Genomic DNA, 72,089 nt, shown 5'->3' on the forward strand with positions numbered 1-72,089 from the left:
TGAATATTGAACACATTGTCCTGGGGCTGAGGCCACACTGTCCGGTGAATATTGAACACACTGTCCTGGGACTGGGGCCACACTGTCAGGTGAATATTGAACACAATGTCCTGGAACCTGGGCCACACTGTCTGGTGAATCTTGAGCACACTGCCCTGGGACTGGGGCCACACTGTCTGGTGAATACTGAACACACTGTCCTGGGACTGGGGCCACACAATCTGGTGAATATTGAACACACTGTCCTGGGACTGGGGCCACACTGTCCGGTGAATATTGAACACACTGTCCTGGGACTGGGGCCACACTGTCCGGTGAATCTTGAACACACTGTCCTGGGACTGGGGCCACACTGTCAGGTGAATACTGAACACACTGTCCTGGGACTGGGGCCAGACAATCTGGTGAATATTGAACACACTGTCCTGGGGCCAAGGCCACACTGTCCGGTGAATATTGAACACACTGTCCTGGGGCTGGGGCCACACTGTCCGGTGAATATTGAACACACTGTCCTGGGACTGGGGCCACACTGTCCGGTGAATATTGAACACACTGTCCTGGGGCCGAGGCCACACTGTCCGGTGAATATTGAACACACTGTCCTGGGGCTGAGGCCACACAATCTGGTGAATATTGAACACACTGTCCTGGGTCTGAGGCCACACTGTCCGGTGAATATTGAACAAACTGTACTGGGACTGAGGCCACACTGTCCGGTGAATATTGAACACACTGTCCTGGGACTGAGGCCACACTGTCCGATGGATATTGAACACACTGTCCTGGGACTGAGGCCACACTGTCTGGTGAATATTGAACACACTATCCTGGGACTGAGGCCACACTTTCTGGTGAATATTGAACACACTATCCTGGGACTGGGGCCACACTGTCTGGTGAATATTGAACACAATGTCCTGGGACTGGGGCCACACTGTCTGGTGAATATTGAACACACTGTCCTGGGGCTGGGGCCACACTTTCTGGTGAATATTGAACACACTATCCTGGGACTGGGGCCACACTGTCTGTTGAATATTGAACACACTGTCCTGGGACTGAGGCCACACTGTCCGGTGAATATTGAACACACTGTCCTGGGACTGGGGCCACACTGTCAGGTGAATATTGAACACACTGTCCTGGGCATGAGGCCACACTGTCTGGTGAATATTGAACACACTGTCCTGGGGCTGGGGCCACACTGTCAGGTGAATATTGAACACACTATCCTGGGACTGGGGCCACACTGTCTGGTGAATATTGAACACACTGTCCTGGGGCTGGGGCCACACAGTCCGGTGAATATTGAACACACTGTCCTGGGTCTGAGGCCACACTGTCTGGTGAACATTGAACACACTGTCCTGGGGCTGGGGCCACACTGTCCGGTGAATATTGAACACACTGTCCTGGGGCTGGGGTCACACTGTCCGGTGAATATTGAACACACTGTCCTGGGGCTGGGGCCACACTGTCCGGTGAATATTGAACACACTGTCCTGGGGCTGGGGCCACACTGTCCGGTGAATATTGAACACACTGTCCTGGGGCTGGGGCCACACTGTCCGGTGAATATTGAACACACTGTCCTGGGATTGGGGCCACACTGTCTGGTGAATATTGAACACACTGTCCTGGGGCTGGGGCCACACAGTCCGGTGAATATTGAACACACTGTCCTGGGTCTGAGGCCACACTGTCTGGTGAACATTGAACACACTGTCCTGGGGCTGGGGCCACACTGTCCGGTGAATATTGAACACACTGTCCTGGGGCTGGGGTCACACTGTCCGGTGAATATTGAACACACTGTCCTGGGGCTGGGGCCACGCTGTCCGGTGAATATTGAACACACTGTCCTGGGGCTGGGGCCACACTGTCCGGTGAATATTGAACACACTGTCCTGGGACTGGGGCCACACTGTCCGGTGAATATTGAACACACTGTCCTGGGACTGAGGCCACACTGTCTGGTGAATATTGAACTCACTGTCCTGGGACTGGGGCCACACTGTCCGGTGAATATTGAACGCACTGTCCTGCGACTGGGGCCACACTGTCCGGTGAATATTGAACACACTATCCTGGGGCTGGGGCCACACAATCTGGTGAATATTGAACACACTGTCCTGCGACAGGGGCCACACTGTCCGGTGAATATTGAACACACTGTCCTGGGACTGGGGCCACACAATCTGGTGAATATTGAACACACTGTCGTGGGGCTTAGCCCACACTGTCCGGTGAATATTGAACTCACTGTCCTGGGACTGGGGCCACACTGTCCGGTGAATATTGAACACACTGTCCAGCGACTGGGGCCACACTGTCCGGTGAATATTGAACACACTGCCCTGGGACTGGGGCCACTCTGTCCGGTGAATATTGAACTCACTGTCCTGGGACTGAGGCCACAATGTGCGGTGAATATTGAACACACTGTCCCGGGACTGGGGCCACACTGTCCGGTGAATATTGAACACACTATCCTGGGCATGAGGCCACACTGTCTGGTGAATATTGAACACACTGTCCTGGGACTGGGGCCACACTGTCCGGTGAATATTGAACACACTGTCCTGGGACTGAGGCCACACTGTGCGGTGAATATTGAACACACTGTCCTGGGACTGGGGCCACACAATCTGGTGAATATTGAACACACTGTCCTGTGGCTCGGGCCACACTGTCTGGTGAATATTGAACACACTGTCCTGGGGCTGGGGCCACACTGTCTGGTGAATATTGAACACACTGTCCTGGGGCTGGGGCCACACTGTCTGGTGAATATTGAACACACTGTCCTGGGACTGGGGCCACACTGTCTGGTGAATATTGAACACACTGTCCTGGGACTGGGGCCACACTGTCTTGTGAATATTGAACACACTGTCCTGGGACTGGGGCCACACTGTGTGGTGAATATTGAACACACTGTCCTGGGACTGGGGCCACACTGTCTTGTGAATATTGAACACACTGTCCTGGGACTGAGGCCACACTGTCCGGTGAATATTGAACACATTGTCCTGGGGCTGAGGCCACACTGTCTTGTGAATATTGAACACACTGTCCTGGGACTGAGGTCACACTGTCCGGTGAATATTGAACACACTGTCCTGGGGCTGGGGCCACACTGTCCGGTGAATATTGAACACACTGTCCTGGGGCTGAGGCCACACTGTCCGGTGAATATTGAACACACTGTACTGGGACTGAGGCCACACTGTCCGGTGAATATTGAACACACTGTCCTGGGGCTGGGGCCACACTGTCTGGTGAATATTGAACACACTGTCCTGGGGCTGGGGCCACACTGTACGGTGAATATTGAACACACTGTCCTGGGACTGAGGCCACACTGTCCGGTGAATATTGAACACACTGTCCTGGGACTGGGGCCACACTGTCCGGTGAATATTGAACACACTATCCTGGGACTGGGGCCACACAATCTGGTGAATATTGAACACACTGTCCTGGGGCTCGGGCCACACTGTCTGGTGAATATTGAACACACTGTCCTGGGGCTGGGGTCACACTGTCTGGTGAATACTGAACACACTGTCCTGGGGCTGGGGTCACACTGTCTGGTGAATATTGAACACACTGTCCTGGGGCTGGGGCCACACTGTCTGGTGAATATTGAACACACTGTCCTGGGACTGGGGCCACACTGTCTGGTGAATATTGAACACACTGTCCTGGGACTGGGGCCACACTGTCTTGTGAATATTGAACACACTGTCCTGGGACTGAGGCCACACTGTCCGGTGAATATTGAACACATTGTCCTGGGGCTGAGGCCACACTGTCCGGTGAATATTGAACACACTGTCCTGGGACTGAGGCCACACTGTCCGGTGAATATTGAACACAATGTCCTGGAACCTGGGCCACACTGTCTGGTGAATCTTGAACACACTGCCCTGGGACTGGGGCCACACTGTCCGGTGAATATTGAACACAATGTCCTGGGACTGAGGCCACACTGTCCGGTGAATATTGAACACAATGTCCTGGAACCTGGGCCACACTGTCTGGTGAATCTTGAACACACTGCCCTGGGACTGGGGCCACACTGTCTGGTGAATACTGAACACACTGTCCTGGGACTGGGGCCACACAATCTGGTGAATATTGAACACACTGTCCTGGGACTGGGGCCACACTGTCCGGTGAATATTGAACACACTGTCCTGGGACTGGGGCCACACTGTCCGGTGAATCTTGAACACACTGTCCTGGGACTGGGGCCACACTGTCAGGTGAATACTGAACACACTGTCCTGGGACTGGGGCCACACAATCTGGTGAATATTGAACACACTGTCCTGGGGCCGAGGCCACACTGTCCGGTGAATATTGAACACACTGTCCTGGGACTGGGGCCACACTGTCCGGTGAATATTGAACACACTGTCCTGGGACTGGGGCCACACTGTCCGGTGAATATTGAACACACTGTCCTGGGGCCGAGGCCACACTGTCCGGTGAATATTGAACACACTGTCCTGGGACTGGGGCCACACTGTCCGGTGAATATTGAACACACTATCCTGGGGCTGGGGCCACACTGTGCGGTGAATATTGAACACACTGTCCTGGGGCTGAGGCCACACAATCTGGTGAATATTGTACACACTGTCCTGGGTCTGAGGCCACACTGTCCGGTGAATATTGAACACACTGTCCTGGGGCTGGGGCCACACTGTCCGGTGAATATTGAACACACTGTCCTGGGACTGGGGCCACACTGTCCGGTGAATATTGAACACACTGTCCTGGGGCCGAGGCCACACTGTCCGGTGAATATTGAACACACTGTCCTGGGGCTGAGGCCACACAATCTGGTGAATATTGAACACACTGTCCTGGGTCTGAGGCCACACTGTCCGGTGAATATTGAACACACTGTACTGGGACTGAGGCCACACTGTCCGGTGAATATTGAACACACTGTCCTGGGACTGAGGCCACACTGTCCGATGGATATTGAACACACTGTCCTGGGACTGGGGCCACACTGTCTGGTGAATATTGAACACACTATCCTGGGACTGAGGCCACACTTTCTGGTGAATATTGAACACACTATCCTGGGACTGGGGCCACACTGTCTGGTGAATATTGAACACACTGTCCTGGGACTGGGGCCACACTGTCTGGTGAATATTGAACACACTGTCCTGGGGCTGGGGCCACACTTTCTGGTGAATATTGAACACACTATCCTGGGACTGGGGCCACACTGTCTGTTGAATATTGAACACACTGTCCTGGGACTGAGGCCACACTGTCCGGTGAATATTGAACACACTGTCCTGGGACTGGGGCCACACTGTCAGGTGAATATTGAACACACTGTCCTGGGCATGAGGCCACTCTGTCTGGTGAATATTGAACACACTGTCCTGGGACTGGGGCCACACTGTCTGGTGAATATTGAACACACTGTCCTGGGGCTGGGGCCACACTGTCAGGTGAATATTGAACACACTATCCTGGGACTGGGGCCACACTGTCTGGTGAATATTGAACACACTGTCCTGGGGCTGGGGCCACACAGTCCGGTGAATATTGAACACACTGTCCTGGGTCTGAGGCCACACTGTCTGGTGAACATTGAACACACTGTCCTGGGGCTGGGGCCACACTGTCCGGTGAATATTGAACATACTGTCCTGGGGCTGGGGTCACACTGTCCGGTGAATATTGAACACACTGTCCTGGGGCTGGGGCCACACTGTCCGGTGAATATTGAACACACTGTCCTGGGGCTGGGGCCACGCTGTCCGGTGAATATTGAACACACTGTCCTGGGGCTGGGGCCACACTGTCTGGTGAATATTGAACACTCTGTCCTGGGACTGAGGCCACACTGTCCGGTGAATATTGAACACACTGTCCTGGGGCTGGGACCACCCTGTCCGGTGAATATTGAACACACTATCCTGGGGCTGGGGCCACACTGTCCGGTGAATATTGAACACTCTGTCCTGGGGCCGAGGCCACACTGTCCGGTGAATATTGAACACACTGTCCTGGGACTGGGGCCACACAATCTGGTGAATATTGAACACACTGTCCTGGGTCTGAGGCCACACTGTCCGGTGAATATTGAACACACTGTACTGGGACTGAGGCCACACTGTCTGGTGAATATTGAACACACTGTCCTGGGGCTGGGGCCACACTGTCTGGTGAATATTGAACACACTGTCCTGGGGCTGGGGCCACACTGTCCGGTGAATATTGAACACACTGTACTGGGACTGAGGCCACACTGTCCGGTGAATATTGAACACACTGTCCTGGGGCTGGGGCCACACTGTCCGGTGAATATTGAACACACTGTCCTGGGACTGGGGCCACACTGTCCGGTGAATATTGAACACACTGTCCTGGGGCTGGGGCCACACTGTCCGGTGAATATTGAACACGCTGTCCTGGGGCTGAGGCCACACAATCTGGTGAATATTGAACACACTGTCCTGGGGCTGGGGCCACACTGTCCGGTGAATATTGAACACACTGTCCTGGGGCTGGGGCCACACTGTCCGGTGAATATTGAACACGCTGTCCTGGGGCTGGTGTCACACAATCTGGTGAATATTGAACACACTGTCCTGGGGCTGGGGCCACACTGTCCGGTGAATATTGAACACACTGTCCTGGGACTGGGGCCACACTTTCTGGTGAATATAGAACACACTGTCCTGGGTCTGAGGCCACACTGTCCGGTGAATATTGAACACACTGTCCTGGGACTGGGGCCACACTGTCAGGTGAATATTGAACACACTGTCCTGGGGCTGGGGCCACACTGTCTGGTGAATATTGAACACACTGTCCTGGGGCTGGGGCCACACTGTCTGGTGAATATTGAACACACTGTCCTGGGGCAGAGGCCACACATTTTGGTGAAAATTGAACACACTGTCCTGGGGCTGAGGCCACACTGTCCGGTGAATATTGAACACACTGTCCTGGGGCTGAGGCCACACTGTCTTGTGAATATTGAACACACTGTCCTGGGGCTGAGGTCACACTGTCCGGTGAATATAGAACACACTGTCCTGGGGCTGTGGCCTCACAATTTGGTGAATATTGAACACACTGTCCTGGGGCCAAGGCCACACTGTCCGGTGAATATTGAACACACTGTCCTGGGACTGGGGACACTGTCTGGTGAATATTGAACACACTGTCCTGGGGCTGAGGCCACACTGTCCGGTGAATATAGAACGAACAGTCCTGGGACTGGGGCCACACTGTCCGGTGAATATTGAACACACTGTCCTGGGGCTGAGGCCACACTGTCCGGTGAGTAGTGAACACACTGTCCTGGGGCTGAGGCCACACTGTCCGGTGAATATTGAGCACACTGTCCTGGGACTGGGGCCACACAATCTGGTGAATATTGAACACACTGTCCTGGGGCTGAGGTCACACTGTCCGGTGAATATAGAACACACTGTCCTGGGGCTGTGGCCTCACAATTTGGTGAATATTGAACACACTGTCCTGGGGCCAAGGCCACACAATTTGGTGAATATTGAACACACTGTCCTGGGACTGGGGCCACACTGTCCGGTGAATATTGAACACACTGTCCTGGGGCTGAGGCCACACAATCTGGTGAATATTGAACACACTGTCCTGGGACTGGGGCCACACTGTCCGGTGAATATTGAACACACTGTCCTGGGACTGGGGCCACACTGTCCAGTGAATATTGAACACACTGTCCTGGGGCTGGGGCCACACTGTCCGGTGAATATTGAACACACTGTCCTGCGGCTGGGGCCATACTGTCTGGTGAATATTGAACACACTGTCCTGGGACTGGGGCCACACTGTCCGGTGAATATTGAACACACTGTCCTGGGGCTGAGGCCACACTGTCCGGTGAATATTGAACACACTGTCCTGGGACTGGGGCCACACTGTCTGGTGAATATTGAACACACTGTCCTGGGTCTGGGGCCACACTGTCCGGTGAATATTGAACACACTGTCCTGGGACTGAGGCCACACTGTCCGGTGAATATTGAACACACTGTCCTGGGGCTGGGGCCACACAATCTGGTGAATATTGAACACACTGTCCTGGGACTGGGGCCTCACTGTCCGGTGAATATTGAACACACTGTCCTGGGACTGGGGCCACACAATCTGGTGAATATTGAACACACTGTCCTGGGACTGGGGCCACACTGTCCGGTGAATATTGAACACACTGTCCTGCGGCTGGGGCCGCACTGTCCGGTGAATATTGAACACACTGTCCTGGGACTGGGGCCACACTGTCCGGTGAATATAGAACACACTGTCCTGGGGCTGAGGCCACACTGTCAGGTGAATATTGAACACACTGTCCTGGGACTGGGGCCACACAATCTGGTGAATATTGAACACACTGTCCTGGGACTGGGGCCACACTGTCCGGTGAATATTGAACACACTGTCCTGCGGCTGGGGCCGCACTGTCCGGTGAATATTGAATACACTGTCCTGGGACTGGGGCCACACTGTCCGGTGAATATAGAACACACTGTCCTGGGGCTGAGGCCACACAATTTGGTGAATATTGAACACACTGTCCTGTGGCCGAGGCCACACTGTCTGGTGAATATTGAGCACACTGTCCTGGGGCTGGGGCCACACTGTCCTGTGAATATTGAACACACTGTCCTGGGACTGGGGCTACACAATCTGGTGAATATTGAACACACTGTCCTGGGGCTGGGGCCACACTGTCCGGTGAATATTGAACACAATGTCCTGGGGCTGAGGCCACACTGTCCGGTGAATATTGAACACAATGTCCTGGGACTGGGGCCACACTGTCCGGTGAATATTGAACACAATGTCCTGGGACTGGGGCCACACTATCCGGTGAATATTGAACACACTGTCCTGGGACTGGGGCCACACTGTCCGGTGAATATTGAACACACTGTCCTGGGGCTGAGGCCACACAATCTGGTGAATATTGAACACACTGTCCTGGGACTGGGGCCACACTGTCCGGTGAATATTGAACACACTGTCCTGGGACTGGGGCCTCACTATCCGGTGAATATTGAACACACTGTCCTGGGACTGGGGCCACACTGTCCGGTGAATATTGAACACACTGTCCTGGGGCTGAGGCCACACAATCTGGTGAATGTCATGATAATTAAGTGAACATCACAACACATACATAATGATAGACAGAGCAACGGACCAATTAGCACGCATAACACGACAGCCAATCACAGACAAGAGCAGACACAGTACAAAACAAGAAACACGACACTTCCTGGGCAGTCCATCAGGAGACGGCACGGGGCCATGACCTCAAAGCAAGACACTCACACAGTCACCATGTGCTGAGTACCATGTTTGTTGTATAAATAGTTTAATAGAATAAAACTGCTTTGTACCAATCGCAACCGTATTGGTTCGTCTGTATCTCTGAGCACCCAACACATCATGGTACCAGAGGTGAATGGAAACCTACCCGCAAATCTGCCATCCTGTGCCATGGACACCCTCAACAAACCGCAGCTGTTGCAAGTCGCTGGGAACCTGGGCATAAATTGGACGCTCTTCAAGCAGCGCTTCGAACTCTTCATGCAAGCCAATGATAAACAGGGCGCCTTGGACAAAACAAAGGTTGCCATCCTCCTCTCCACCGCAGGTCAGCACGCCATCCATGTATACAACTCCCTGGTGTTCGCGGAAGGCGAGGACAAATCTAAGTATGACACGGTCCTCGTCAAGCTCGACCAACACTTCAACGTTGAGGTCAACGAGAGCTTTGAGAGGTATGTCTTCCAGCAGTGCCTGCAAGGTAAGGATGAGCTCTTTCAGTCCTTCCTGACGCACCTCCGCATACTCGCACAGTCCTGCGGTTACGACACCACCTCAGAGTCCATGATCCAGGACCAGATCGTTTTTGGGGTTGCCTCTGGCAGCCTACGCCCCCAGGTTCTAAAAATAAAAGGCCTGACCTTAGCATCTGCAGTTGAAGCCTGTGTCCTGCACGAGAACGCGACTAGCCGCTATGCCCAATTTCAGGCGGTCATTGATGTGAACCGGGTCAACACCATCAATCCGGGCGATGAATGGTGTGCCATTCTGACGGTCAACCGATCACGTTCCGCCTGGACACTGGCGCCTCCTCCAACCTCATAGCATGGTCAGCCTTCTACGCCATGAAGGTCAGACCACCAATCCGGCTGTCCCGGTGCAGGATGGTCGACTACAACGGGAACGTTATCCCGGCTATGGGATCCTGCCAGCTCCAGGTGACACACAACACACACACGGCCACACTCTCGTTCGAGATAGTCGGCTCATCGAAGGACTCCCTGCTGGGCCCACAGGCATGCAAGGCTCTCCACCTCGTGCAACGAGTCCACTCTCTCTCTCCAGATGGCACATCTGACTTCCCGGATGCAGAGTTCTACGCACAGCTCCAATCGCTCCTCGCCCACAACCAGGAGGCATTCGAAGGCATGGGAATACTGCCATACACATACCGAATTCGCCTCAAACCGGACGCCATCCCAGTCGTTCACGCACCTCGCAGGGTTCCTGCGCCACTTAAAGACCGCCTCAAGCTGCAGCTGCAGGATCTCCAGGACCAAGGGGTCCTATCCAGGGTCACGGAGCCCACGCCGTGGGTCAGCTCCATGGTGTGTGTCAAGAAGCCCTCTGGCGAGCTCCGCATCGGTATAGACCCCAAAGACCTCAATAATAATATCATGAGGGAACATTATCCCATACCCAAACGGGAGGAGATCACCAGTGAAATGGCCCAGGCGAAGATATTCACGAAACTGGATGCTTCTAAGGGGTTTTGGCAGATCCAACTCGATCCCTCCAGCCGAAAGCTATGCACCTTCAACACCCCTTTTGGCAGGTTCTGCTACAACCGGATGCCATTTGGCATCATCTCGGCATCCTAGGTCTTTCATAGGACCATGGAGCAGATGATGGAAGGCATCGAAGGGGTGCTCGTATATGTGGACGACGTCATCATCTGGTCCACCACACCGCAGGAGCACATACATCGTCTCCAACGCGTTTTTGCCCGCATACGGGCAAACGGCCTGCGCCTCAACTGAGCCAAGTGCTCCTTTGGCCAGACAGAGTTGAAGTTCCTGGGGGACCATATCTCCCGGTCAGGGGTCCGTCTGGATGCAGACAAGGTGAGCGCCATCACAGCCATGCCGCAGCCGGCCGACAAGAAGGCAGTGCTACGCTTCCTTGGCATGGTCAACTTCCTGGGGAAGTTCATTCCCAACCTTGCCTCTTACACGACGGCTCTGCGCCACCTCGTCAAAAAGTCCACAGAGTTCCAGTGGCAACACACACACCAGCTGGAATGGGAGGAGCTCAAACGCAAACTCACCACTGCACCAGTGTTGGTGTTTTTTGACACGTCTCGTGCCACCAAAATCTCAACTGATGCCAGCCAATCCGGCATTGGAGCAGTGCTCCTGCAGAGGGATGACACGGCATCATGGGCCCCAGTTGCCTATGCATTGCGGGCCATGACCCCCACAGAGCAGCGCTACGCGCAAATCGAGAAAGAATGCCTGGGCTTGCTAACCGGTTTAGACAAGTTCCATGATTACGTATATGGTCTTCCCCGGTTCACGGTCGAAACTGACCACCGCCCCCTGGTCAGCATAATAAACAAGGACCTGAACGAGATGACCCCTCGCCTCCAGTGCATCCTACTTAAACTCAGGAGGTACGACTTCCAACTGGTCTACACTCCAGGGAATGACCTTATCATTGCAGATGCCCTATCCAGAGCAGTGAGCACACCGCCAGATTCGGAGGGGTTCGTATGTCAGGTCGAGGCACAGGTGGCTTTCACATCGGCAAATCTGCCAGCTGACGACTCCAGTCTGGCCCGTATTCGCCGAGAGACTGCAGCTGACCCCCTTCTACAACGGGGGATGCGCCACATGACGGGAGGGTGGCTCAAAGGGCAGTGCCCGCAGTTCTACAATGTCCGAGACCACCTGGCCGTCATTGATGGTGTCCTTCTGAAGCTGGACCGGATTGTGATTCCGCACAGCTGCGCCAGCTGATTCTCGACCAACTACACGAAGGACACTTGGGGGTCAGACTATGGAGGTGTCTGGTCATCCTCCTAGTGTCAGACATCACAGCTACCACTGCCTACAGAGGACACGTATCCAACAGGTAATCACTCGGTAGGGACCCTGAGCCTACTCTGGAACTGAGACCCACCAAGGAGTGCGTACCTGCGCTGGTGGAGGATACAGGTGAACACAGAGATGGATCTTCATTATGGATGGATTTGTTTATTGTCACGTGTACCGAGGTACAGTGAAAAGCATTTTTCTGCGAGCAGCTCAACAGATCATTAAGTACATGAAAATAACATAAAATAAAAAGAGAATACATAATAGGGCAACACAAGGCACACAATGTAAATACATAGACACCGGCATCGGGTGAAGCATACTGGAGTGTAGTATTACCTGGATCCTGTGCCTCCTCTTCGGAAGTGGGCAATGGGTTTGGGCAAAGCCACTTTGCTGGAACCTTCCCTCCACCTTTTCTTGCTGGAATAGAGAAAAGAGGCAACTAGTGATGAGTGATTAGTGGTTACTAGACTGGCTCCTACCTTGTAGGTTACTCAGTCATCTGCATGTTATTAATGAATACTGGGATGGCACGGTGGCATGGTGGTTAGCACTGCTGCCTCACGCCGCCGAGGACCAGTTTGATCCCGGCCCCGGGTCACTGTCCGTATGCAATTTGCACATTCTCCCCATGTCTGTGTGGGTCTCACCCCCACAACCCAAAGATGTGCAGAGCAGGTGGATTGGCCACACTAAATTGACCCTTAATTGAAAAAAAAATGTAAAAATCAATGAATGCTGGATGAAGCCTCACTGAATGTTGAGGAGGCCATTCTTGCTTTCTGCAGAGGAATGATCTCCTCACCAGCCAGCTGTCCTGCTGTATCTGGGACATGAGTACACTCAGCTCCAGGTTATTCCTCTGGTCTCGGCCCTTTCACACCGATTATGGGTGAGTTTGTCCTGGATAAAGAAGATGGATTGACTTTGAGCATCAACTGGACGAGAAGACAGAATAATGTTGCCGTGTCTGAGAAAGATGAAGTGACTCATCAGGAATCATCAGATGAACCTCCCACACCCTATCAAACCCAGAACCAGTTCTGCGGATTACCTCTACACCAGGTAAACAGTTATCAGTGAGGGAATAGAGAGGCAGAAGCAAGTGTACTTTGTACCTGGGCCCTGTGCCCCAGTGATTGAACACAAAGACAATAACTAATAGGACAGAGCCAGACAGGATGCATCATTCAACCAGATCTAACTTCAGTTACCGATAAACAGGATCACAGTGTTGTTTTTGATGCAAATCCAGTCCTTTCCATTTTGTCTTTGCCTTTGCTCCATTTGTGTCCCTGGAATCGAGTCTGAGGAGAAGTTAATTGTTTCCAGAAATGTTTTATGATACGACCTGCACAATATACTCGTCTTAGGACTGGTTTTAAGATCAGCTCAGGACTATTCAATCTTGCAAGTCACTTACATTATTCCACTAGGTGTTTGTTGATCTGCACATCAACTCTTTTTATCTGCCTTTGCTCTCTATCCATATCGACACCATCTGTATCCACTCCCCTATCCACCATGTTGGTAACCTACTCTTAAAACTCAACTCGATCAATCAGACATGAACTCTTCACAAATTCTTGTCTCTCCATTCCTCCAACTTTGTCACTGTGTCCCTGGCGATAGATCCCAGCTACTGCCCCACAATTGTCGCTAAACTGATTGGCCTGTCGTTATCTAGTTTCACCATTTCTTAAGTCATCCCACACCGCCGGGAAACCCACAACATGGGTACACTGCCGGCGGGACCACAGAATCCCATCTCCAGCGAACGGCCAGAGAATTCCGGTGCAGGTTTAACCAATTTATTTGAACTTTTTGAAGAAGTAGCATATGCTATGGAAAAAGGGGAACCCATGGATGAAATGTCTTTAGATATCTGGAATGCATTTGAAAAGTTACCACATGTAAGCCAACGTATTTTTTACCTTTCTAATGTGCAATCACTTACTTTTTCAAAAAATGGATTTTGTATTAATTCACGTAGATCAGTTGTGGTGGAACCGCGTCCATGGCGTCTGTCCCATGGTTGTAGCATGGAACATTGAGGTAAAAGAATACCCCAGATCGAAGATATGTAAAGAACTGGACTGAACTGCATTGTATGCTTAGAACACAAAGCATGATGATTAATTTGGACAATGTGTAAACCTTGCTCTATCTGTAAGCTCTGCAAAGGAAATTAACCTTCAGGAGGACACGTAGCAGGGAAGATAAACTGGCTGAGCTTCATTAAAGGGCAATAAATATGCCACCTTCTCATCGCTCTGGAGATTGATAGCAGTGTTGGAAATAACAAAGTGGAGTCAAGCTGGTTATGGGACCTCAAATGTGACCTTCATAGGCAGTCTGAGCAGGGAGCATATGGGGTTGCATGGAGATGTACATGACGTAATTAAAAAAAAGAATTATATGGGATAAGAGCAGGCCTTATCATTTTTGGCATAGGACCATCGCAAAGATAGATACAAAGAGAGTCCACAGAACCATCTTGACTGCAGTGGCTGAGAGCAAATTGGTCAGTTGCTCGGAAGATGTGCACGGAATTCATCATCGGATTGACCACTGAGAAGGACTCTGGCTCATAGGGAGTGGTGGCAGCCAACATTATTGCGAGTATCTGCTATTGCTTCGTGCTTTAATAAAGCTGTATCATCTTTAGTGAATCTTCATTCAAGCTGTAGCATCAGTGACATCCAGAGTAGAGACAAAAGAACCTTTAGACCAGGTGGAGGGTCTTACACACATCAAAGTTTATTGCGAAAAATAAAAGCTCGTGGTGTCAAGGTAACATTGGAATGGATAGAGGATTGGCAAGGTAACAGGAAATGGAGGGTTGGCAGGATGCAATGAATGGTGCACCACGGGGATCAGTGCTGAGGCCTCAACTTTTACATTTTATAGAAACGATTTGGATGAAGCAACCAATGGCAGCACGGTACCACAAGTGATTAGCACTATGGCTTCACAGCGCCAGGGTCCCAGGTTCGATTCCCTGCTGGGTCACTGTCTGTGCAGAGTCTGCACGTTCTCCCCGTGTCTGCGTGGGTTTCCTCTGGGTGCTCCGGTTTCCTCCCACAGTCCAAAGACGTGCAGGTTAGGTGGATTGGCCATGATAAGTTGCCCTTAGTGACCAAAATAGATTAGGAGGGGTTATTGGGTTACGGGGATAGGGTGGAAGTGAGGGCTTAAGTGGGTCGGTGCAGACTCGATGGGCCGAATGGCTTCCTTCTGCACGGTATGTTCTTTGTTCTATGTTTAAAGGTTTGATTGCTACATTTGCTGATGACACAAAGATAGGTAGGGTAGTAAGGTTTGAAGAGCATAGAAGGAAGGTTCAAAGGGCTTTAGATATATTAAGTGAGTGGGCAAAGACCAGGCAAATAGAGTATAATGTGGGAAAGTGGGGCATTTGGGCGTGCAAAATAAAATTAATATATTATCTAAATTGTGAGTATTGTGATCCCAGGTCAGACTCCAACAGTGGCTAGGATACTGGACTGGAACCTCAATATTTTATTTATTTTGTAAGACTGTGCGGATAGAATAATTCGCTCCAGGAATGAATGCATTAAAAAATAGGGCTTTGGTATTTTAAAACAAAACTTTATTATTACACAATATTAAACTCTTTAACCCCACACCCGAAAATAACTTACAATTACCACTTAAACAATACTACTCAACACAGTAAATACAATACCCTTAGTTACTACCTCTATTCCCAATTAAACAACCAGAAAGAAAAAAAGCATATCCCTCCCAATCCATCCCAGTCCCAATGGCACAGATTATTATTTGCTTTCCAGAACAGATTTGTGCTCCTGTTAGAACCCCAGCAGACTCTGGCTGGATGTCTTCCAAAAGCTATTTCAACTGGTTTGTTTCAGCTCTCCCATTGCCCTCGGACATGTCTCCACTGTTTCAAATGCTAATACCCATTTTTAATGCTAATATCCTACTATGAGAGCAAAAGCGTTACTTGTGATCGAAAGCGTAGCCAGATCAGAACTCAACTCAGAATGCTTTCTCAATATGTCTGAATATCTTAGCTGCACCCAGCAATGACACCATCTCCCCAAGCTGAAAACAAATTAACTCCCCAAGCTGAAAACAAATGAACTCTCCAGGCTGAAAACACATTGGCCGGGATTCGCCGAGCCTCCGCACCAAAATTGCGCTCGGGTTGGCCTGGGGACGGAGGTCTCAGACGTGCGGCGCCGGGACGCGATTCTCCGCGGACTGGGCAACATGGCGCAGGTCGAGGGCCATTGAAAGAGGCCCCCGCGATCGGCTGGCTGAGTTCCCGCCGAGTTCCGCTGGCGTGGTTCCCGTATGGTCTCACCCGGCAGGAACTCGGACTCGCGGCCGCACTGGCCATCCTGGTAGGGGCGGGGGATCAGACTCCGGGGGGGGCCTCCACGACGGACAGGCCCGCAATCAGGGGCTACCAATCTGCGGGCGGGCGCGATCCAGGGTGTGCCTATTTTCTTCCGCGCTGGCCCGCTGTGTGGCTCCGCCATGTTGCGCGGGGGCCGGCATGAAAATGGCCGCCGCGAGCATGCACGGACCCGCAGCCGGAAGCGCAGGGCCCCGGATCGGCAGCAGGAGCTGCGTGCCGCACGCTGGAGCCCTGCTATCACTCCGGATTTTTTGAAATTTCCGATGGTCAATTTTACCTCTGGCTCCTAAAGCTTTCTGGTATTGCAAAACAAGATTATTTTTAAAAATATGACCACTGCAGTCAAACGCACGCCAACCCAAGCTGTTAACTCTTAAATTGCCAAATGTTTATAATCCAGTATATCTAAAATCCTGCATTCATCACAGCGAGAGAATGCAGTGCTCCGAGATGCAGAGGGTTCGAGGATTCCTACTGCACGGATCACAACAGGATAGTATGCAGGCACAGCCATTAGTTTGGAAAGCTACTAGCATGTTACCATTTATTGTGAGGACAATTAAACACAAAGGTAGGGAAGTTGTGCTTCAGATGTACAGGGCATTGGTGTGATCACATCTGGGGTTTTGTGTACAGTATTGTCTCCTTATTTAAGGAAAGATGTAAAATGATTGGAAGCAGTTCAGAGAAGGTTTACTGAACTAGTACTTGGATTGGACAGGTTGTCTCATGAGGGAAGACAAGGCAGTCTCAGCTTGTATCCGCTGGGGTTTAGAAGACTAAGAAGTCAATTGGTTGAAACAAATATGATCCTGAGGGACCTTGACAGGCTGAATGTGGACAGGAAGCTTCCTCTTGTGGGAGAATCTAGTTTGAGGAGGGCACTGCTTAAAAATAAGTATTCCTCCATTTAGGACAGAGGTGAAGAAATGTTTCTCTAAGTGGATTCAGAGTCTTTGGTAATCTCTTGCTCAAGAGGCAGGGGAAGCAGTTTTCTTGAATATTTTTAAGGCAGAGTTCAATAGAATAGAATGGAATAGAACCATAGAATTGCTACAGTGCAGAAGGAGGTCATTCAGCCCATTGAGCGTGCACCGGTCCTCTGAAAGAGCATCCTACCGAGGCCCAATCCACCGTCCTATTTCCCTAACCCTGGAACTCCATCTAACCTGCACATCTTTGGATACTAAGGGGCAATTTAGCATAGCCAATCCACCTAACCTGCACAGCTTTGAGGGCGGAAATCGGAGCACCCGGAGGAAACCGACATAGGCACAAGATGAACGTGCAGATTCCACACAGTCACCCAAGGTCGGAATTGAACCCGGGTCTCTGGCGCTGTGAGGCAGTAGTGCTAACCACCATGCCACTGTATCACCCCTTTTTTTACACACAAAGATGGATTCATAACAAGCAAGGGGTGAAAGGTTATTGTGGGTGGGTGGAATGTGGATTGGAGGACACAATCGGATCAGCCAGAGCAGAGCAGGCTGGAGGGCCGAATGGCCTCCTCCTGCTCCTAATTCATGTGTTCATATGTCTGTTCACACTCACATTTCTCCAAGTGTGGTCTAACCAAGATTCTATTCAAGTTCAATATATCCTGACAGATTTTCATCTTGGAGGAGGGAAATAGGAGTCCGGGAGAATTCCCAATGTCATGATCCCACTTCCTGCCCACCTGTTCATGATGGGGAGTCGAGATTTGCTGCCTCCCTCAGCAGGCCTCAGATGGAGACGGATCCAGGGCGAAACTGAGGTGGTCAGGTTAATAAGCTACCCCCTTCACTGAGGTATTGGGCTCTGTTCTGGAGGTGATTGTGAGGCCCCTAAACTTCATCTCCCCATTCCCCACATACTCCGTGCTCATCCCCTGGTCTCCCATAACCACAATAAACCCCCTTAAACCCATCCCTTCCCACCCCTCACTCCCAGTACCCTGGAATCAGGTCCCATTCCCATTTTTAAAGACCCCCTGACACAATTCAGACGCGAGTCAGGATAGAAGAATCCAAAATATCTCCTCTGGTATTTAAGTTCACATCCCAATTATACATTCATTCAAGTATATAGGAACCTTTCTGTGTCTTCTTGAGCTCCTCCTCCACAATAACTACACCCCCTTTTAGGTTTAGTTGCTAAATTGAAATTGTTCTTTGGATTCTAGAGAACAAATTGTTGATGTAAAGAGTGAACAACACGGGTCCCCAACACCTCTCATTGTGGAACACAACTTTGCATCTTGTGTCAGTTTAAATAAATACCCTAAACGTCTATTCTCTGTTTTCAAGCCATCTTGCTATCCATTCTACTACTTGTTCCTTTAGCTGCTCTGACCTTTGTCATGAGTCTCCTGTACTATTCTTTACAAATGGGTAACATTCCCACTGCTGCCAGTGTGTGAAGGAGATCTATCATTATGGGGAGAAATGGGAGGAATAGATGGGGTTCAGATCTATTACAAAAGGGATCAGATTATCTGATATATGTTCTCGTGTTTTGAGAATATTCTGCTTTTATTCAGAGGTCTTCATCTCATAATAATAATGATCAAATTCTAAATAGTCTCATTGATTCATTAAATCCTAATTTTGTTAATCCATTCATGTCCAGTCTGATTAATGGGGTTTGGAACATTGACTGCAGTTTCCATTCCTCACTGAGGAGTTACAGAGCCACGTTAAACAATCTCAGACGTGGTACAGGAAATATTTGAATATCTTCCAGTCCCTCCTGTTGGCTCTCAGACACCAATTGGTCAACAATTAATGTGACATCATTACTGGTCCAGCCAATTGGATTTGATTTCAGTGGCTCCACTGCTCTTCAGTCTGCTCTATATATTCACAGTCACACTTGGAACCTCATCACATCAAACAACTGGGAAAGAGAGAGGTAGGAATGGGAGCAGGAGATTCCCACCTTTCATTGGAAATCTTCATGTTAATGTTGAATTGTTTTTGTATTTCAGGTTTGAGGAGAGGAACTTCAAGCCAGATATGATGCTGATTGGAGTTTTGCTGTTGGCTGCATTATTCAGCAGTGAGGTGGCAGGTAAACTGATTCTATTATCTGTTGTTATGATCCTCGTTGATGTTCCTGGATGGGAAGGTCCCAGAATCTTGTTCCAGAATGGAACCCTGTTCAGAAGACCATATCGATTGTTTTTAGAAGACATGATAGAACAGAGTGACAGGAATGTCAATGAGCTTTTAACAAAAAAATACATTTATTTGACATGAAAAGTTTGCACAATAGCACATTACTAAATCATTCCCACTTACACAGATTTCATGATAATATCCCTATCTGAAACCCACTGGCAGATGACACTCCATCGGCCTCTTGAGGATTTATCCTCACACTCCCCCAGATGATTGTCACACAAGTATTTCCAAACTCAATACATGGATACATAGAATTTACAGTGCAGAAGGAGGCCATTCGGCCCATTGAGTCTGCACCGGCCATTTGAAAAGAACACCCAACTTAAGCCCACGCATTCACCTTATCTCCATAACCCAGTAACCCCACCTAACCTTTTGGACACCAGGGATGTACTTCTGAGGCTGTATTAAGCTCTGGTCAGATCCCATTTGGAATATTATGAGCAGTTTTAGGCCCAGTATCTAAGGAAAGATGTGCTGGCCGTGGGAAGGGTCCAGAGGAGGTTCACAAGAATGATCCCTGGAATGAACAGCTTGTCGTATGAGGAATGGCTGAGGACTCTGTGTCTGTACTCGTCGGAGGCTTAGAAGGATGAGGTGAGATCTTATTGAAACTTACAAGATACTGCAAGGCCTGGATCGAGTGGACGTGGAGAGGATGTTTCTACTTGTAGGAAATCTAGAACCAGAGGTCACAATCTCAGACTAAAGATCCTTTAAAACAGAGATGAGGAGGAATTTCTTCAGCCAGTAGGTGGTGAATCTGTGGAACTCTTTGCCGCAGAAGCCTGTGGAGGCCAAATCACTGAGTGTCTTTAAGACAGAGGTAGATAGGTTCTTGATTAATAAGGGGATCAGGGGTTATGGGGAGACGGCAGGAGAATGGGGATGAGAAAAATATCAGCCATGATTGAATGGCGGAGCAGACTCGATAGGCCGAGTGGCCTAATTCTGCTTCTATGTCTTATGGTCTTATGGGCAATTTAACATGGCCAATCCACCTAACCTGCACATCTATGGACTATGGGAAAAACCGGAGCACCCGGAGGAAATCCACGTAGCCACGGGAGAAAGTACAAACTCCTCACAGATAGTCACCTGAGGTCATAATCAAACCCAGGTCCCTGTCGCTGTGAGGAAGCAGTGCTAACCATTGTGGCACGGTACCGCCCCACTCACAAAAAGACACGTTTCAAAAGTCTTTTAAACAATGCATTCCTTCAACTGTTTTCATTGAGGAGCTACCTCCATGTTTTCCAACTATCCTTTCGAACAATGCTTCCTCTCCATTTAGCAAGGATCTACCTTCAGGTTTTCCAACTCTCCTTTCAGGATTTCATTTGTCTTGAATTGCCACAGCATTCAAACATCCACACAAAAACTCGGGTACTCAGTCCCCAACAGAATACAATTGTTTCCAAAGGCAGTGATGCTCTGTCAATTCCTACAAGACAATAGTACAGAATGATCGAGGCTTTATTAAGCAGAGATGTGTGGCCTCCTGCAGCTGCTACCAGAATGGTAGCAGCTTGGGTGTGCACACACATTTATACTCCGCCTACTGGGCGGAGCCAGCAGGCAGGGCTTTACCCCCGTACCTATAGTACAGGAGCCTTACCGTATTATTTCTAATAATCATCATTACAATTACTATACAATCAGTGGTGACTACCACATTCACCCCCTGTTAGAAAGAGTCCAGCGGGGGGGGGAACATTTACAGTTTGGTTGAAAAATTTACAGTTCAGGCGACATTTACAAGTTCAGCCGGTCGGGTGCCTTGATCCTCCGCTGTGATCGCCTCGGTCCCGGTGGTGATGCGGGCGCCGACTTGGTCGCCTGTGACTCCGGGAGCGTGTTGTCCTCGTCTTCATCCCCGGGTGGAACCAGTGGGAGGACGGATCGTCCTGGGGCGGGGGCTGTGGTGAGGTGGACTGGGGGAAGGGTGAGTGGCGCCGGGGCAATCGGAGGGGGGGGTGTCGGGTGGTGGGCCGTGGGTGGGGACCCAGTTAGTGCACGATCCCGGAGGGAGACTGTATCCTGGCGCCCGTCGGGGTACGCCACAAAGGCGTACTGCGGGTTTGCATGCAGTAGTTGTACCCTTTCGACCAATGGGTCTGCCTTGTGGAGCCGCACGTGTTTGCGGAGTAGGACAGGTCCAGGAGCTGCCAGCCACGTTGGGAGCGAAACCCCGGAGGTAGACTTCCTGGAGAAGACAAGGAGACATTCATGGGGGGGTTTCATTAGTTGCAGTGCAGAGTAGTGAACGGATGGAGTGGAGCGCGTCAGGGAGGACCTCCTGCCAGCGGGAGACCGGGAGATTTTTAAACCGCAGTGCCAGCAGGACGGCCTTCCAGACCGTCCCATTCTCCCTCTCAGCCTACCTGTTTCCCCGGGGTTGCAACTTGTCGTCCTGCTCGAGGTAATGCCCTTGCTGAGCAGGAACTGGTGCAGCTCATCACTCATAAAGGAGGATCACTGGTCGCTGTGGACGTAAGCGGGGAAACCGAACAGGGCGAAGATGCTGTTGAGTGCTTTAATGACCGTGGCAGACGTCATATCGGGGCATGGGATGGCGAAGGGGAAGCGGGACTACTCATCGACCACGTTGAGGATGTTTCGGTCAGTGGAGGGGAGGGGCCCTTTGAAGTCCATGCTGAGGCGTTCAAAGGGGCGGGAGGCCTTCATCAGGTGCGCGCGATCTGGCCGGTACAAGTGCGGCTTGCACTCCGTGCAGACCTGGCAGTCTCTGGTGACAGCCATGACCTCCGCAATGGAGTAGGGCAGGTTGCGGCCTTTATGAAGTGAAAGAACCAGGTGACCCCTGGGTGACAGCGACCATCGTGTAGGGCCCGGAGTCGGTCCACTTGTGCGCTGGCACATGTACCTCAGGATAGGGCATCGGGGGGCTCGTTGAGCTTCCTGGGGCAATACAAAATCTCGTAGTTTGTAGGTGGAGGGCTCGATCCTCCACCTTAGGATTTTATCATTTTTGATCTTGCCCCGCTGTGTATTATTGAACATGAAGGCAACCGACCGTTGGTCAGTGAGGAGAGTGAATCTCCTGCCGGCCAGGTAATGCCTCCAATGCCGCACAGCTTCCACGATGGCTTGGGCCTCCTTTTCGACAGAGGAGTGCCGAATTTCGGAGGAATGGAGGGTGCGGGAAAAGAATGCCATGGGTCTGCCTGCCTGGTTGAGGGTGGCGGCCAGAGCGACGTCCGATGCATCGCTCTCGACCTGAAAAGGGAGGGATTCGTTGACCGCGTGCATCATGGCCTTGGCGATGTCTGCCTTGATGCGGTTGAAGGCCTGGTGGGCCTCAGCCATCAGGAGGAAAACCCCAGGCAGCGTTTCAAGGCCTTGGGGCAGTGGGGGAGGGGGAGTTCCATGAGGGGGCGCATGCGGTCGGGGTCGGGCCCTAGAACTCTGTTTTCCACAACATTGCCAAGGATGGCTAAGCGGTTGGTGCAGAACACGCACTTCTCCTTATTGTACGTGAGCTTAAGGAGTTTGGCGGTGTGGAGAAATTTGAGAAGGTTAACGTTGTTGTCCTGCTGGGCGTGGCCGCAGATGGTGACGTTATCTAGGTACGGGAATGTGGCCCGCAGTCCGTACCGGTCAACTATTCGGTCCATCTCACATTGGAAGACCGAAACCCCGTTAGTGACGCCGAAAGGAACCCAAAGGAAATGGTAAAGGCGGCCGTCTGCTTCAAACGCGGTGTACGGATGGTCCGCCTTGCGGATGGGGAGCTGGTGGTAGGCAGATTTCAGGTCTACTGTAGAAAAGACCCTGTACTGTGCAATCTGATTGACCATATCAGATATGCGTGGGAGGGTGTACGCGTCGAGCTGCGTGTACCGATTGATGGTCTGACTGTAGTTTCACCCCAGTCTTAACTACTACCAGTTGGGCTCTCCAGGGGCTGTTGTTGGCCTTGATGACGCCTTCCCGCAGTAGCCGCTGGACCTCCAACCTGATGAAGGTCCTGTCCTGAGCACTGTACCGTCTGCTCCTGGTGGCGACGGGTTTGCAACCGGGGTGAGGTTTGCAAACAGGGAAGGTGGGTTGACCTTAAGGGTCGTGAGGCCGCATACAGTAAGGGGTGGTAGGGGTCCGCCGAATTTTAGAGTTAGGCTTTGGAGGTTGCACTGGAAGTCCAGGCCGAGTGGCAAGGCAGCGCAGAGGTTGGGGAGGACGTAGAGCCGGAAGTTGCTGAACTCGACCCCCTGGACGGTGAGGGTGGCGGTGCAGTACCCCCGGATTTCCACGGAATGGGATCCGGAGGCCAGGGAGATTCTCTGGGTAACGGGGTGTACCGCGAGGGAGCAGCGCCTTACCGTAGAGGGGTGGATGAAGCTTTCCGTGCTCCCGGAGTCAAGAAGGCAGGAAGTCTTGTGCCCATCGATTTTCACCGTCGTCGTCGCGGTTGCGAGGTTGTGAGGCCGGGACTGGTCGAGCGTGATGGAGGCGAGCTGTGGCTGGTGCTGGTAGGCCCCGAGCTGGTCGGCGTTGGTGGCAGGTGATTAACGGCCAGACGAAGTTCCCGACGAGCAGGGGTCCTGGGGTGCCATCCAAAATGGCGCCGAAAATGGCGGCGCCCACGGAGCGCACATGGCGGGCGGCGTTAAAGATGGCGGTGCCCACGGGCCGCACGTAATCTGCGGGGACGAAAATGGCGGTGCCCATGCATTGCACATGGGAGTGTAGGAACGCTGGGGCTAGGAACTGCAGCAATTGATCGGGCCTGGCACACCGCAGCAAAATGTCCCTTCTTTCCGCAGGCCTTACAGGTTGCACTCCATGCCGGGCAGCGCTGCCGGGGGTGTTTGGTCTGCCCGCAGAAATAGCATTTGGGCCCCCCGGGGTTGGCTGGCTGCCGCGCAGCGCAGGCTTGGGGTGGGTTGGGGCCGGTAGCTGTAGCCGGTGGGGCCCACGATGTCCATGAGGGTGCCGTGCGGTCGGAGGCGTATGACTGTACGTTATGGGAGGCTACTGTTAGTGAGTTCCCGAGCTGTCTGGTCGTCGCGAGGTCGAGCGTACCCCCTTCTAATAGATGCTGGCGGATTTACCCCGACCCCATGCCTGTTACAAAAGAGTCCCTGATTAAAAGTTCTGTATGTTCGACTGCCGAAACTGCCTGGCAATCACCGTTCCTCGCCAGGATGTGCAGGGCACACCAGAAATCGTCTAATGACTCACCGGGGAGTTGCTGTCTTGTGGACAGGAGGTGCCTGGCGTAGAGTTAGTTGGTCGGCCGAGTATAATGTCCTTTCAGAAGCTCCATTGCTTCAGTGTAAGTGGGCGCATCCCGGATAAGGGGAATAATATCGGAGCTCACCCATGAGTACAGGGCCTGGAGCTTCTGTGCATCCAAGGGCTGTTCAGTCGATGATCTGAGGTAGCTTTCGAAGCAAGTTAGCCAGTGGTCGGAGGCCGATGTGGCGTTGGCTGCTTGAGGGTGCAGCTGTAGGTGATCAGGCTTGATACGAAGTTCTATCGCTGTAATATCTCTGCTTAATAAATTGATTCACTATCAATTACTACGAGACGAGAGTAGAGAATAATCAAGGCTTTATTAAGCAGAGATGTGTGGCCTCCTGCAGCTGTTACCAGAATGGAAGCAGCTCGGGTGTGCACACACATTTATACTCCACCTACTGGGCGGAGCCAGCAGGCAGGGATTTACCCCCGTACCAATAGTACCTTACCGTATTACCTCTAATAATCATCATTACAATTACTATACAATCAGGATGTGGAGATGCCGGCATTGGACAGGGGTGAGCACTGGAAGAAGTCTTACACCAGGTTAAAGTCCAACAGGTTTGTTTCGAATCAGTGGTGACTACCACAAGCAGGAAATAGGTGCACCAAACTTACAATTGCTTCCAATGACAGTTTTCTTTGTTCCTTTGTTACAACCCCCTCCCCCTCCCCCCCCCTCCTCATTGACTATGCTCAATGAGATTCTCCAAATTTACCTGAGTATGAACTCCCCCGGCAATTGGGGACGGGGTTGCCCTTTAACAAGGGGGAACTTCACAGTATATAAACCCCAACCTGGAGTGTGGCCCTTTGGGGAGAGGGCTTTGTTAGCTTAGTATTTATGTGTATACCTAAATAAACCTTAGTTCATTTCTATCCTCCCGTGCATTCCTGTGTTTCTTCCGTTGGATTCAACAGTGGCAGCAAGGGTGAAGTAGAACTGCCACAGCCATTGTGCACTATACCGCCAAACCACTTTGTCCAGGCCCAAAGAGGCTTCTACTCCGATCGGAGATATGCCGCACATCAGAAAGCTTGAACAGTTTGATGCAAGTACGGACGACCAGATCAGACCCGTAAAGGCGCCATTCCCAGCCAACCTCCCAGATGTTACTGTCCCCTGAGAGGCCAGACATATTATGTCGAGGACCAGGAAGGCGCATACCAGCAGTTACATTGCATTATAGACCCTAAGGTCGCGCTAATCCGAATAGCACTGAAGATCTATAGACACCCCATTGAAATGGAGCTCGACACCAGACGTTGCCATGATCTTCACGGGCAGCACGGTAGCATTGTGGATAGCACAATTGCTTCACAGCTCCAGGGTCCCAGGTTCGATTCCGGCTTGGGTCACTGTCTGTGCAGAGTCTGCACATCCTCCCCGTGTGTGCGTGGGTTTCCTCCGGGTGCTCCGGTTTCCTCCCACAGTCCAAAGATGTGCAGGTTAGGTGGATTGGCCATGATAAATTGCCCTTAGTGTCCAAAATTGCCCTTAGTGTTGGGTGGGGTTACTGGGTTATGGGGATAGGGTGTAGGCGTTGACCTTGGGCAGGGTGCTCTTTCCAAGAGCTGGTGCAGACTCAATGGGCCGAATGGCCTCCTTCTGCACTATAAATTCTGTGATAATCTGTGATCTAGCCTGGTCTCTAGACTGTGGCTCTTCGAGACACGAATGCCAGGTTTGCTATTTATTCGGGGAGCCCTTGGCTATTGAAGGCATCAACCAAGTAACCTTGACATATGGGGACCAGTCGGCATGCTTACCCTTGGTGGCAGTCCGCGTTGGCTACCCAGCTTATTGGGCTGCAATAGCTACATTATTTAAAGTTGACTGTACCCCCATGGCCTGGGAGGAATGTTGGCAACATTTCCAGGGGTTTTCACCGAAGGCCTCGGCTCCCTAAAGGCATGGTAGCAAAAATCAGTGTGGGTGAACACACACAACCACGTTACTTTCGCGCCCATCCTGTACCATTTACACTATGCCCAAGGAAGGTCCAGGCGGAGTTGGATCACTTTGAATGCCTGGGCATCATCCGCCCTGTCCGCTTCACCAACTGGGCTGCACCAATGGTCCCGGTGTTAAAACCCGACAGATCCATTCATCTGAACCAGGTTTCCCGTCCCGACCGTAACCCCGTCCCGCTCAGTGGCGGCAAGTTATTAACAAAACCCGACATGAGCCATGCGTATTTGCAACTGCTCCTAGATCCGGGCTCCTGGAGATTCGTCACCATCAACACCCACAGTGAGTTGTCCGAATACATTTGGTTACTGTTTGGAGTTTCATCGACCTGCATAATTCTCCAGCGAGTGATGGAGAACATCCTATGGAGCTTGCCCAGAGTGGCAGCATTCACCGGGGCCTCGGACAAGGAGCACTTGGACAACCTGACCGGAGTCCTCCGGCGGTTTGGACAGGCCACCATCTGCCTCCGGAGGGAGAAGTGCGTTTTTAACACCTCGAGGCCACCTATTTGGGGTATCGGGTGGAAAGGCATGGCCACCCGGTGGAAGACAAGGTGTGGGCAACCCAACAGGCACCCATCTCTCAAGGTCAGACGGAGCTGCGCTCTTTTCTTAGGGCTCATCAATTATTACAAAAAATTCATCCCCAACTTCTCAGCCCACTCCACCAATTGTTGAAGAAAGGGCAACAGTTGGGATGCCCCCCCCCGACCCCCCGACCCCCACCCCCACACCAGAATGCGTTCCAGGACGTTAAGCGACGTTAAGTCCTCCAAAAAGTTGCTCACAGACTTCGACCCTGAAAAGCCTTTTCTCCTCATGTGCAACACTTCCCCTTATGGCGTGGGGGCTGTCCTTCCACATGGGATGCCCGACAGATCGGAGCAGCCGATCACCTTCGCGTCTCGCCCACTTGCCGATGCCAAGCGTAACTAAGCTCAGATCGAGAAAGAGGGCCTGGCTTAGTGTTCGGAGTGCGCAAGATCCACCAATACATCTATGGTCACGCATTCACGGTTTACACGGACTGTCATGGCTGTTCACATCGATGCATGGATCTGTCATCAACAGGACCGCTCAGAGACAGATGCTGGTCGACACATGCTGTTGTGCTACTTCAAACCCGGCGATGTAGTCTATGACCGGGATTTCGGCACCATGCCACCTGGATCCCAGGCCTGGTGCTCAAAAGCTGCTGCTCCGGTCTCCTATTCAGTCCGGATACAGGGAAAAGAAGCCAGTCGCCACTTGCACCACATCTGCAGCCGCACGCAGGAACCACTGGAGCAAGCTCAGGATGCGCTAGTACGGGACCTCCACGGTCTCTGTCGCTGCCTAGGTAGCCACCTAGAGTGCTGCCAAGATCATTGTCCCAATCGCCTTCCATCGAAGTCCAGGAGGCTGAGATGCCTGACACTTTTTGGTGAAGTGCACATGTGCAGGTCGGGAATGTGTGTGCGCAATATGGCTGTCATCCAAAACGTGTATTTTTCAAAACTGCGCCACAGCTCCAACGCAGTCGGTCTCGAGGCTCGTTTGCACACCCTTATCTTTCTTCAGAATCTCAGAATACTGACTTTTAGACAATTCATGTACTCAACACATTCCGATAGCGTTTTCTAGATTAAGATCTTTTTGTCTCAGCAAACGTTCCCTGAGCTTTTCATCTACGATTCCAAAGACAATTTGGTCTCTGATCATAGAGTCAGATAATATGGCAAAATTACATGTTTGAGCTTTGAGTTTTAAATCTGTTATGAAACAATCAATAGATTCCCCATCTCTTTGCATCCTTTTCTTAAAGATAAATCTTTCATATGTTTCATTCATTTGAATCTTGCAGTGCAGATCAAATTTCTCGATGACAACATTATATTTAGTTTTATCTTCGTCCGTTGCGAATTGAAAGGAGTTATACAGTTCTATAGCTTGTGGACCAGCCATCGTTAAGAATACTGCTAGTTTCCGATCATCACTCGCATTGTCTAAATCAGATGCAGATAGATATAGCTGAAACTGTTGTTTGAAAACTTTCCAGTTAACATCTAGTTTACCAGATATTCTGAGCTGTCGTAGAGATTGAACTTACCTCAGTGAGTTCTTATCTCCATGAGTTTGAGATTCTTCTGTGTTTTGAAGTAGCAGGTCTATAAGCAGTTTGTTCTTCGAAGTCTAAGTCGCGTGCTGGTTTTTGTTAGCTAGATTCTAACTAATCTATCTAAATAACTTCAGCAGCAGCCTGGTACCATGTTATATTCCTTGCCTTTTCCGCCAAGATAGCCAGATATGTAATGTTGACAAAGAATATACAAATAAGAAGATTGAATCAAAACTAATTTATTTTACACACTAAACTAAAATGAAGTTTGCACACTCTACTGAGTTACAGGTAATAAACTAATGATACTGAATCTGTAGTACAGTATTCAATATTCTATCGAACTATTAAACGGCACTATGACTTGGCCTTGTGCTATATTTCTGTATTCAACTTTCACTCTGCTCTCTTCATGTTCTCTTCAGCTTCTCCCAGAATTCCTAGAGATGATGTCTTCTATACAGTGAATTAGTGACACCCTCTAGTGTTTGATTTACACATAGATTCAGATATTAACCCTTTACTATACTGACATTGTACATATCATTACAGTATGTATTGTTGACAGCCTGGCCAGGATTTTCAAGCCATTCGCTCCGGCAGATCCGATGACGCCATCCATCGGCTTCCTGGCAGCAAGGGATGTTTTCAACAGGATCTGTTGGATCCTGCTGCTGGTCAATGGCAGGCTGCCACCGTCACTGTAAGATACATGGTGGGTTTCACGGACAATCCCTCCCAAGCGTGTGAATAGAGGGTTAACGCACTAAGGTGAAAATTCCCACTCCCTAGGCAAGTCCCATCTACCATGTACTCATCAATTTCCATCTTCATGAATGAGAAATGAACTGAGAATGCTGTGATTATTACAGCTTGTTTAATCTGCAGCTGATCTGCTTCCGAAGAGTGTACCGGAGAAACAGATAGACGATGATGAGGATGAGGAATGTGTTGCCTTGGGGAAAAGGATGTGTGCTGATGGCGTGGTTAAATTCCGCCGTTGCTTCATTTTTTTCTCTGTTGCGAAGACTTGGACAGATGCTGAGGTAAACCCCTGGAATCTGCGTACGTTATTTAAGTATTTGTCCCTCAATGTTTCTCAACATGACCAAATGCAGAAGGAAAGAATCTTTTATTCTTTTTAAAAACATATTATTGAAGGCATTTTGTGGTAGTCACCACTGTTGTATTATATTGTATATATGGGTATTACGGTAAGGCCCCTGTACTACAGGTACGGGGGTAGATCCCTGCCTGCTGGCTCCGCCCAGGAGGCGGAGTATAAATGTGTGTGCTCTCCGAACAGCAGCCATTTCGTAAGCTGCAGTCGGAGGCCACACATCGCTGTGCAATAAAGCCTCGATTACATCTCGTCTCGTCGTAATTGATAGTGCATCACATTTTAAATGTATACATAATTGCAAAAAATACGAAAGCGAATGTTGCAACGGGTAACAAACCCTCCCCCCCCCCTCACCTGAATCACAGCGCCCACTCATGCCACCACCCTATCCGCCTCCCTTTTCCAACTTATCGCACCCCCCGAACAAAATGTGAACACCCACGCCATCCCCCCACCCCCACACTGACGACTCAATACTCCTTAAAGAAGTCAATAAACATCTTCCACATCCTGCTCGGCTGGCAATCAGCAGCACCTCCCACAGCTGCAGACTGGCTGGCAGACCTGGTGGAACTTCTTCACCTGGAGAAGATTAAATACACCATCCGAGGGTCAGATGAGGGCTTCCACAAAGCGTGGGGGCCATGCATCGCCTGTTCATGGCCAATAGAGACTAAGAAGAGCGGGGGCGAGGGGGGATGGAGGAAAACAAATAAGAGCACACACAATGGATAGAAACAGAGGAGGAAGGGGGGAGGAGGGAACCCAAGGGAGTTGCAGAGTAAAACAAGGGGGAAAAGGGAGCAGGGGAGGGTCCAGTAAGCCACCCCTCCCCCCTGACCGGGCAAGGACAAGAACTAAAAACCGCAGCAGAAAGGAGCGGAGCACAGGATGTGACACCTGGGGCAGAAGTCACTACTAGGGGGGAGGGGGGGAGAGTAGACGGAGGGAACACATGTAAAAATCTCTTATATTAAGAAGAAAATTTAAAGGGCAGCTCGGTGGTGCAGTGGTTAGCCCTGCTGCCTCACGGCGCCGAGGTCCCGGGTTCGATCCCGGCTCTGGGTCACTGTCCGTGTGGAGTTTGCACATTCTCCCCGTGTTTGCGTGGGTTTCGCCCCCACAACCCAAAGATGCGCTGGTTAGGTGGATTGGCCACGCTAAATTGCCCATTAATAGGAAAAAATGAATTTGGCACTCTCAATGTATTTGTTTTTAAATTTAAAAAATATTAGAAGCGAATGTATATGTAAATACCAGGTGCGCCATAGATTGAGCTGTGATAAACTGGAAAATAGCAATAAAAATATATATTTTTAAAACAGCTTCCACCTGGAGGTGAACCCTTCCTCCACCCCTCGAATGGCGAACTTCACTTTTTCCAAATGCAGGAACTCTGCCAAATCACTCGCCCATAGCCCTGTCGTTGGCAGCTCCGAGTCCCAGCAACACACCAAAATCTGTCTCTGGGATCTCAGGGAAGCAACGTCTCCTCGAGCTCTTCCAGATCTGCAAACGTTTCTCCCACAAACAAATCCCTGAAGTACTCTATCCCCACATGCCACCACCCCCGGAACCTTGCATCAAGCCCCGTTAGCATGAACCTATGATTGTTACAAATGTGCACCCACAGCGACATGCCTTCCAATCCAAGTGCTGTCTACACTGGTTCCAAAACCTCAGTGCTGAATCCACCACCGGACTCGCGGAGCCAGACTCGCAGAGTACTGAAGCAGTGAGAACAGGAGGGGCGCCAGCACCCGTGCCCTCATGCTGGTCCCCTTACACGAGGCCACCTCCACCCGCCCCCACAAACCTACCGCTTCTCCATTTCCTCGCCATTGCAATGTTTGCTGCCCAGTAGTAATTAAACAAACTCGGCAGCGTTAACTCACTGATGTACAATCAATTGCACAAAGACTTGAGTTGGATACAACTGAGGCTTTATTGCTCTAAGATGTGCGGCCTCCCACAGCAGATGGCAAAATGGCTGCAGCATGGAGGACACACATATTTATACTCCACCTACTGGGCGGAGCCAGCAGGCAGAGACTACCAACGTACCTGTAGTACAGGTCCTACCATACATCACCTAATGTAGGTGCAACTGTAGTTTACCACATTCACCCCCTGTTAAAATTGAGTCCAGCAGGGGTGGTGGAGAACTATATACAACAAATGGTTTTCTTTTTACATTCACATTTACAATTTTTGATAGAGAGAAAAAAAATGTCTTTTGAAGTCCAGTGGACCAGTTAGAGGTTTAACCGGTCCGGGGCCTTGATGTGCCGCTGGGAGTGACGTAGTGGTGGCGGGGATGCCGATGCTGGTCTGATGTCCGGTGCCGCCAGGAGCGTGCCGAAATCCTCTTCATCCTCGAGCGTGGGCAGGGGGAGGACGGATGGTCCCGGGGGGTTGCTGCTGGCAGCGCCGGGGGAGGGGAGGGTGGTGCCGGGCTGGGAGGGTGGGGGTGGGGGGGGGGGGTGACCTGCTGATGCCAGGTCCCTGAGGGAGACAGTATCCTGGCGGCCGTCGGGGTATGCCTCGTAGGCATACTGGGGGTTTGCATGGAGCAATTGTACCCTCTCCACCAAAGGGTCCGCCTTGTGGAGTCGGGCATGCCTACGGAGCAGGACGGGTTCTGGAGCTGCGAGCTAAGTCGGGAGCGACACCTCAGATGTGGACTTCCTGGGGAAAGCAAAAAGACGTTCAGGAGGCGTGTTGTTAGTGGCGGTGCACAGTAGTGACCGAATGGAGTGTAGTGCATCAGGGAGGACCTCCTGCCAGCGGGAGGCCGGGAGGTTCCTGGACCATAGGGCCAGTTGGACGGCCCTCCATACCGTCCCGTTCTCCCTTTCTACCTGTCCGTTTCCCCAGGGGCTGTAGATTGTCGTTCTGCTGGAGGCGATACCCCTGCTGAGCAGGAACTGACGCAGCTCATCACTCATGAATGAGGATCCCCTGTCACTGTGGATGTAGGCGGGGAAACCAAACAGAGCGAAGATTATGTTGAGGGCTTTGATGACGGTGGCAGACGTCATATCGGGGCATGGGATGGCGAAGGGGAATCTGGAGTACTCATCGACCACACTGAGAAAATACGTGTTACGGTCGGATGAGGGGAGGGGCCCTTTGAAATCCACACTGAGGCGCTCAAAGGGGCGGGAGGCCTTCACCAGGTGCGCGCGGTCCGGCCGGTAGAAGTGCGGCTTGCACTCCGCACAGACCTAGCAGTCCCTGGTGATTGTCCGTACTTCCTCGATGGAGTAGGGCAGATTGCGAGCCTTTATGAAATGGTACAACTGTGTGACTCCCGGGTGACAAAGATTATCGTGCGGGGTCCGGAGTCAGTCTACCTGTGTGCTGGCACATGTACCTCGGGCTTGAGCGTCTGAGGGCTCGTTGAGCTTGCCGGGGCAATACAAAATCTCATAATTGTAGGTGGAGAGCTCGATCCTCCACCTCAAGATCTTATCAGTCTTGATCTTGCCCCACTGTGGGTTATTGAACATGAACACTGACCGTTGGTCAGTGAGGAGAGTGAATTTCCTGCCGGCCAGGTAATGCCTCCAATGCCGCACAGCTTCAACGATAGCTTGGGCCTCTTTTTCGACAGACGAGTGCCGAATTTCTGAGGCATGAAGGGTGCAGGAAAAGAATGCCACGGGTCTGCCTGCCTGATTGAGGGTGGCGGCGAGGGCGACCTCTGATGCGTCACTCTCTAATTGAAAGGGCAGTGTCTCGTCTACTGCGTGCATCCCAGCCTGTTGTGAAGGCCTGTTGTGCCTCGGCCGTCAGGGGAAAATGGGTTGACTGTATGAGTGGGCGGGCCTTGTCCGCATAGTTTGGGACCCACTGAAAATCTTCCAGTTGGCCCCGAGGTTGCCGGCGATGCGGAGCGGCGGCGGCGGGCTGATGTTGTCCATGTTGCAGGATGACGGAATGCTGGCGGAAGGCAGATCACTTGCAGGTAGGTCTAAGAAGTGCTAATATCCCCCCACTCCTGGTATCATGGTGTGTTAGGTGTTCTGGATCACATACAGGTCACCAATACTTGAAACAGTGCAACACTATTTTATTGAATCATTAAGTGTTTAAACATACTCAGACTGTGGGTTAATGCGATACTAGGTTTAACTAAAGACCTTTGCCTTGTCCTAACCAGTCGATGCATTCAGCACATGGTGAATGTCTGTGTTGCAGGCTGTGAGCTCTGTCCTCCTAGCTAGCTGCAGCTCGAATGAGCGGGAACTCTGATGCCCCCTGTCTTTATAGTGCGTGTGCTCTCACTGGTGATTGGCTGTGGTGTTGTGTGTGTTCATTGGTCCCACTGTGTGTCCATCAGTGTGTGTCTGCACCATGATATACTGGTGTATATTATGACAGTAGGGGCCCGCCGAATTTCAGGGTTAGGCTCTGGAGGTTACACTGGAAGTCCAGGCCGAGGAGTGGGGCAGCGCAGAGGTTAGGGAGGATGTAGAGGCAGAAGCTGCTGAATTCTATGCCCTGGACTGTGAGTGTGACCGTACTGTACCCCCGGATCGCCACGGAATGGGATCCGGAGGCAAGGGAGATTCTTTGGTTGGCAGGTTGTACTGCGAGGGAGCAGCGCCTTACCGGATCCGGGCGGATGAAGCTTTTGGTGCTCCCGGTGTCCAGCAGGCAAGAGGTCAGGTGTCCATTGATTTTAACGCTGGTCGATGCGGTGGCCAGGTTGTGCGATCGAGATTGGTCGATGGTCACTGAGGCGAGTGGTGGTCGGTCGTCGCTGGTGTAAGATGACGGGGAGCCTGGGGGCCCTGGTTCTGGAACGCTGGCGGTGCCCATGTGCCGTGGGGAGGCAAGATGGCGGCGCCTGAAGATCCCAAGGAGGACAAAAATGGCAGCTGAAGATCTTGAGGAGTACAAAATGACGGCGCCCACTGGCCGCGCATGGTCCGGGGAGGTGACGGTGGCGGCACCAATTGTCCATAAACGAGAGGGGTGGGGGCGATAGCGGTGACTGCACGGGCCTGGCACACCGCGGCGAAGTGCCCCTGCATGCCGCAAGCCTTACAAAGGGCAGCGCGGGCCGGGCAACATTGGCGGGGGTGTTTCTGCTGGCCGCAGAAATAACATCGGGGAACGCCAGTTTGCTGGCTGGCGCACGTGGCGCAGGCGTATTGGCTGGGTAAGGCTGTGGGGTCCACAATGCGTAGGAGGGGTGGGCCGCGCGCCTGGGGGTGTAAGCCTGAACGTTGCATGAGGCGACCGCCATGGAGAGCGCTAGTTTCTTTGTCTCTGCTAGGTCGAGCGTGGCCCCCTCTAACAGTCGCTGGCATATGAGGACCGACCCAATCCCCGTAACAAATGCATCCCGCATTAGGAGGTTTGAATGTTCAGTGGCCGTAATGGCCTGACAGTCACAGTCCCGGACGAGTGGGATTAGGGCCCGCCAGAAGTCTTCTATGGACTCACCAGGGAGTTGAGAGCGAGTGGCGAGAACGTGCCTAGCGAAGAGCGTGTTCGTCTTCTGAGCGTAATTCTCCTTGAGAAGTTTCATGGCTTCAGCGTAGTTCGGCGCGTCCTGGATTAGCGGAAAGACGCTGGAGCTCAACCTTGAATACAGGATCTGTGTCTTCTGAGCCTCCGAGACAAGGGTGGCCGCCGAGTTGATGTACGCCTTGAAGCAAGCTAGCCAGTGTTGAAAGTCCTTTTAGGCGTCGCTTGAATGGGGATCCAGCTGCAGGCGATCCGGTTTGATACGGAGATCCATCTTTTGAAACTCTTAGAGCAATAAATTGATGCACGATCAATTGTACAAAGACTTGAGTTGGGTACAACTGAGGCTTTATTGCTCTAAGATGTGTGGCCTCCCACCGCAGCTGGTGAAATGGCTGCAGCATGGAGGACACACATATTTATACTCAGCCAACTGGGCGGAGCCAGCAGGCAGGGACTACCAACGTACCTGTAGTACAGGTCCTACCATACATCACCTGATGTAGGTGCAACAGTGGTTTACCACACCCACACCCCCCTCCCCGTTGATTCCTCTCCAAGAAAACCCTCCTCAACCATGGAGCCTTCCCCGCTCATACAAACTGCAAAATCAATCCATTCAGCTTCCCCAAAAAAATCTTGGGGACAAAAATCAGGAGGTTCTGAAATGCAAATATAAACTTTGGCAGCCCCGTCACCTTCACCGTCTGCACCCGCCCCACCAAAGGCAATGGCAGCACATCCCACCTCTTGAAGTCCGCCTTCATCCCCTCCACCAGCCATGCCAGGTTCAGCTTGTGCAGCTGAGCCCAACTCCGCACCACCCACATCCCAAAATAGCGGAAGCTCACCTACACCACCTGATTCGGCAATTCCCCAGCCTCCTCTCCTGCCCCCGTGCATCAATTGGGAAGACCTCACTTTACCTCATATTCAGCTTATTCCCTAAAAGCGGCCAAACTCACCCAAAATTCCCATGATCCTACGGAAGCTCCCAACCGGGCCCCAAATATAAAACAGGAGGCCACTTGCAAAAAAAGAAATTTGGTGCTTCCCAGCCTGCCCCACCCCCTCAATTCCCCTCCGTGCCCTCCACTCCCTAAGTGCCATTGCCAACGGCTCCACTGTTAGGGCAAAGAGCAGTGGGGAGAGTGGGCACCCCTGCCTCATCCCACGGTGTTGTCCAAAGTAATCCAAACTAACCTTGTTTGTCCAAACACTAGCCTTAGGCCCCTTGTACAGCAGCTGAACCCAATCCACAAACCCCTACCCGAACCTGAACCGACCCAACACCTCAAACAGATACGCTCATTCAACCCGATCAAACACCTTCTCCCCGTCCATTACCAACACTTCTCAGCCCGCTGAGGGCATCATAATAACATGAAGGAGCCTCTATACATTCGCCAAAAGCTGCCTTCCCTTCATGAACCCCGCCTGGTCCTCCCCTATCACCCTCGACACGCCAGTACTTTTGGCAACATCTTTGCGTCTAGACATTCATTTATGGGATGTAGGCGTGGCTGGTTAGGCCAGCATTCATTACCCACCCCTAGTTGCCCTTCAGAAGGTGGTGGTCAGTTGCCTTCTTGAACCGCTGCAGTCCTTGATGTGTAGGTACACCCACTGTGTTGATGGGGAGGGAGATCCAGAATGTTGCCCCAGCGACAGTGAAGGAATGGTGATATATTTCCAAGTCAGGGTGGTGAGTGACTTGGAGAGGAACCTCCACGTGATGGGGTTCCAAAATATCCGCTGCTCGTGTCCTTCTAGATGGTAGTGGTCGTGGGTTTGGAAGGTACTGTTTAAGGAACCTTGGTGAGTTACTGCAGTGCATCTTGTAGATGGTACACACAGTTAATACTGTTCATCGGTGGTGAAGGGTTTGAATGTTTGTGGAAGGGGAGCAATCAAGCGGGCTGCTTTGTCCTGGATGGTGTTGAGCTTCAAATGCTGTTGGAGCTGCACTCATCCAGGCAAGTGGTGAGTGTTCCATTACACTCCTGTCTTGTGCCTTGTAGAAGGTGGACAGGCTTACCCCCCAGCTTCAGGTACGTATCTGGAAGAAACACAACGTCCGCCTTCAATCTTCTTAAACGTGCATAAACATGCGACCTCTTGACCGGGCCATTTAAACCCCAAGTAATCAACTGGATCAGGGAGCTCCCTGCCACCCCTCCTCGCCCATCAGCCATTCCAAACCCCCCCCCCCCCGCCCCGTTTATCCAATTGCGGCACATCAACAGCTGCCACGTCAGCATCCCTCCACACCCTCCTCCCTCCCTGACAAACAACGACAAAGAAAACCCAACCACCCCTCCCCCACTCCCTCCACAAGTCAACCTCCCACATCATTCTCGTTAACTAGCCAACCGGGCAGCACGGTGGTACAGTGGTTAGCACTGTTGCCTACGGCGCTGAGGACCCGGGTTCGAATCCCGGCCCTGGGTCACTGTCCGTGTGGGGTTTGCACATTCTCCCCGTGTCTCCGTGGGTTTCGCCCCCACAACCCAAAGATGTACAGGGTAGGTGGATTGGCCGGGCTAAATTGCCCCTTAATTGGAAAAAATGAATTGGGTACTCTAAATTTATTTTTTAAAAACTAGCCAACCAACTAGCATGGTGGCCCCACTTGAGGCCACCGCTTAGCGCCCCCCCCCCCCTGAAATCCCCACAACCACCCTACACCCGCAAATCCCCAAAACCAGTAAAAACCAAAAAGGAAAACACACTCACCCACACTGCACCCATGTTCATTCAATGCAACAATCCGCTGGTCGTGTAAACCCACTTTCCCCACTTTAGCATCTCCAAAGCTCAGTGTCCTCACGCACCTCCCCGTCCTTGGTCTCTCATAAATTCACTCGCCTACTCCGGCGTGTCAAAATAAAACTCTCGATTCTGGTGTGTGACCCACAGACGAGCAGGGTGCAACACCCCAAACTTCACTCTTTCCTTATAGAGAGCAGCCTTGATCCGATTATAACCGGCCCACCGCTTGGCCAACTCTGCACCCAGGTCCTGGTAAATCCTCAGTATGTTTCCTTCCCAGATGCACTTTTTCATTTGCTTCGCCCACCTCAATACCTCCTAGTTATTGAGGAAACGATGCAGCCGCACCAGCATCGCCCTCGGTGGCTCCCCTGCCGTCGACCTCCTCCTCAGCATCTTGTGCGCTCGATCCACCTTGGGGGGTCAGTCAAAGTCTCCCTCCCCCACCAATTTCTCCAGCATACTCGCCACATACTTTGCAGCCTGTATTCCCTCGATCCACTTATTGTTATACGCCTGTAAATAATATTCCATGTATGCAGCAGTGTGACCTCCCACCAGCAGGTGGCCATGTGGGCAGCAGTGTGACCTCCCACCAACAGGTGGCCATGTGGGCAGCAGTGTGACCTCCCACCAACAGGTGGCCATGTGGGCAGCAGTGTGACCTCCCACCAACAGGTGGCCATGTGGGCAGCAGTGTGACCTCCCACCAACAGGTGGCCATGTGGGCAGCAGTGTGACCTCCCACCAACAGGTGACCATGTGGGCAGCAGTGTGACCTCCCACCAACAGGTGGCCATTTATGCAGCAGTGTGACCTCCCACCAACAGGTGGCCATGTATGCAGCAGTGTGACCACCCACCAGCAGGTGGCCATGTGGGCAGCAGTGTGACCTCCCACCAACAGGTGGCGTCAGATATAAGAAAGGGCAGATCCGGTGATCCTCAGCAGGTTGTAAAACGTACATAAGGACAGTCGTGCACAGGGGTAGTTCCAGAAGAGTCTAGAGAAACTCCACGATAGCTTGCTCTGTATCTGATCATTACCTTACCACGTGCGCATTAATAAAACTCCTGATTTGGACAACTCACCAGGAGCTTTGTGGATTCCTTGCTAGACAATGAATGCCGAACACAACGCCCCTCAGGCAGCCCCATAACCTGGAGATTCTGCCTCCTGGAGCAATTCTCCAGGTCCTCCACCTTCTCCCTCAACCTCTTATGGCTATTCGGCACGAGCACCATCGCCACCTCCAGTAAGGCCAGCCGGTGGTAATGCATTCCCACTGAGCCTCCACCTTCTCCCTCAACCTCTTATGGCTATTCGGCACGAGCACCATCGCCACCTCCAGCAAGGCCAGCCGGTGGTAATGCATTCCCACTGACTCTCCACCTTCTGGAGAGACAGGCCCTGCACCTCCAGCCTCTGCTCCTTTTGTAAGGGCCCCGAAGAATCCAGCACGAGTTTTAAGGATGCAAAATAATAAAGTTTATTTACTATAACAATATATACATAGTAGTAGCAGTAACTTCCCTTGCTACCTTCTCCTTCATCCTGGTTCCTGGACTGGCCAGCTTATTTATAGTAGGAGTTTCTCCGCCCCCCTCATTGGGGAAGTTCATACTCCCATAGGATTGTGCGATAGTCATTAGTCCCCAGCCAATCGTCAGAAGGCAGGTTATAACATCCCTCCCCCCCAAAGTCCAAGGAATCCACCGTAGGCCCTGGCGAAGGAAGGCGTCAAACTCGTTTGGCCGCAGGCCGGACGCCATTTGCACGCGGCGCTGGATCAGGCGGCGTATAACGAGACGGAGACCGGCGCTTCCGTGATGAACGGCGCGGTTGTACATCCACGGCCTGTGGACCCGAGGATTCCCCCTCTGATTCATCCTGTGTCTCCATCTCGGAGTCAGAGTCTGCTGCCTCCGTCATGTCAGCGTCTCTGTCCCCATTCGGTCCCGTCATGACCTGCGCAGGCTTTGAGTGAGGCACCAGTGGAATATTTGGAGGGCTACCTTCCCTTGTTTCTGGTCTTTGCCGCTGTTGAACTGAGCTCCGGGGGCGGGGAATCTTTTGCGGGGATGATCTTCTGGACCGGACGTGGTCTACATGTTTTCGCTGGAGACGACCCTGGGCTTGCACTTGGTACGATATAGGGCCCGTTTGGCGAAAGATTACCCCAGGAACCCATTGGGCACCACCAGCAAAATTCCGCACGAATACTGGTTCACCGGGCGCAAACTGCCGAATCGGACGATGCTGAGACAATCCCGGTCCCTGCCGTTCTTGTGTGCGGCGTACTTTTGCGCCAATGTCCGGGAAGACCATACTAAGGCGGGTGCGAAGTCTCCGGCCCATTAGGAGTTCTGCGGGAGCTACCCCAGTCACTGTATGGGGGGTGGTCCTGTACGTAAACAAAAACCAAGCCAGTCTCGTGTCCATTGATCCGGAAGACTGCTTCTTTAGGCCTCTTTTGAATGTTTGCACTGCACGCTCTGCCAACCCATTTGAAGCCGGGTGGTAAGGGGCAGTGCGGATATGGCGGATGCCGTTCATCTTTGTAAACCTAGCAAACTCCTCACTCGTGAATGGAGTGCCATTATCCGTGACCAGCACCTCGGGGAGGCCATGCGTGCTAAATGATAAACGCATTTTTTCAATTGTTGCGCAGGACGTTGTCCCCTGCATCTTATGCACCTCCAGCCATTTGGACTGGGCGTCAATTAGTAGAAGGAACATGGATCCCTGAAAAGGGCCTGTGAAATCTGCATGTAAGCGTGCCCAAGGCCGTCCTGGCCATTCCCAGTGATGTAGGGGCGCGGCCGGCGGAAGCTTCTGATGCTCCTGGCAAATGGAGCAGTTTTGGGCCACCTTCTCAATGTCGGTGTCGAGGCCTGGCCACCAGACATAACTCCGGGCCAACATTTTCATCTTGGTCATGCCCGGATGCCCATTGTGCAAGTCTGATAATATCAGCTCCTGGCCTTTTTTCGGGACAACCACACGCGTCCCCCACAAGAGGATGCCGTCTTCCATGCTGAACTCTGACAGCTTGGAGGAAAATGCCCGTAACTCGCCTGGGAGCTGTCTATGCTGCCCACCATACAGGACTATGTGCCGAAACTTTGACAGGACTGGCTCCGTCTGGGTCCACTCACGGATCTGTGATGCCGTGACAGGCAAGGTGTCCATAAAATTTAGGGTTGCGACCACCTCACCGGTCGTGGGGGTCGACATGGGGCCGGTCGATAAAGGCAATCGGCTCAGTGCGTCGGCATTTGCTATCTGCGTACCTGGTTTGTGCTCCAGAGAATACTCATATGCAGCAAGCAACAAAGCCCAGCGCTGGATCCGTGCAGAAGCAATGGGCGGTATCGGCTTATCCTCTCTGAAGAGTCCCAGCAGGGGCTTATGATCAGTCACGAAGGTGAAATGGCGGCCGTACACATACTGGTGGAAGCGTTTCACCGCGAAAACCACTGCCAGGCCCTCCTTCTCGATCTGCGCGTACTTCTTCTCCGCTGCAGTCAATGTGCGGAAGGCGAAAGCTATCGGTCGCTCGGCCCCGTTCTCCATCTTGTGGGACAGGACAGCCCCAATACCATACGGGGATGCATCACATGTGACGAGCAAAGGCTTTCCCGGATCATAGTGGGTTAGTGACCCAGACGACGACAATTGTTGCTTTACCCGCCGGAAAGCGGTTTCTTGCGGCTGACCCCAAACCCAGGTGTGATTTTTCTTTAGCAGCAGGTGTAAGGGGGCCAGCGTAGTTGCCAGATTGGGGAGGAACTTCCCGTAATAGTTTACGAGACCGAGAAAAGAACGAAGATGCGAAGTGTCAGTCGGGGTGGGGGCATGTTGAATTGCACGCACCTTCTCTGAGACGGGGTGCAGACCCTCGCGGTCCACCCGATAACCTAGGTAGACTACTTCTTTTGCCTGAAATACGCACTTTGTGTGACGTAAACGGACTCCAGCCTCCGAAAGGCGTTTAAGGACAGCCTCCAGATTTTCCAAATGCTCTTGCTCCGACGTCCCTGTAATCAACACGTCATCTAGGTAGACAGCCACACGTGGTAAACCTCTCAAAATGCCCTCCATAACACGTTGAAAAATTGCGCAGGCAGAGGATACTCCAAAGGGCAACCGTGTATATTCATACAGGCCCCGGTGTGTGTTAATTGTTACATATGGTCGGGAGGCAGGGTCCAGCTCCAACTGCAGGTAGGCGTGACTCATATCTAATTTTGTGAATGAGAGTCCGCCTGCAAGTTTCGCGTAGAGATCCTCTATGCGAGGCATTGGGTATCGGTCGAGTCGGGAAACTGTATTCACTGTAAGTTTATAGTCGCCACACAAGCGAACTGTGGCATCTGGCTTCATTACTGGCACAATTGGTGCTGCCCAGTCAGCAAAACGGACAGGCCTGATAATACCCAAACTCTCCAAACGAGTGAGCTCCCCTTCTACCTTCTCGAGCAAAGCGTAAGGCACTGGGCGCGCCCGGAAATAGCGCGGTGTGGCTCCTGGTTCAACTTGGATACGGGCTACGGCCCCTTTTATTTTCCCCAGACCAGGCTGGAATACCTCTGGGTATCGTCCTAGCACCTCAGTCAACCCTCCAGAAACTGTTTGGAGGATGTGCTGCCATTGCAACCGCAAATGGCGCAACCAGTCCCGACCCAACAGGCTGGGCCCATGGCCACGCACTACGATAAGTGGGAAACGCCCCTCCTGGCGTCCATAGACAACAGGGGTCATTGTAGTTCCTGCAATGTCCAGTGGTTCCCCCGTGTAGGTGGCCAACCTGGCCTGTGAGTCAGTTAGTGTAAGGGTCTGTATACCCTGCTTGATGCGGTCGAATGTCCTCTGGGCGATCACGGAGACCGCTGCGCCAGTATCCAACTCCATCTCCAGCGGGTGGCCATTGACCCGTACTGTCATCTTAATGGGGGCCACACGGGGAGCTGCCACACAATGCAGCTGCAGGCAGTCGTCCTCCGTCTCCACGTCCTCAGGAGTGGTCGCCGCAGGTTCATCCACATGGAAGGTACGGCCTCTGGGCTGGTCCCAGTTACGGCCCCTGGGCTGGTCCCAGTTTCGGTCGGAACGACGGCGCCTCTGGCGTCCCCAGGACCGCCGTCCGCGACGGGGTCGGCGCCTACAAGTCTGACACGGACATGGCTCCTCATCCATTGGCTCTGGAGAAGGCTCCCTTCGGGGAGGAATGTCCGATGGCCACTGGCGTCGGTCTGGTCGTTGCCTCGCCCAAGGTACCGCAGGAGTGCGGGGGGACGTTTTTGGGCGGAAAGGGTTTCGCCCCAAGGCATGCACTTCCATTCCCTGTAGCTCCTGTACTCCTCGCTCTGCGCTCTCTCGGGACAAGACTATTTGTATTGCCTGTTGAAAAGTCAATGTTGGCTCCGCTAACAACTTTCTCTGGGTGGCCGCATTGTTAATACCGCAAACCACACGGTCGCGTAACATTTCTGACAAGGTCTCACCATAGTCACAGTATTCCGCAATCCCGCGTAGCCTGGATAAAAAAATCGGCAAGGGATTCTCCAGGGGTCCGCTCAGCGGTATTAAACCGGTAACGCTGGACTATTGTGGACAGGGTTGGGTTAAAGTGTTGCCCCACTATATTCACAAGTTCGTCAAACGTTTTGGTGTCCGGCGCAGCTGGGTACGTAAGGCTCCTAATCACCCCAAACGTATGCGGCCCGCAGGCGGTGAGCAATATGACCACCTGGCGCTCGTTTTCAGTGATATTGTTTGCCCGGAAATAGTAACGCATCCGTTGCGTGTACTGGTTCCAGCTTTCCAGCGCAGCATCAAAAACATCCAAACGTCCGTACAGAGGCATGGTATAATAGAAAACAACTTCCAACCTGTATCCAACAAAAATCCAGGGAGGTGGCTTCAGCAGTGTAGACAGCTATTCACTTTTACCTTCGTCGCCAGTTTTGTAAGGGCCCCGAAGAATCCAGCACGAGTTTTAAGGATACAAAATAATAAAGTTTATTTACTATAACAATATATACATAGTAGTAGCAGTAACTTCCCTTGCTACCTTCTCCTTCCTCCTGGTTCCTGGACTGGCCAGCTTATTTATAGTAGGAGTTTCTCCGCCCCCCTCATTGGGGAAGTTCATACTCCCATAGGATTGTGGGATAATCATTAGTCCCCAGCCAATCGTCAGTAGGCAGGTTATAACAGCTCCATTCTCGATAACTGCCCTAAGCAGCTCCACCCACCTTCGTCAGGTCTTCTGAGGCCTCCTGCTTCTGCTGCTGGAACTTCGCATTCAAAAAGTCCACAAGCTAGTAAGTAGACCACGCCCAGCACCCTCCGCCATCTTTTCCTGTGTCGCACCTCGAATAACCTTTCGCTCAAGCTGCTGCCTCTTGTTACACTCCTCATTTGGTAAACCATAAACCGGCCCCACCGATGGCGAGTGAAACTCCTAAGAGCTCATGCACCTTTTGAATCGGGTGGGAAAGGACACTCACTCCATGGCCACTACCGGAAGTCGAAAGAATCTTCTTTTTTCTTTAAATATGTTTGCTCATCGACAGTGGGGTATTTTTGTTGATGAATATATCGCTTTTTTGAAAAATAGACTGCAGGCATTTCAGCATCTAAATCATCTTCTGACAGCAATACAGTATGAATAACCTCATCACGGGCGGCACAGTAGTACAGTAATTAGCACCGTTGCTTCACAGCGCCGGGGTCCCGGATTCAAGTCCCGGCTTGGGTCACTGTCTGTGCGGAGTCTGCACGTTCTCCCCGTGTCTGCGTGGGTTTTTTCCGGGTGCTCCGGTTTCCCCACAAGCCCCAAAAGACGTGGCGGGCGGCGGCAAAGATGGCGGCGCCCCTGGATCGCACATGGGGGATGTAGCAGTAGCGATGCTGGGCCTAGAAATGGCAGCGACCAATCGAGCCTGGCCAACAGTGATGAAGTGGCCCTTCTTACCACACCCATTGCAGGTCGCGCTCCGTGCTGGGCAGCGTTGTCTGGGGTGCTTGTTCTGGTCACAAAAGTAACATTTGGGGCCTCCGGAGTTAGCTGGCTGCCGCGCGGCACAGGCGTGCGGTGCACCCGGGTTGGATGATGGCGGGGCCCATGACGGCCACGAGGGTGCCGCGCGGTCGGAGGTGTAGGACTCCAGGTTGCGGGAGGCCACTTCTAAGGAGTTTGCGAGCTGTACTGTCTCTGTGAGGCCGAGTGTACCCCTTATAATATGCGCTGGCGGATGTAGTTGGACTTAATGCCGGTGACATAGGCGTCCCTGATCAGCAGCTCCGTGTGTTGGACAACCGACACCGCCTGGCAACTACAGTTTCTGCCAAGTAGCCGCAAGGCACGCAGGAAATCATCCTGAGACTCCCCGGGGAGTTGCCTGGCGAACACCTGGTTTACAGTCCTGATATGCTGTCATTTCAGTAGTTCTATAGCCTCCATGTGGGTGGGAGCATCCCGACTGAGGAGGAAGACTTGTGGGCTCACCCGTGCGTAGAGTAGTTGGAGCTTCTGTGGGTCTGAGAAGACTTCGGTGGATGCTCTGAGATATCTTTCGAAGCAGGCTAGCCAGTGCTCGAAAGTCGCTGTGGCCTCGGCTGCGTGTGGGTTCAGCTCCAGGCGATCCTGCTTGAGTAAGACGTTCATCTTCAAAATTCTAGCACAATAAATTGATGTACCATCAATGACCACGAGACGAATGGTGAACTATTGTGGCCTTATTGTGCTAGATGTAAAGCCTCCGGCAGCTGGACCCAAGAATGGGGGCAGTGCAGGAGAACATACACTTGCCTGCTGGGTAGAGCCACCAGGCCGGGATTTACTGTAATGACTGGAGTACACTGGCAGTGTACCGTAATACATGTAACATATGTTCAGTGGTTTACCACAAAGGGGTCTCACCAAGATCAGTACATTTTGGGAAACTCTAAATGGTTCACAACAACATAGAGCAGGAGATTGTAGTTTGGTTATTTAAATTCTACAAATGAACAAAGTTTCAGCATGAAACATATTGATGCAACACAATTGAATATGTTCAATCTAAAAGAGTAGTAAGAAAATATTGTCTTTTTTTGTAAAGGCGCATTGCCAAAAACTGATTGCGGGCAGCCATCTTGTTTCCATACACTGCAAAAAACAAAATGATTTTATTGCAGCCAGCTTCAAGAATGGAAAAGAATTACGAACTTGGATCGGTTTGAATGACATCAGGAAGGTAACGTTTCTTGAGTTGTTGTGTCATATTGCTTATGGTGAAAAAATTACACATCTTAATAATGATATAATTTTATACTTCCACAGGAGGGCAACTACGTCTGGAGTAATGGAACCCCAACAAATTATCTGAGGTGGAGACCTCGCCAGCCTGATAATTTGGGATCAATTAGGAACTGTGTAGAAATGGGGCACTGTAAGTTGACATTGCTCTTTGTGATGGCAAGAGTATATATGGGGAAACAATTCCAGACAAATAGATCAGTGGATGAGATTCTGAATGGGCTCCATGTGGTTGAGTTTTAGACTTTGACAGATCTCTGCTTCCTGCCCCACTGACAGTCACCTTCCAGGTAAAACTGTTTCCTGGGGGAAAGTACATGAGTCACATGCTGTGGATAAAGGAACATCCACTGGGAGTGACACTAAAGTTTCTCCTTCTGCTCAATTGTCCGTCTCTGTGGGTTCTGCAGGATTCAATTCCCAGATTGAAGATAACGTCACCCAGACAGATATTGGAAAGCTGGATTCTAATCGGGAATGTTCCAATTGTGTGAAGTCTGTGCAATGGGGAAGGAGACAGTTTAACCCCTGGTGGTGAGGCCGTGCTGTCCACCCACACAGGAGAATCCCACCCAGGATAAACTCAGCATCTAGGTGTAAACGGCTATGATATAATCGGGATTACGGAGACATAGCTGCTGGGTGACCAGAGATGGGAACTGAATGTCCAGGGGTATTCAGTATTTAGGAGGGACAGACAAAAAGGAAAAGGCGGTGAAGTGTCAGTGCTGGTTCAAGAGGAAATTAACGCAATAGTGAGGAAAGATATTACCTTTGACAATGTGGAATATGTACGGGTAGAGCTGAGAATCACCAAGGGGCAAAAAACATTAGTGGGCGTCATATGTAGACACCCAAACTGCAGTGGTGATTTGGGAATAGTATTAAACAGGAAATTAGAGACACATGCGATAAAGGGACATTTGTAATTATGGGTGATTTTAATCTTCACATAGATTGGGCAAATCAAATTAGCCACAATACCATAGAGGAAGAATTCCTGGAGTGTATATGGGATGGTTTATTGGATCAATACGTTGAGGAACCAACTAGAGAGTAGTCCACCCTCGATTGACAACTGTGTAATGAGAATGGAATCATTGGCAAGTGACTCCTTGGGGATGAGCGTCCACAATATGAGAGAATTTTTCATCAAGATGGAGAGTGAAGTGGTTGATTCTGAGATGAGGGTTCTGAATCTTAATAAAGGAAACTACGACAATATGAGGCATGAGTTGGTTATGATCGATTGGGGAACGTTACCTAAAGGGATGACAGTGGATAGGCAATAGCAAACATTCAAGGAGCGCATGGGGGAACTGCAACAATTGATTATTCCTGTCTGGCACAAAAGTAAATCAGAAAAGGTGGTCAATCCATGGCTTACAAGAGAAATTAGAGATAGTATTCGATCCAAGGAAGAAGCAAACAAATTGGCCAAGAAAAACAACAGGTCTGAGGATTGGGAGCAGTTTAGAATCCGGAAAAAAGGAACAAGGGATTGATTAATAAGGGGGGAATAGAATATAAGAGTAAGCTTACAGGGAACATATAAACTGACAGTAAAGGTTTGTATGGGTACGTGAAGAGAAAAAGATTGGTGAAGACAAATGTAGGTCCCTCACAGTCAGAAATAGGAGAATGTATAATAGGGGACAAAAAAAATGGCTGAACAACTAAACACATACTTTGGTTCTGATCCAGAAACCTGGAGGAATGCAGGGTTTAGTGCGAGGGTGGAACTGAAGGAGATCAATATTAGTAGAGAAATGATATTGGGGAAATTGATGGGATTGATGGCTGATAAATCCCCAGGGTCTGATAATCTACATCCCATAGTACTTCAGGAAGTGGCTCTAGAAATAGTGGATTGATTGGTGGTCATCTTCTAGGATTGTATAGACTCTGGAACAGTTCCTGCAGATTGGAGCGTAGCTAATGTAACTCCTCTATTTAAAAAGGAATGTAGAGATAAAATATGGAATTATAGACCAGTAAGCCAGATGTCAGTAGCGGGGTAAATTCTAGAATCCATTATCAAAGTTTGTATAGCAGAATATTTAGAAAAAGATAGTGGCAGGATCAGACAGAGTCAGCATGGATTTATAAAGGGGAAATCATGCATAACAAACCTACTGGCATTCTTTGAGGATGTAACTAGTAGAGTTGATGAGGGGGAGCCAGTAGACATGGTATATTTGGACTTTCAGAAGGCTTTCGACAAAGTCCCACATAAGAGATTAGTGTGTAAAATTAAAGTGGATGGGATTAGGGGTAGTGTAGTGAAGTGGATAGAAAACTACTTGGCAGACAGAAACAAAGAGTAAGAATTAATGGGTCTTTTTCAAATTGGTAGGCAGTGACTAGTGGGTATCGCAGGGGTCGGTTCTAGAGCCTCAGCTATTCGCAATATATATTAATGATTTAGATGAGGGAACAAAATGTAATATCTCCAAATTTGCAGATGACAGCAGGTTGCGTGGGAGGGTGAGCTGTGAGGAGGATGCAGAGATCCTTCAGTGTGATTTGGACAAGTTGAGTGAGTGGACAAATGAATGGCAGATGCAGTATAATATGGAGAAATGCGAGGTTATCCATTTCGCTGGCAAAATCGAGAAGGCAGACTATTATCTGAATGGCCATAAATTAGGAAAGGGGCATGTGCAACGAAACCTGGGTGTCCTCGTACACCAGTCACTGAAGGTAAGCATGCAGGTAGAGCAGGTGGTAAAGAAGGAAAATAGTATGTTGGCCTTCATAGTGAGAGGATTTGAGTACAGGAGCAGGGGTGTCTTACTGCAATTATACAGAGCCTTAGTGAGGCCAGACCTGGAATATTGTGTGCAGTTTTGGTCTCCTTATCTGAGGAAGGATGTTCTTGCTCTCGAGGGAGTGCAGCGAAGGTTTACCAGACTGATTCCTGGGACGGCGGGACTGACTTTCGAGGAGAGATTGAATCAGTTAGGATTATATTTGCTGGAATGAGGAGGGATCTCATAGAAATCTATAATATTCTAACAGGACTGGGCAGGGTAGATGCAGAAAGGATGTTCTCGATGGTGGGTGTGTCCAAAACCAGGGCTCACAGTCTGTGGATACGGGGTAGACTATTTAGGACAGAGATGAGGAGAAATATATTCACCCAGAGAGTGGTTGGCCTGTGGAATTGTTACCACAGAACGTAGTTGAGGCAAAAACTTGTATGTTTTCAAAAAGCAGTTAGATATAGCACTTGGGGCGAAGGGGGGTCAAAGGATGTGGGGGGAAAGTGGGATTAGGCTATTGAGTTGTATGGTCAGCCATTATCAAAATGAATGGCGGAGCAGGCTTGAAGGGCAGAATGGTTGCCTCCTGCTGTCCCTATTTTCTATGTTTCTATCTTCACTCCAAATCCCTGTGGTGATGTGCATCAATGTAAATGCATGTAGGCTAGCTAGACACTAGAGGGAGCACCAGAAACATCACACACACACACACTCAGCCAATAGATCAATTAGATAGGAGGTGACCAATGGACAATCACGATACACAAGGAGGTGACACGACCACAGGGGGGCATTACACCAACCCATATATAAAGGACACCACACACATGATCTGCCTCTTTCCAGTGGAGACAGTCAGTGAGTAGAGACACAGGGTTGATTCAATATTACACCCACCACATGGATTGCAGCAACTGGTTAGTCAGTCTGGGTAGCTATAGTAGGAGTAGCAATAGTATCGAACCCGAGTAATAGAAGTGTAAATAGTTTAATAAACGTGTTGAAGTTATCTCCACGTCTGAACCTTCCTTTGTCAAGTGCACCACAAGGAAGCCGCTTATGTTACACCTACAACATAACAAATCAACCCCCACTGAATATCGCCAGGTTTTGAGATTTCATTGACTCACAGACTGACTGAAAACGGGGTCACAACAGGAAATATCTCAGGTAATTTATTCATGGATTAAGAGATGGAGAAAATGAAAAGATCATTGAAATTCTCAAAACAGAAAGAATGAACTAATTAGAACAATAGCTGCTTCACTGAATTCAATCTTTCTTTCTTTCTCCAGCGGGATCTGATAGTTGGAATGATGCACATTGTAGTCTCCAATATCCTTTCATTTGCTCTTACAAAGTGCCCTGTGATTAGAGGAATCTGGTGATGCTCCGTGATCCTGTCCGGGACTGGATTCAGTGTTTGATTTGTTTGTGACACAGTTACTGCCTCTGTGACTGTTCTTAGTCTCTCAGTCAATAATAAATACAATTGCATCATGAGCTGTGTGTTTGATGCTGTGTGAGTCTAGTTTATAGCAGCCTTCCTGTCCCACTGTCGCTTCCTACCCACCTCTTCACTCAATACTACATTGGGGAGGAACACAGCGCAGACTTGGATGTTTTTTAAATTCATTCATGTGAAGTGAGCATTGCTGGTAAGATCAAAATGTATTCCTCTTTGAGAAGGTGCTGATGGTGAGGCACCTTCTTCAACTGCTGGAGTCCACCTGGCGATAGGGAGGGAGTTCTAGGGTTTTGATCCAGTGACAGTGAAACAACAACTATATAGTTCCAAGTCAGGATGCTGTGTGGCTTGGAGGGGGAGGAAGTGAGATCCCGCTTAGCTGCAGCTCCCTGTGACACGTGTGTGAACCACCTCCAACACCACCCCCACACCATCCTCACTCCCACCCACACTCTCACCCTACATCAACCCCACACCACCACCCCCCCACCTCCCAGGCCCACTCCCACCAACCCCGGCATGCGGTCTAATCATGCGTCTTGTCTTGTGTCTTGCAGGACCAGCTGGCGATCCCCACCCCTAGCCAGCGCCATAGCCAGAGCCTCTCCCCGTGAGCCGAGCAGTGAAAGGAGCAGCTCGGATACCAGCCCTCCACCTGAGACCCAGGACACCCCAGAGCTCGGGTCCGATGATGTCACTGACTTTCCGTCACAGCTGCCTGTAACACCCTCCACCGTATCAGAAACACTCACCTCGGTTGAGCACTTTAGTGAAGAGGATCCTGGGACACTATCTGGTGCACACCACAAAGTTGACCCAGTCCAGCAGGTGGAGGTAGGAACTCCCGAGCGTGCGAACGGTCGGAGGACAGGCCGACTCAAAGGACTAGCTGCTGTCCAGATGTGTCTCTGACTTCTGGAACAGACAGTCCCATCCATTGTAGATATGCAGTCGCAGAGCCATGGACGACATGAGGGGATGTCGGCGAGTATCCAGTACCTGCAGAGGAAATGTGGAAAACCTCAGCAGGTCCTGCAGCATCTGTAAGGAGAGAAAAGAGCTAACGTTTCTAGTCCAGATGACCCTTTGTCAAAGCTAAAAGGCATAGAAGGTGGGAGATATTTATACTGTAGGCTGAGGGAATGAAATATGAGTCATAGCCACAGAAACCAAGGGGAAAGAGTGCTAATGGCAGTCCCCAGAGAGAATTAAAGGTGTGAAAGGTCAAACAGCAGAGAAACTAACATCAGAGGGTAAACTGTGACAGATGGAGATGTGGTGGGAAAGGGGACAAGGGTGTGAGAGAGGAAAAATGAAAAAAAGGGGAGGGAAGGGGGAAGCAAAGGGGAGAAAAGGTCAGGAAAGGGGTGATAAGATAGAGGGAACGAGTGTGGGGGGAGGGGGGGGGAAATATATATAAAGAAAGACAAGAAAGAAATAAAAGGCAAAAGACAGTTAAAATGAAATGGGATGAAAACAAAGGGATCGAGGTGGGGTAGAGCTGAAGTTGTTGAATTCGATGTTGCGACCTGAAGGTTGTAGCGTGCCTAACCGGAAGATGAGATGTTGTTCCTCCAGTTTGCGTTGAGCTTCACTGGAACATTGTAGCAGGCCGTGGACAGACATGTGGGCATGGGAGCAGGGTCTTGTGTTAAAATGGCAAGCAACGGGAAGGTCAGGGTCCTGAATGCGCACAGACCGAAGGTGCTCAGCAAAGCGATCACCCAATCTGCGTTTGGTCTCTCCGATATAGAGGAGACCACATTGGGAGCAGCGAATGCAGTAGACCAGATTGAAAGAGGTGCAAGTGAAACGCTGCTTAACCTGGAATGAGTGTTTTGGGCCTGGGATGTTAAGCATGGAAGAGGTAAAGGGGCAGGTGTTACACCTTCTGCAATTGCATGGGAAGGTGCCATGGATGATGGGAGAGGCGTTGGGTATGGTGGAGGAGTGGACTAGATTGTCTCGGAGGGAACGGTCTCTGCGGAATGCTGACAGAGGGAGTGAAGGGAAGATGTGTTTGGTGGTGGCATCACGTTGGAGTTGGCGAAAATGGCAGAGGATTATGCTTTGCATACGGAGGCTGGTGGGGTAAGATGTGAGAACAAGGGGGATCTATCCTTGTTGTGGGAGGGAGGGGAGGGGGCGAGGGTGGTGGCGCAAGGGGGACCCATATGACCTGTCATCCCAAGTTCACAATGGGCACTCAGGGGCCTGAAGGCCGCGGCAATGGTGTTCCGTGCCAGCCCACCCCGACCCCACAGCCCACCTCCTGGGCTACTCCCTGCTACTCCCCCCGGCCCTGGCAGAAGCCCCCCTGGCCAGCTGCAGAAGTATCAGAAAGCTATGGCGATGTTGGGCACTTTCCATACCCCCTCTCGCTCCCTGTTCATCCACAACGCCGACTTCACGATTTTTAAAAGCACAAATGAACCTCGCCATCGGGAATTCGGGCCATCGGAGGCCGCGTATCGCGGAGGCCCCGGAGAATACCCGGTCAGGCCCGCTAATGATATGCAAACGGTGTTTACTGTACGTGCGATCTGGAACGCATTGATGCCGCTGTCAAGGCGATGGAGAATTGCGACTTGACGTGAAATCGGCATCCGCCGGGATTTCAGCTTCGGCCAACGGAGAACCCCGTCCGTGATATTTACTATGTACATTCAATGTCTGACACATGCCTACTCACTTTCCAGCCCCTGGGTACACTATGGCTCAAAGGCCTCTCAAAGGTGGTGTTTTTCCCACTGTGCATTTGTGGCAGCTGCCCTAATCTTTAATGCATCCCTCAGCACCTGGTCCTGCAGCTTGGAATGTGCCAGTCTACAGCAGTCAGTTGTGAACATCTCTTTACAATGGCAGGCCAGTTAGTTTCCGGCAGACCAAAGAGAGTCTTTCACTGAGTTGATGATCCTCCAGAACCTGATGTTTGTCTTGATGTGCTAACCTGGGAACAGCCCGTAGGGCACAGAGTCCTGCATCACATGGCATCTCGGGATGAACATCGGGATAAAGCACTACATCTCTCTCTAGACCGTCTTTGAAAAGACACATTCCAGGAGGAGGTGAAGCATGGCCTCGGCCCCAACACTGCCACCTTGAAGCAGGGGAGGGAGTGAGTCTCTGGGTGTGTCAGAAGGATCTGACGGAGTGGCGGGGCACTTTCTCACCACAAGACAAACTATGTCTTGGTGCTTGTTTTAAAGTTCTTTTTTTAATTCATTTACGGGATTTGGGCGTCGTTGGTTAGGCCAACATTTATTGCCCATCCTTAGTTGCCCTTAAGAAGTTGGTGGTGAGTTGCCTTTTGAACCGCTGCAGTTCTTGAGGTGTAGGTACACCCACTGTGCTGTGAGGGAGGGAGTTCCAGGATGTTGCCCCAGTGACAGCGATATATTTCCAAGTCAGGGTGGTGAGTGACTTGGAGAGGAACTTCCAGGTGGTGGTGTTCCCATGTGTATGCTGCTCTTGTCCTTCTAGATGGTAGTGGTCATGGGTTTGGAAGGTGTTGTCTAAGGAACCTTAGTGAATTCTGCAGTGCTTCTTGGAGATGGTACACACGGCTGCCGCTGTTTGTCGGTGGTGGAGGGTTTGAATGTTTGTGGAAGGGGGAGCAATTAAGTGGACTATTTTGTCCTGGATGGTTTGAGCTTCTTGAGTGTTGTTGGAGCTGCACTCATCCAGGCAAATGGAGAGTATTCATAGAGTCATAGAATTTACAGTGCTGGAGGAGGCCATTCGTCCCATCGAGTCTGCACCGGCCCTTACAAAGAGCACCCTACTGAAGCCACGTAGCTACCATATCCCCGTAACCCAGTAACCCCCACTTAACATTTTTTGGACACTAAGGGCAATTTAGCATGGCTAATCCACCTGACCCGCACATCTTTGGACTGTGGGAGGAAACTGGAGCACCCTGCGGAGTCTGCACACACGGGGAGAATGTGCAGACTCCGCAGAGACAGTGACCCAGCTGGGAATCGAACCTGGGACCCTGGAGCTGTGAAGCAACTGTGCTAACCACTATGCTACCGTGCTGCCCAAATACACCCATATTCATTTGACATACCCAATTTTAATGGCTCCATGGGTCAAATCAAGTTAATAGTTCCCACACAATACCACTTAGGTGACCAAGTCTGGGAAAACCTTGTTCAGCGAAGGCATAAAACTGCATCTTTTAGCAGAGAATCTCTGCAATCTGCCATTGCTCTAAATGTTAGATGGAACAGGCCTCCATGGCTCGGACCATAGATGGAAATGACCTGACTGACTATTGGATGGACAACTAGCCTGCCTCCACAAAGAGGTTGCTAGTTCTTATACTATTCAATTTCTTCGACACTCCCCTCCAATACCAAACTCGTATCACCTTCTCGATGGTCGAATGTTCCTTTTGATGGGTATTTAGTTTTATGGAAAAATAATACAGGATACTGCGTGGCCTGGATCGAGTGGACATGGAGAGGATGTTTCCACTTGTAGGAAAAACTAGAAGCAGAGGACACAATCTCAGACTAAAGGGACGATGCTTTAAAACAGAAATGAGGAGGAATTTCTTCAGCCAGGGGGTGGTAAATCTGTGGAACTCTTTGCCGCAGAAGGCTGCGGAGGTCAAATCACTGAGTGTCTTTAAAACAGGGATAGATAGATTCTTGATCAATAAGGGGATCAGGGGTTATGGGGCGAAAGCAGGAGAATGGGGATGAGAAAAATATCAGCCATGATTGAATGGCTCGATGGGCCGAGTGGCCTAATTCTGCTCCTATGTCTTGTAATCAACAGGTCTTTCTATACCTTTGCCATCTTCTTGTAACAAACAGCACTGCATCAATGCCACTTTAAATTGCTTGTCATAATTTGGTCTTGCCAAAACTGGTGCAGTGGTTCATACAATTTTCAGATTGTCAAATACATCATGACATTCTGAGGTCAACTGAGATTTCAGTCAGTGGAACAACCATAATGCTGATAGAAATCTCAGAACTTCTCTCCTCGGTGATGATATTGGAAACTCCCCAATAGCTTTCATTTTCACATTCCGTGGGGTCATCTGACCATGTCCAATAGTATTGTAGCACTGTGGTTAGCACCGATGCCTCACAGCGCCAGGGACCCGGATTCGATTATGACTTTGGGTGACTGTGTGGAGTCTGCATGTTCTCCCCGTGTCTGCCTGGGTTTCCTCCTAGTTCTCCAGTTTCCTCCCACAGTCTGAAGATGTTCAGGTTATGTGGATTGGCCATGCTAAAATTTCCCTTGGTGTCCAAACGTTAGGTGGGGTTACAGGGATAGGGCAGGGAATGGGTCTGTGTGGGGTGCTCTTTCAGAGGATTAGTGCAGACTCGACGGGTCGAATGGCCTCCTTCTGCACTGTAGGTATTCTATGATTCTATGACTGTGACTTAGGCTTTCAAAACTCACTTTTAGTCAAGTTTACCACCAATCCAGCCTCCTGTAGTTGGTAAAACAATTCTTTCAAATGGTCCAAATGCTCCTTCCTCATTTAACTCAACACGACCAAATCGCCAATGTACATTGCACAATTCTTGAGGCAAGAACTGACCTTGACTGTCTTTGGAATGTTTCTCACACATTCTTCATTCCAAATGGCATAATTTTGTCATAGAATTTACAGTGCAGAAGGAGGCCATTCGGCCCATCGAGTCTGCACCGGCTCTTGGAAAGAGCACCCTACCCAAGGTCAACACCTCCACCATATCCCCATAACCCAGAACCCCACCCGACACTAAGGGCAATTTTGGACACTAAGGGCAATTTCTCATGGCCAATCCACCTAACCTGCACATGTTTGGACTGTGGGAGGAAACCGGAGCACCCGGAGAAAACCCACGCACACACGGGGAGGATGTGCAGACTCCGCACAGACAGTGACCCAAGCCGGGATCGAACCTGGGACCCTGGAGCTGTGAAGCAATTGTGCTATCCACAATGCTACCGTGTTGCCCCTAAAATTTTAATTTTAATTTTAAACTGGTACAGATCATTTGCCATCGCAAAAGGCAAAACTTCCTTCATCCTGTCTGATAAAGGTACTTGCCAGTATCCGTAAGTCAATTTGGGGAATACACTTCGCTTGTCCCACCTTTTCAATACAGTCTTCCAAATGAGGAATAGGATACCAATCTGACTTTGTAACTGCATTGACTTTTCTATAGTCCACTCACTATCATTGTGTTCCATCTGGTTTTTGTACCATCACAATAGGTGTGCTCCAATTGCTGCAACTCACTTCAATGGTATAATTCTTAAGTCTATTTTTAATCTCCTTTTGTACCTGTGCCAACTTTAGTGGATCTATATGGATGTTGCTTAATTGGAATAGAATTTATTCTACATCTACATTATATATAATCACCTTTGTACTTCCTAGTTTGTTCCTACATAGAGCTCCATGTGACTTCAATAACTCTTTCAGGTCTCTTTGATTTTCCTCTGGAAGATAACTCAATAATTTATCCAAATATCTTATTACTTCCGCATTGCCCAATCTAATTTGAGGAATCTCAAATGCATAATCATCTGCATTTATCTTTTCTCTCTGAGTTATAACTATTAACACATCCTCCTTCTTTCCTTCCCTATCAAAATACCTTTTGAACATATTAACATGGCACACTCTGAGTGTTCCTTCTATCTAGCGTTCTTATCAAATAATTCACCTCACTCAATTTGCTTGATTTGATAAGGCCCACTAAATTTTGTTTCCAATGATTCACCTACCACTAACAAAATTACAAGTTTTTGATTTTTTTTTATCCGTCTCTTTCTTCATCACGTGTTGAGACAATTTTAGATACTTGCTAGCCAACTCACCAGCCCTATTTAATCTTCCCTAAAGTTTGACACATAGTCCAAAAAGGTAGTCTTAGACTGCCGACTCACCAATTTCTCCTTAATCAATTTAAGTAGTCCTCTTACCTCATGACCAAGAATAAATTCGGACAAGCTGAATTTAGTTGATACAATAGGTGCATCCCTCATTGCAAATAGTATAAATGGGATTCCTTTATCCTAATTCTCATGATAATCTGAACTATAGGCCCTCAACATGATCTTTAAAATTTGATGCCACCTTTCAACGATCCTTGTGATTCTGGATGATATGCAGTTGAGTTAAATTGCTTTATTCCTAAGCTATCCATAACTTCCCTGAGTGACTTTGACATAAAATTGGATTCCTCATCTGATTGGATTTATTTTGTAGTTCGTATCTGGTCAAAAGAAAATTAGTTAACTCCTATGGCTGTAATATTTCATAATGGAATTATCTCCGGATATCTAATTGACACATCCATTATGGTCAGCAAATACTGATTCCCAATTTTGGTCTGAGGAAAGGGTCCCATGCAATCAATTAGGATCCTAGTAAAGGTTCTTAAAATGCCAGAATGTATATTAAGGGTGCTGGTTTTATTGCTGCTTGATGTTTTCCTATTGCCTAACACGTGTGATGTGCACGGCAAAATGCAACTACATCCTTATGCAGTCCAAGCCTATAAAAATATTTTTGTATTTTTGCTTGAGTTTTCCTTACTCCTAAATGACCCCCTATTGGAACCTTATCCACTACCTGCAAAACCTCCTTTCTTTAGCCCAGCGGTAATACAATTTGAAGAACTTCTGCCCATTTCTCATCTGGCTGTGTATTTAAAGATCTCCACTTCCTCATTAGTACATTACTTCTAATGTAGTAACACTCTGGTACATGCTCAGATTCTACTTCTGTATATGCTTTCTGACACAACTGCTTTATCTCTGAATCCTTGTGTTGTAATTCTACCAATTTTCCTGAACTAAAGACATCCTCCACCTGCTCTTGTTCTTTACCAAACGCCTGGTCAAAGATTGGTTCTGATAACTGAACCTCAGCCTCCCTATCTGTGCTCCTTGATTTCTACTCTGTTATAACCTGCCTGCTTACCATTGGCTGGGGACTAATGGCAATCCCACAATCCTGTGGGAGTATGAGCTTCCCCAATGAGGGGGGCGGAGAAACCATTATAAAACTCCAAGTATAAATAAAGCTGGCCAGTTTAGGAACCAGCAGGAAGGAGTGTGCAGCAAGGGAAGTTGCTGCTGCTGTTATATATATATATATATATATATATATATGTTATTGTAAATAAATGTTATTACTTTGTATCCTTAAAACTCATGCTGGATTCTTCGTGGCCCTCACAAAATCCTCCTCCTGTCTCAACCTGTGGCTTTGTGATCTTGTTACCACACAATCTGGAAATACTCCAGGATGTGCTTCTATAATAGCTTGGTTGTTTGAATTTTCACTGGCTTTTCAATCACAATCTGCATAACTCCCACCTATGACCCAGCTATGTCATTACCCAGGATAAATTGCAACCCTGAGAAAGGTAATTTCTCTATTATTCCGAGCACCACTTCACCACTTTGCACTGGACTCTCTAACCATACTTTACATAATGGAATCCAACTCAATTCACCAGTAATTACACATATCACCACCTTTTCTGGTAATTTTCCTTCTGAACTACACATCTCCTTATCTCTCACCATTAAAGATTGACTTGCTCCTGTATCCCTGAAGATCTTAACTGCCTTACCTACTCCGCCTTGTACACATGTGGAACCTTACCCTCACAAATAAAATCTTTAAAACGTTCTGACATGGGCAGCACGGTAGCATTGTGGATAGCACAATTGCCTCACAGCACCAGGGTCCCAGGTTCGATTCTGGCTTGGGTCACTGTCTGTGTGGAGCCTGCCCATCCTCCCCGTGTGTGCGTGGGTTTCCTCCGGGTGCTCCGGTTTCCTCCCACAGTCCAAAGATGTGCAGGTTAGGTGGATTGGCCATGATAAATTGCTTAGTGTCCAAAATTGCCCTTAGTGTTGGGTGGGGTTACTGGGTTATGGGGATAGGGTGAGGGTGTTGACCTTGGGTAGGGTGCTCTTTCCAAGAGCCGGTGCAGACTCGATGGCCGATTGGCCTCCTTCTGCACTGCAAATTCTATGATCTATGATCTATCAGTCAGCCTTTGAACAGGCTGTACACTCTTTTTCCCTACTTCCACTAGAACCAAGGGGTACCATTCAGTGGACAGAGGTTAAAGTCTACTCTGGGGTGTGTTTGGTGGGGTGTTTCTCAATGGCTACAGCACCAAGAATCACCTCCTATTCAACAAGCTGATCTCGCCAGCAGGAACGGATGTTCACAGGTGGGCCACTATTTTGACCGGCAGCCCCATCTTTCGCCAGCCCCCCCCCCCCAGCCCTGGTTTCAGAGTGGTTTGCGTCGGTTTTGCCGCCGGCGTGGGGACTTAGTCCCGCGAAAGGAGAATCCCGCCCATTGTGTTTGGTCAATTCAAGTGTTCAGCTACTTTCCCAAATGAGATTTTTAAAAAGGCTTCCAGATCCTTCTCCTCAAACATTGGCAGTGCTTGAACATGTTTAAATGTATCCCCACTAGGCTTTAGGGGTTACTTCTCCCTCTGAAATTTTCCCAATCTTTACCTTTAATGGCAACATTTTTAAAAATTGATCATCTCTTTGAGGTACCATTTTCTGGAGTTGAAATTCTCTCTCTTTGTCTTTTGCTTCTGTCATTGCCACTCTCTCTCTTTCCTTTTCTTCTGCCATTGCTGGTCTCTCTCGCCATCTTTTTTCCTTTGATTTTAATTCCAATTCAAGCTGTCTCCGTTCTATTTCTCTCTCGTTATCCTTTCCCTGCATTTCTACTGGTTTCCCTTGTCATTGAATTTGAGCTAATTCGAATGATTCAGACTGTGTCTCTGGCAAATTTAAATGTCGAGCCATCCATTGAATTACCTCCACTTTCCTCACTCCATCAGGAAAAGTCAACTGCACTTGTCGGCTGAATCCAAAAGCTTTGTTTTAACCACCCAGAGTGACCTCTTCCACACCCAGGAAACTCTTAGCCACTGAAAGAGCCATTTTACCAGCTACTCCCTATTTGAACTGACGCGAGTAACAACACCTGAAAGAAAGCTCGAGTTCCTCACACACGCAGTCTTTAAATTCCATAATCCCAAAGAAAACTAGAAATTATACTTTTTAATCCCAGTAAAGAGCCCTCAATTTTGTTACGCTACCGACCAGACCAGACACCAACACTTGTTAGAATACTGGACAAGAACCACAAACAATTTTGTTTAATTTGTAAAACTGTGAGGAAAGGATACTTCACCCCAGGGGTGATGACTCTGACCAGTAGGAATCTTTTATGTTGAAACAAACTTTAATTTAAAGACAGAATTAACCACATTAATATCAAAGAAAACAGCTTTACAGTTAGCAGTTAAACAGTTCTTAAACACAGGAAAAACTTAACTCACTATCTATACCTGCTACTGACTCCAATTAAGCAACTCAATATAGTTCAAATGCCACTTAAAAATAGAATTAACAGATTACTTGCTTAGTTGTGTGGACTTTTGGAGAGAGATCCTTTCAAGAGCAGAATGAGCATGCCTCTGCTCAACCTTACAACATTTGCCAAACCTGCTATTCAACTTAAAGTCCTTCTGTCTTATCAGACTCAAGTCCATGGTAAATTGCAAATAGACAGACAGACCTGGCTCTTCCCATTAATTACATCACCTGAAACCCACTAAGGTCTTTGGGCAGCACGGTAGCACAAGTGGATAGCACTGTGGCTTCACAGCACCAGGGTCCCAAGTTTGTTTCCCCGCTGAGTCACTGTCTGTGCAGAGTCTGCATGTTCTCCCCGTGTGTGTGTGGGTTTCCTCCGGGTGCTCTGGTTTCCTCCCACAGTTCAAAGACGTGCAGGTTAGGTGGATTGGCCATGATAAATTGCCCTTAGTGACCAAAAAGATTAGGAGGGGTTATTGGGTTACGGGGATAGGGTGGAAGTGAGGGCTTAAGTGGGTCGGTGCAGACTCGATGGGCTGAATGGCCTCCTTCTGCACTGTATGTTCTATGTTGTTCTAAGGTGTCACATGACCTACTTAGCTAGGACCAAATACAGCCCCTCATAAATGATCTACTCTCTAGGGAATCTCCAGCAATCCTAATAATGTTCCATTAGCCCTCTATCTCTAAACAAATAAATGGTTAAAATCAATCATGACCTCAGCTTTTACGACTTCTTGAATTACAACTTTAGCAGACACAGTCTGAAAACCTTAACCTAGGCTCTTCAATAATATTACTGCAACAAATATATACCTCAACTAAGGCTTTTAATAATCTTACTGCAACAGACATAAAATACAATATATATCAATTTCAACATTCAGCACAGCCCCCGCAAAACACTCTTCTGACATCACTACACATCACGTATCGCTTAACCAGCAGGAATATATCCTCTGATACATATCAGCCAGAAACTGAACTGGACTAGCCATATAAATACTGTGGCTAAAGGAGCAGGTCAAAGGCTAGGAATCCTGTGGTGAGTAACTCACATCCTGACTCCCCAAGGTCTGTCCGCCATCTACAAGTCAGGAGTGTAATGGAATACTCTCCACTTGTTTAGATGTGTGCAGCTCCAATAACACTCAAGAAGCTCGACACCATCCAGGACAAAGCAGCCCATTTGATTGGCATCCCTTCCACAAACATTGACCCCCTCCACCACTGACACACAGTAGCAGCTGTGTGTACCATCTACAAGAGGCACTGCAGGAACTCACCAAGGTTCCTTCGACAGCAACTTTCAAACCCATGATCACTGCCATGTAGGAAGACGAGGGCAGCAGAAACCTGGGAATACCAGGCAGCGGAAACATGGGAACACCACCACTTGGAAGTTCCCCTCCAAGTCACTCGCCATCCTGACTTGGAAATAGATTGCCGCTCCTCTGAGAGAAGAAATTCCTCCTCATCTCCGAATTAAATGGGTGACCCCCTTGCTCTAAGATTATTGCCCATGGTCCTCAACTCTCTCATAAGGCAAAATTACCTCTCAGCATCAGTGCTGGCAGAGTCTGTGATTCTGCAGGTAGATGGTCACAATCTGTGCCTTGGTCATCGGAGACCTCACTGATCATCATGCTGTCAGTGCCCATCAATATCTTTGAATTTCTTTACTTCTGGCTCCTTCCAATGATCAGCTGTGAACCTTAGTGGTCTGGCCTGGAAGGGTGTCTGAGATACCTACACTTAACACACATAAACATGAATCACTCACTGCCAATGAAAGTAGCACGTCTCTGTCCTCACCGTGGACGATCCTGTTTCACCTCATTGCACATTTCTGTCACAGCAGCAATGAAAGCAGTCCCAATGACAATGATCCCCTCATTGCCTATGGGGAGGTGGAATTAGCCAGCTCACTCTTCTCTGCCTGTGGTTGAGATGCACAGGGTGTTTGGCCTTGCCATGGAGGTGAATGTGGGAACATCTCCAGAGGCTGCTGCTCAGATTGCCTCAGTCGGCGGGACGAAGGAGAACAAGGATGATGAGAGTGCCTCATGAAGGGTGGCATCCTTTTCTTCCATGGCATTCTCAACCCTTGCTGGGCATTCTGAATGCCTGGCAGAGGGCACCCCCCCCAAAAAAGCTTTGCACCCCCCACCCCGCCACCATTGACTGGTCCATGTTACTCAGTGTCTCATCCATTCCGTGGATGCCAGTGCGCAGTCCCTTTATGTGCAGTAAGTGGGCAGCACGGTAGCACAGTAGTTAGCACTGTTGGTTCACAGCGCCAGGGTCCCAGGTTCGATTTCCGGCTTGGGTCACTCTCTGTGTGGAGTCTGCACGTTCACCCCGTGTCTGCGTGGGTTTCCTCCGGTTTCCTCCCACAAGTCCTGAAAGACATGCTGTTAGGTGAATTGGAAATCCTGAATTCTCCCTCTGTGTACCCGAACAGGTGCAGGAATGTGGCGTCCAGGGGCTTTTCGCAGAAACTTCATTGCAGTGTTAATGTCAGCCTACTTGTGACAATAAAAGATTATTATAAAAGTGAGCCTGCATATGGCTCTCCACAAGGTTAGCCATTCTCCACATGGAGGAGCTCAAAGTCCTAGGCTATAGTGGTGCATGACTAGGATGCTCCTACTCTGCCCGAGATCCGGCACTGCTCCAGGGAACTCTGACATGTAGAAACATGTTTCTGTTCAACATCATAATCAACCTCCTATCAACCTCCTCCGACTCTATTTGGACTTCTAGTCGCTGCCGTGATGAGGCATTCAAAGGTTGTGGGTACTGGGGCTGGTTTAGCACACTGGGCTAAATAGCTGGCTTTTAAAGCAGACCAAGGCAGGCCAGCAGCACGGTTCAATTCCTGTACCAGCCTCCCCGAACAGGTGCCAGAATGTGGCGACTAGGGGCTTTTCACAGTAACTTCATTTGAAGCCTACTTGTGACAATAAGCGATTTTCATTTGGTTTCATTTCATTATTTCGTAAATTATTAACCAATCATGGTCAAAAAGAAATCAAACAAGGAAGTCACACAATCTATCAATTGTTTATTCATCATGTTTATTAATTGTCTTGCTGCAATTATACAGGGCCTTGGTGAGGCCACACCTGGACAATTGTGTGCAGTCTTTGTCTCCTTATCTGAGGAAGGATGTTCTTGCTCTAGGGGGAGTGCAGCGAAGGTTTACCAGACTGATTCATGGGATGGGGGGACTGACATATGAGGAGAGATTGAATCGGTTGGGATTGTTCTTGCTGGAGTTCAGAAGAATGAGGGGGGATCTCTGAGGCACGATCAATTTGGCTGGAGACGAAGTTGAATTCAAACTGAGGCTTTATTAGTATCTGAAGAGTGGCCTCCTACAGCAGCCGACGAAATGGCTGCGAGCTGAAGGCCACGCATATTTATAACCCGGCTCCTGGGAGGAGCTAGCATGCAGGGGCCCAGGTGAACCTATAGTGCAGGTTCTACCGTACAACCCTTAATATGGGAACACAATGGTTTACCACATTCACCCCCTGTTAAAATTGAGTCCGGCGGGGGTGGTGGAGAACTATATACAATTCGCAATCTTTAATATTTACAGAACAGTGAAAAAATAATGTCTCTGGTCATCCGGTGGGCCGGTCAGAGGTTCAGCCGGTCCGGCACCTTCATCGTCCTCTGGGATCGACGAAGTGGAGCCGGCGATGTTGGTGCTGTCGTGGTCGAAGTTGACTCCGGGAGCGTGCCAAAATCCTCTTCATCAACGGGGGTGAGAAGGGGGAGGACGAATGGTCCTAAGGGAGGTGATGGGGGCGGCTGGGGGGGGGGGGGGGGGAAGGATGGCACCGGGGGCGACGGGGGTGGTGTGGGGGCAGAACCTGCTGGTGCCAGGTCCCTGAGGGAGACGGTATCCTGGCGACCGTCGGGGAACGCCACGTAGGCGTACTGTGGGTTTGCGTGGAGCAGGTGCACCTTTCCACCAACGTGTCCGCCTTGTGGAGCCGCACATGTTTACGGAGAAGCACAATTCCCGGAGCTGTGAGCCGGGTTGGGAGTGATACCCCGGATGTGGACTTCCTGGGGAAGGCAAAAAGGCGTTCATGCGGTGTACTGTTAGTAGCAGTGCAAAGTAATGAGCGAATGGAATGTAGTGCATCAGGGAGGACCTCTTGCCAGCGGGAGGCCGGGAGATTTCTGGACCGTAGGGCCAGCTGGACGGCCCTCCATACCATCCCATTCTCCCTTTCTACCTATCCGTTTCCCCGGGGGTTGTAGCTCGCCGTTCTGCTGAAGGCGATACCCCTGCTGAGCAGGAACTGACGCAGCTCATCACTCATGAATGAGGATCCCCTGTCACTGTGGATGTAGGCGGGGAAGCCGAACAGAGTGAAGATAGAATTAAGGGCTTTAATGATGGTGGCAGACGTCATGTCGGGGCATGGGGTGGCGAAGGGAAAACGGGAGTATTCATCGATCACACTGAGGAAATACGTGTGTCGGTCGGAGGAGGGGAGGGGGCCTTTGAAATTCACGCTGAGGCGTTCAAAGGGGCGGGAGGCCTTCACCAGGTGCGCGCGTTCCGGCCGGTAGAAGTGCGGTTTGCACTCCACACAGACCTGGCAGTCCTTGGTGATCGTCCTTACTTCCTCAACGTAGTAGGGCAAATTTTGTGCCTTAATGAAGTGGTACAACCGAGTGACCTCTGGGTGACAAAGGCTGTCGTGCAGGGTCCGGAGTCGGTCTACCTGTGCGCTGGCACATGTACCTCGGGATAGGATGTCTGGGGGCTCGTTGAGTTTGCCAGGGCGATACTTAATCTCGTAGTTATAGGTGGAGAGCTCGATTCTCCACCGCAAGATTTTGTCATTTTTGATCTTGCCCCGCTGTGTGTTGTTGAACATGAAGGCTACCGACCGTTGGTCAGTGAGGAGAGTGAATCTCCTGCCGGCCAGGTAATGCCTCCAATGTCGCACAGCCTCAACGATAGCCTGGGCCTCCTTTTCGATGGATGCGTGCCGAATTTCGGAGGCATGGCGGGTGCGGGAAAAGAATGCCACGGGCCTGCCTGCCTGCTTGAGGGTGGTGGCAAGGGCGACGTCCGATGCGTCACTTTCTACTTGGAATGGAAGTGTTTCGTCTACAGCGTGCATTCCAGCTTTGGCAATATCAGCTCTGATCCGGGCGAAGGCCTGTTGGGCCTCTGCCGTCAGGGTGAAGTGAGTGGACTGTATGAGTGGGCGGGCCTTGTCCGCATAGTTTGGGACCCACTGAGCGAAATACGAGAAGAACCCCAGGCAGCGTTTGAGGGCCTTGGGGCAGTGGGGGAGGGGGAGCTCCATGAGGGGGCGCATGCGGTCGGGATCGGGCCCCACAACTCCGTTCTGGACCACGTAGCCGAGGATGGCTAAGCGGTTTGTACGGAACACACACTTCTCCTTCTTGTACGTGAGGTTGAGGAGAGTGGCGGTGCGGAGAAATTTCACGAGGTTGGCGTCGTGGTCCTGCTGATCATGGCCGCAGATGGTCACATTGTCTAGGTACGGAAACGTGGCCCGCAAGCCGTACCGGTCGACCATTCAGTCCATCTCCCTTTGGAAGACTGAAACCCCATTGGTGACGCCGAAGGAGACCCTAAGGAAGTGATATAGCCGGCCGTCTGCCTCGAAGGCGGTGTATTGCCGGTCCGATTTAAGGATGGGGAGCTGGTGGTAAGCGGATTTCAGGTCCACCGTTGAGAAGACCCGGTACTGTGCAATCTGGTTAACCATGTCAGATATGCGTGGGAGGGGGTACGCGTCGAGCTGCGTGTACCTGTTGATGGTTTGGCTGTAGTCCACGACCATTCGATTTTTCTCCTCAGACTTAACCACTACCACTTGAGCTCTCCAGGGGATGTTGCTGGCCTCAATGACTCCCTCCTGAAGAAAACCGCTGGACCTCGGACCTGATGAAGGCCTTATCCTGTGTGCTGTACCGTCTGCTCCTGGTGGCGATGGGTTTGCAATCTGGAGTTAGATTGGCAAAGCGGGAAGGAGGATCGACCTTTAGGGTCGCGAGGCCGCACACAGTGAGGGGTGGTAAGGGTCCGCTGAATTTAAGGGTCAGGCTGGAGGTTACACTGAAAATCCAGGCCAAGGATAAGTGCAGCGCAGAGGTTAGGGAGGACGTAGAGGCGAAAACCGTGGAACTCTACGCCTTGGACTGTGAGCGTGACCGTGCAGTACCCCCGGATCGCTACGCGATAGGATCCGGAGGCCAGGGAGATACTTTGATTGGTAGGGTGTACCTTAAGGGAGCAACGCCTTACCGTATCTGGATGTTCAAAGCTCTCGGTGCTCCCGGAGTCCAGTAGGCAGGGGGTCACGTGGCCGTTGCCTTTCACGCTGGTGGATGCGTTGGTCAGAGTGTGTGGTCTGGACTGGTCGATTACCATGGATGCGAGTCGTGGTAGTGAGGCGGCCGCTGCGTCGGGTCCTGAAACGCCGTTGGTCTCCGTGTGCTGCGGGGTGATTAAGATGGCGGCGCCCGGAGGTCCTGGGGGGTCACAAAATGGCGGCGCCCATGGAACGCCGTTGTGGGGGTGGAGCAAGATGGCGGGGCCCATGAAACGCACATGTTGTGCGGGATGAAGATGGCGGCGCCCATTGCTCGCACATGGCCTGGGGAGGAGGGGAGAATAGCGGCGCCCATTGTCCGTGACCGGAGGGTGTGGGGGCGACTGCTGCCACTGAGCGGGCCTGGCACACCGCTGCGTAGTGGCCCTTCTTCCTGCAGGCCTTACAAAGGGCAGCGCGGGCCGGGCAGCAATGGCGGGGGTGTCTTTGTTGGCCGCAAAAATAGCATCGGGGCCCCCCGGAGATCACCGGCTGGCGCGTAGCGCAGGCGTACTGGGTGGGTAGCGCCCCTGCTGGGGTGGCTGCCTGTGGGGCCCATGAAGCGTAGGAGGAGTGGGCCGTGCGGTTGGGGGCGTAGGACTGTACATTGCGCAGGGCGACCGTCATAGAAAACGCTAGTGTTTTAGTCTCTGCGAGGTCGCGCGTGGCCCCTTCTAGGAGCCACTGCCTGATAACATCGGACCCAATCCCAGTTACAAAAGCGTCCCTCATAAGGAGATCTGAGTGCTCCTTAGCTGTAACGTCCTGGCAGTCACAGTCCCGAACATGTGGGATCAGGGCTCTCCAGAAGTCCTCGATTGACTCACCAGGTAGCTGAGTACGCATTGCGAGCGCGTGTCTGGCGAAGAGCGTGTTCGTCTTCTGCTCATAACTCTCTTTGAGTCGAGTCACAGTGTCAGCGTAATTGGATGCATCCTGGATCAGCGGGAAGATTTTAGAGTTGAGTCTGGAGTACAAGATTTGAATCTTCTGAGCCTCTGGAACAGGGGTTGGCGCCGCGACGATATACGCTTCAAAACAAGCTAGCCAGTGCTGAAAGTCCTTTCTGGCGTCGCTTGCGTGTGGGTCCAGCTGCAGTCAATCTGGTTTAATCCGGAGGTCCATCTTCTGAATCCGATACTAATAAATTGAGGCACGATCAATTTGGCTGGAGACAAAGTCGAATTCAAACTGAGGCTTTATTAGTATCTGAAGTGTGGCCTCCCACAGCAGCTGATGAAATGGCTGCTAGCTGAAGGCCACGCATATTTATAACCCGGCTCCTGGGCGGAGCTAGCATACAGGGGCCCAGGTGAACCTGTAGGGCAGGTTTTACCGTACAACCCTGATTATAGGAACACAGTGGTTCACCACAATCTCATAGAAACCTATAAAATTCTAACAATTCTAGACAGGGTAGATGCAGGAAGGATGTTCCTGATGGTGGATGTGTCCAGAACCAGGGGTCACAGTCTGAGGATACGAGGTGGAGCATTTAGGAGAAAGATGAGGAGAAATTTCTTCACCCAGAGAGTGGTGAGCCTGTGGAACATTGTATGTTTTCAAGAAGCAGTTAGATAATGCTCTTAGGGGGGAGGGGATCAAAGGATATGGGGGAAGGTGGGATTAGGCTATTGAGTTGCATGATCATAGTGAAGGGCTGAATGGCCTCCGTCTGCTCCTATTTTCTATGTTTCAATATGTGTGTGTGGGGGGGGGGGGGGGGGGGAGTAGGGATCATCAAATTGTGGGTAGAGGGTCCGATGGCAAGGGTCTGTGTAGACTGAGAGGTGAGGGGGTGGAGAGGATCAGTGTGAGGGAGGAGTGGAGGAGGTCAGTGTGGGAGAGGAGGCAGGGAGGGTGTGAGATAATGGATCAGTGTGAGGGGAAATGGGGGAGCCCAATTTACCCATTTATGCCTGAAAACTGCCACATGGGGTCCTATAACTGCTCTACGACCCCAGTGTACATATGTTATCTGCCTCCTAGCTGCGTCAAGCAGCAAGCTGGTCATCCATTTACAAGTCCCCTGCCCCCCCCCCCCCCCACAACCCAACCCACAAAACATGCATCAGGCTGGCCATGGGTGTCCAACAGGAGCCTGAGGCCCTCTCCAGATTTACAAAGAAGAAACTAGTGAGCGTCAGTGGTAAAATAATCAGCATTTCAACTGAGATTGAGTGTGTAAATATGGAGTCGGTGATATCATTGATTAAGTAAACAAAGAGGTTACCAAAGGTATTTCAGTTCTGTCACTGCAATTGATGGTTTATGCATTTACAGTAGCGAGAAGTGTCCAACATTAATAAAAAATTGGAGAGAACGATTTCAACTTAAATTCCTCAGATAGTTGCCTAGGCAACTGTATTATGGTGAATCATCTGGTGCAGGGGAGCTGGTTAGTCGATAATATCAATTTGTTTTTCCTAATACAACACGTACAGGCAGAAGTGGATTATTTAATCTGCTTGTTGCCGGAGTCTGTGAATGTTCCTGGGTGCCTTGTGTTTCACTTTCATCTCCATGAAGTGACTGCCAGGTACTGCAACAGAATGGGGTAGGTGGTCTCAATGTTCTGGTACTTGTTGCTATGGCACACAATCTCCACCTCGTACTGACTAAACCGCAGCTTCTGGTGTCGGCCAGAGGAGCTGAGGAAGGTGATGGTGTAAAGGGCAAACTCAAACTCCGGGCTCACCCCCATGAAACAGCTGCCTCTGGGCTTGACCCCCTTCTTCCAGCTAAACTGCAAGGTGAGCAGATGCTTATTTTCATCCGGCTGTCAGGAGAGGAAACAGGAAGAGAGTATTATTAAACATGATTATTAAATCATCCAGAACCCTCGGTTAAATCCACAAAGCCCTCAGTTAAATCTCAGAACTCAATTAAACACTCAGCCCCTTGTTAAAAAACAAACCTCTCAAGTAAACGTCTTAACCCTTAATTGAAAATCCAATATATTTCAGTTAAATCCGAACTGCCCCAACGGAAAGCTAAACACCTCAATTAAGTGCAAAAGAACCCCAAACACCTCAATCAAACCTCAAACACTTCAAACCCCAAACCCTTCAATCAAACCCAAAACACCTCAAACCCCAAACTCCTCAAACCCCAAACCCTTCAATCAAACCCCAAACACCTCAAACCCCAAACACCTCAAACCCCAAACACCTCAAACCACAAACCCGTAAATCAAACCCCAAATACCTGAAACCCCAAACACCTCAATCAAACCCCAAACACCTCAATCCCCAAACATCTCAAACCCCAAACACCTCAATCAAACCGCAAACACCTCAATCAAACTCCAAACGTCTCAAACTCCAAACCCTTCAATCAAACCCAAAACACCTCAAACCCCAAACACCTCAAACCACAAACCCCTAAATCAAACCCGAAACACCTCAATCAAACTCCAAACGTCTCAAACTCCAAACCCTTCAATCAAACCCAAAACACCTCAAACCCCAAACACCTCAATCAAACCCCAAACACCTCAATCCCCAAACACCTCAAACCCCAAACACCTCAAACCCCAAACACCTCAACCCCCAACACCTCAGTCAAACCCCAAACACCTCAATCCCCAAACATCTCAAACCCCAAACACCTCAATCAAACCCCAAACAACTCAAACCCCAAACCCCTCAATCAAACCCCAAACACCTCAATCCCCAAACATCTCAAACCCCAAACACCTCAATCAAACCCCAAACAACTCAAACCCGAAACACCTCAATCAAACCCCAAACACCTCAAACCCCAAACCCTTCAATCAAACCCAAAAGACCTCAAACCCCAAACACCTCAAACCCCAAACACCTCAATCAAACCCCAAACACCTCAAACCCCAAATTCTTCAAAACACAAAACACCTCAAACCCCAAACCCCTCAATCAAACCCCAAACCCCTCAATCAAACCCTAAACCCCTCAATCAAACCCCAAACCCCTCAATCAAACCCTAAACCCTTCAATTCAACCCCAAACATCTCAAACCCCAAATACTTCAAAACACCAAACACCTCAAACCCCAAACCCCTCAATCAAACCCTAAACCCCTCAATCAAACCCCAAACCCCTAAATCAAACCCTAAACCCCTCAATTAAACCCCAAACATCTCAAACCCCAAACCCCTCAATCAAACCCCAAACCTCCCAATCAAACCCCAAACCCCTCAATCAAACCCCAAACCCCTCAATCAAACCCTAAACCCCTCAATTAAACCCCAAACATCTCAAACCCCAAACACCTCAATCAAACCCCAAACACCTCAATCAAACCCCAAACACCTCAA

At 50.3% G+C, this 72,089-nt stretch overlaps 2 protein-coding genes across 2 annotated transcripts in view; one reads left to right on the forward strand and one right to left on the reverse strand.

Annotated features, from left to right (window-relative positions):
* Positions 1-13,076: 13,076 nt before the first annotated feature.
* On the forward strand, positions 13,077-51,055 carry LOC140387796 (aggrecan core protein-like). The gene is made up of 7 exons (XM_072470923.1): positions 13,077-13,253; positions 19,388-19,491; positions 19,568-19,650; positions 29,992-30,149; positions 46,591-46,725; positions 46,812-46,920; positions 50,848-51,055. The coding sequence occupies exons 1-7, from the start codon at positions 13,077-13,079 to the stop codon at positions 50,925-50,927; spliced, it is 846 nt and encodes a 281-aa protein (XP_072327024.1). The 3' UTR covers positions 50,928-51,055.
* An 18,473-nt stretch (positions 51,056-69,528) lies between these two features.
* Positions 69,529-72,089, reverse strand: part of endou2 (endonuclease, polyU-specific 2) — a 73,882-nt gene continuing 71,321 nt past the window's right edge. Inside the window, exon 7 of the mRNA XM_072470870.1 lies at positions 69,529-70,571. Coding sequence (XP_072326971.1) covers positions 70,308-70,571 — 264 coding nt within the window. The 3' untranslated portion in view covers positions 69,529-70,307. The remainder of the gene's footprint in view (positions 70,572-72,089) is intronic.

The sequence above is a fragment of the Scyliorhinus torazame genome, chromosome 13 (genome assembly GCF_047496885.1).
Source record: "Scyliorhinus torazame isolate Kashiwa2021f chromosome 13, sScyTor2.1, whole genome shotgun sequence".
NCBI lineage: Eukaryota > Metazoa > Chordata > Chondrichthyes > Carcharhiniformes > Scyliorhinidae > Scyliorhinus > Scyliorhinus torazame.

Coding starts and splice junctions, on each gene's coding strand:
- LOC140387796 (XM_072470923.1), top strand. CDS start 13,077: ATGGGTGAGTTTGTCCTGGATAAAGAAGATGGATTGACTTTGAGCATC. Junction 30,150..46,590: donor AGACTTGGACAGATGCTGAG/GTAAACCCCTGG, acceptor TTTTTTGTAAAG/GCGCATTGCCAAAAACTGAT. Junction 46,726..46,811: donor GTTTGAATGACATCAGGAAG/GTAACGTTTCTT, acceptor ATACTTCCACAG/GAGGGCAACTACGTCTGGAG.